General features: G+C 43.8%; 1 protein-coding gene across 1 annotated transcript; it reads right to left on the minus strand.

Annotated features, from left to right (window-relative positions):
- Positions 1-574: 574 nt before the first annotated feature.
- Positions 575-41,868, minus strand: SMARCD1 (SWI/SNF related BAF chromatin remodeling complex subunit D1). The gene is made up of 13 exons (XM_082246507.1): positions 41,593-41,868; positions 30,711-30,901; positions 27,896-27,938; positions 27,689-27,811; positions 27,469-27,591; positions 17,432-17,548; positions 12,665-12,766; positions 10,635-10,796; positions 10,452-10,549; positions 10,240-10,375; positions 1,171-1,293; positions 972-1,073; positions 575-882 (listed from the first exon to the last, which is right to left on the minus strand). The coding sequence occupies exons 1-13, from the start codon at positions 41,746-41,748 to the stop codon at positions 829-831; spliced, it is 1,530 nt and encodes a 509-aa protein (XP_082102633.1). The 5' UTR covers positions 41,749-41,868; the 3' UTR covers positions 575-828.
- Positions 41,869-72,089: the final 30,221 nt, after the last annotated feature.

Genomic DNA, 72,089 nt, shown 5'->3' on the forward strand with positions numbered 1-72,089 from the left:
AGTTTGGTCGTGCTTACGTGTTTAATTTCTAATCAGATCCTGGATGCACGGAATTCTGTTTTCTCCAAGCACAGCTAAACTGACAACACTTAACCGCTGGTAAACAGTGTGAAGGACATCCTTGAAAGATGCATGCATTTAGAAATATCCTCTAAAAGCATATAAAAAAAACGCAGGTTTGACCGTGCCTAAGGCCCAATGCACACTTGGAACTCCTATAGCTTTTCTACATCCAGAATAAAAAAAAACATATTCCTCCGAGATCCAGTTTTCCTGCATTTAAATGGTACTGCTTTAGCCACCTTCACATGCGTTTATTCACATTTAAGTGTCTAATTGGATCCTTGACACACAGAATTATATTTTCTTTAGAAAACAGCTAAACTGCCCACACCTAAACGCAGCTACGATCAGTGTGAATAGCACACAAAAATCATTACATGCATTTAGAGATGTCCTTTAAGCACAGTTTGACAATGCCAGTGTGAATGAGGCCTAAGAGTAATACAAAAAACCCAAGAACAACAAAACAAACACAAAAAAATGACACTTATGGTGGCAAGGAAACTGAAAGTAATTGATCCTTCAACTTTAATAGTTTAACCCTCAAAATATCTGGTGGCTTTCTAGGTTTTTCTCATCTGGGACCAGTATAAATATTAGTGTGTCCTTATTCCACTTGTCAGTCATTTGGTGGCACAGGCCTCAGTTCTGATATACTTGATAGCAGCATCCTAAAGCCTCAAAAAAAGATGTTGAAAATTTTGGCCAAGAGAAGCTCTCAGTTCCATACATCCAGTAGGCAGCTTCCGATGTGCCAGCGTCCCTTTATGTATTTCTGATCCCCAGGGCTTGCTCCAATTCCTGGCGTCTTTGCTGCACCTATATAAAACCACGACAAAGGCAAGCCTTAAATAATATGCACAACCGACATTAAAAACCTTCTGCAAGCAAGTAAAACAAATGTGTACCTTGGAGTAGAAGTATCGACAGACAGCTTCCTGAGCCCAGGGCTGGAAATAGAATTCTGCTCTGCGCTCCTCTTCTGGATTTCCAACAACATCCGTCATAGTCTGGGGAAGAAGCAGATCGTTAGGGTTTAGAAGACTGCATTAAAGAAAAAGAAAAACACACAACACTATGCAAACAAGCAACTTCAGTATCACTCACCTTGAGGTCACGGCACTGAGACTGTAGCCAGTCATTAATAAAACCTTGAGGGTCACGAGCGAAGCTTAACATGAACTCCCTCTGAATCTTGAGCTGATTAATTGTTTCAATCGTCTCATGAATCTAAACAAGAGAACACATATTAAGAACCAAGACTGCATATTGATGTCCATTTGCATAAAGCTCCAAGGAATCAGACACTGAACAGATACCTCAACAGTTGTTTGACTTCACCAAACCTCTAAGGCAGCTTATCCAATAGTGCAAATCATTAAACTAACCGCTGACGTTACAAATTAAATCACTTATTTCCATTACGCAGATGTATAAAAGGCAGGGCAGGCACACAAGTTAACGTGAAACACTACTTTGCTTCTTGCTGGGGTTTAAATGTGTTATGAACACAGAAGACAAAAAGCAAACAAACTCGGGAAGATGTTGGTTAGTTAACATAAAAGTCCACCTGGGAGCAGGCTACTAAAGAGCATGAAATGAGGGACTGGAAAATGCTGTTTACAAAATGCAGAATTTTCAGAAGAATGCACACACGTTTTAAAAACCTGTACAGATCAATTAGTTGAGGCGGAGAAAACGGCTTCATACACTAATAAACCTCCAGGGTGCACATGCTAAATAAATATTCCATGAGAGAGCAGGACTGCAAGTTTAGCACTTCCTCATATCTACTAATTACTGAGCTGAAGCCACACACCTTTACAAGCTTTTTATTGTCATGGAGCACTGCATGCTGATTTTGTACCGCTGTAAATAGTTTGGTGCCTCAAACCAAAATTGGTGGGACTTTATGGGCTGGTCAAGGAATAGTAGAGTGTGTAAAAAAGATCACAATTTATTACATTGGTCATAATACATAATAATAAATGAAAATTGGGTGCCAATGGGTTATAGACCCATGTGTGTAGTGAAGGATAAGATAGAAGGAGTGACAATGTGAATGGTGAACATAGATATAATTCTCTGTCTGTTCCGGCTCATGTGTGAGACTCTGGAATGTGTTGAGAGAGAGTATATATCTCTAATTTCCAACGCGTTTCGGCATTCTATATGTTGCCTTTATCAAGGAAAAAGAGTTGGTCACCATATCTGGAAAATATATGGTAAGAATAAGTTGTTTGCATAGTATGTAAATATTTCCAGTAAATGGGAAAAAGAAATCTATCAACATACTTGTGACATTGGCGTCAGATCCCGGACCTTGTTATCTGCTCTCTCAAAATATTTCACACAGGATTTGGGGGAATCACTGTCTCTATGGTGAGAAGGAGTTTGAGTGAATTTGTTAAAATATTGGAGTGGTATTGTATGGAAGTTTGTTAAATGACTTACAATTTGGAATCGTTGCTCTTGTTAATGGGGAGGAGTCCCTTGTGATATCCTAAAAATGTTGAGTACGATAAGTATTCAAGTATGGAAGAGCATGGCGATGAGAAGTAAGTCGTTTAATAAGTAGATATAAATGATTTTACACTTACAAGTTAGGTGTGGTTGGTTCTTGTGGTCAGTAGAGGGAGCTCCGGTCTAATATCCCGGTTGTTTCCCTGGTAACAGTAATATACATATAAGCCTTTGGTCAAAAGGCATTTGTATTTGAAAGAATCATCCAACAATGCAGTAAATCGTCATTGTTGGATGGTAACTTACAGTTTTTAGAAGAAATTAGGTTGCTGAATGTTCAGGAGAAGCGGGTCCTGGGCTTCCGGTGCGTTCCCTCAGCTGGAGGGAAGTGGCGCCCTGTTAGAAATCCCCGGCTTTTTGTACCCGCTCACGCATGCGCAATAGCGCATCGGAGCGTCACAGCGCGGACCCGGCTTCCGGGTGAGCGTCTCAGCGTGGTGCGCGCAAGGCGAACCTGCGCGCGCATCCTGCCTGTGACCGATGGAAGGGAGATGTTCCGAAGCCGCCGACACAGGAAGGACGGAGATGGTGCTCCCTGTGACAGGAGCATTTCTCTGTCAAGTCCCCAGAGAGAAGGCCTCTGGGGTCACCTGTGCCGGGTGTGTTTTGGGATGGCAGAATGAAGGCGGAGGGATGATGAGACGCCACTTGTGTCACAAAAATGGATATAAATAAATATATTAATACAAAAAGAATTACTGATAATTGAGTAAATAAGGATATAAATGTATATGTTAAACATGATAATTTGCAGCAATAAATAATAACATGAAGGAAGAGTGGGTTTCACTCTGGGGGACAATGCAGGCCAGGGTGGGGCAGTCCCATTAGTGATTTTGTACCGCTTTTCCCTTGGAAATGCCTCAAAACACCCTTTTCATTTATTGGAAATGCACTTCCAGCTCTTCTAGCACAGTGCTCTCTGCTGGCCAGATGAGCAACAGCCACACCACAGACTGACGGGGTGCACTGGGCAGCATGATCAAACCTTAGGGGGCCTGTTGGACATTGGAGTCAAACTACTTTTTCAAGGAGAGTGGAGTTAAGAAAATGAAGATTTTAAGTACAACTTTCATCTGACGTTATTTCTGGAAAACAAGCATACAGCTAGTGAAGGCACAGCAGAGTCAGAATCCCCTGATCTGCACACTTGTTCTAGGTCTTGTTCTGGGTCAGTGTCCAAAAACGTTGAAGCCTTTTGATCAGCATTACTGACCACAACACAGCTTTAAGGTGAGCATTCAGCAGTGGGAGCGTAGGATTTTCTCAGTACAGGCTTCCTATAACACGTAGGGTCATATCAGGGCTCAGGTACCTCACTGATCCTATTCACAAACTAATGGTTTTAGGTCAAATACACTGCTCAAAAAAATTAAAGGAACACTATGAAAACACATCAGATCTCAATGGGGAAAAATATCATGCTGGATATCTATACTGATAATGGACTGGGTAATGTCCTAGGAATGAAAGGATGTCACATCGTTTGATGGAAATGAAAATTATCAACCTACAGAGAGCTGAATTCAAAGACACCCCGAAAATCAATTTGAAAAAATTATGCAGCAGGCTAGTCCATTTTGCTGAAATTTTATTGCAGCAACTCAAAATGGTACTTAGTAGTTTGTATGGCCCATACTTGCTTGTATGCATGCCTGACAACATCGGGGCATGCTCCTAAAGAGACGACAGATGTGTCCTGGGGTATTTCCTCCCAGATCTGGACCAGGACATCACTGAGCTCCTGAACAGACTGAGGAGTAACTTGGTGGCGTCGGATGGACCAAAACATGATGTCCCAGAGGTGTTCTATTGGATTTAGGTCAGGTGAGTATGGGGGCCATTCATTGGTATCAATTCCTTCAGGAACTGGCTGCATACTCTCGCCACATGAGGCCGGGCATTGTCGTGCACCAGGAGGAACCCAGGACCCACTGCATCCTGATACCGAACAGAAGTCAGGGTGCCATTGTCTAGCCTGTAGAGGTCTGTGTGTCCCTCCATTGATATGCCTCCCCAGACCATCACTGACCCACCACCAAACTGGTAATGCTGAACGATATTACAGGCAGCATAACCTTCCCAGTGGCTTCTCCAGACCTTTTCACCTCTGTCAAATGTGCCCAGGGTAACCCGCTCGCATTCCTGAAAAGCACAGGGCGCAAGTAGCAGACCTTTTCAATGGCAAATGCCAATTGAGCTCCACAGTGCCGGGCAGTGAGCACAGGGCCCACTAAAGGACATCAGGCTCTTAGGCCACTCTCATGAAGCCTGCTTATAATTGTTTGGTCAGAGACCTTCACACCAATGGCCTGCTGAAGGTCATTTGGTAGGACTCTGGCAGTGCTCATCCTGTTCCTCTTTACACAAAGGAGCAGAGACCAGTCTTGCTGATGGGTTTAGGACCTTCTACGGCCCCGTCCAGCTCTCCTAGAGTAACTGCCCGTCTCCTGGAATCTCCTCCGTGCTCTTAAGACTGTGTTGGGAGACTCAGCAAACCTTCCGGAAATGGCATGTATTGATGTGTCAGTCTGGAGGAGTTGGACTGCCTGTGCAACCTCTATAGGGTCCAGGGATCGCCTCATGCTACCAGTAGTGACACTGACCCTAGCCAAATGCAAAACTAGTGAACAATAGTCTTAAAGTAAACAAATGTCAGTGGCCTTCACCTGTAAAAACATTCCTGTTTTGGAGGTTGTTCTATTGTTGCCCATCTAGTGCACCTGTTAATTTAACATTAACAATACTGATTAACAACCCCCTCTGCTACTTAACTGACCAGATCAATATCCCAGGAGTTTAATTGACTTGATGCTACACTCTGATTAGAAGGTGTTTTTTTTTTCTGAGCAGTGTAGATTTATTTTACTTTTCTACTCAGCAAGAGCAGAGCCCTGTGCTCCATGTGTTGGCTAGAAATACAAAAATTAAATATCTAGTTTCAACATTTAAATGTCTACATGGCTAGAAAAGTGAACATTTTTAAAATATAGGTTAAAATCCTGAACATAAAAATATATACAAAAAACACGATACAGTCTGTCAAACCGGACATAATGAAAATTAGAAGCTTAGTTCTGAATAGAGCTACAGTGAAAAAAAAAAAAGTTCAGACAAACTGTTGACTATGCTAGCCTGATAAAGTTGGAAAATGCAATTGGATTTATGTCCTATCTGCATCTCTGTGCAAGGATAACACCTAGTGATATCCCATTTATTTGCCAGTGGCATATGTTAATAGAACTCAGCAGACTCAACAACAAAGTTCCAGCCAAATTTTTCTCATTTTATAAAGAATAGAAAACAAACTTAATAAGTTTACCTTTAAAAAATAATAAATGCACATTTTTTTGCTGGAAAAAAAAAAAAAAAAAAAGAAGAAATGTGCATTTAAAATGTTTCTATTTTGTTGTAGCAGCAAGGAAAGCATTGCGGCCGTGATCAGCAGATCATGAGTGCAATGCAGGGCTCCTGCAAACTATCAGCATATTTGTCAGCTCCTCACTCATATGGGCAGGCAGTTACTGAAAGACGGGAAGAATTATTGAACTACCTAGAGCGTGCAACAGTGCCGTGGTAGTTCATTGGCACAGGCTGTCCGTATTCGTAGTTCAGTGTCACCACATCGGCGTTCATCAGTGAAGAAAAATTACTTATTTGCTAAATTGTTTAGCAGAAACTAATAAAAAACCTTTTTTGTTTCCAAAATTTTCGGCCTTTTTTCATTTGTTTACCAAAAAAATAAAAAACCCAGTGGTGATTTAATACCACCAAAAGAAAGCTCGGTCGCTGGAAGCTGAAAATTGGCCTGGGCAGAAAGTGGGTGAAGGTGCCTGGTAATGAAGTGGGTAAATATCTCCTTTCATGACCAGGCCATTGTTTGCGATACAGCACTGCTTTATTTTAATTGCGCAGTCATGCGATGATGTACCCTAATAAAATATATGTCCTTTTTTTACCAAAAAATAGAGCTTTGTTTTTTATTGGTATTTGATCACCTCTGTAGGTTTAATTTTTTTGCGCTATGAAAAAAAAAAAAAAACCCAGACAATTTTGAAACCAAACATTTTTTACTTTCTGCTATAAAACATATCCAATAATTTTTTTTTTTAAAAAAAACAACATTTTTTCGCTAGTTAATGTCAGCAATCAGCAACTTATAGTGGGATTGCGTTATTGCAGCCGACATTCTGACACTGACGCTTTTTGGGGACCAATGCTATAAAGTTGCACTGTCACTGTACTAATGACACTGGCTGGGAAGGGGTTAAACATCAGGGGCGATCAAAGTGTTAACCAATGTTTTACCGTACTGTGGGGGGTGATATTACTAGGGAAAGAGAAGAAATGTAATCCCTGCATTGCCAGAATGGTGATCTGCCTTGTTTACACAGTCAGATCGCAGTTCTGTGTCTTTTCCTTACGATCGGCGGGTGCAGGCAGACATGGAGTTGGCGGTACCCACCAATCAGCTCCTGCTGTGTGTTATCACAGCAGGAGCAAACCGACGGCGACATGCATATGTGCCCCCTACTCGGAACTGTTGGATCAGGTATACATATATATATATATACATATATATATATATATATATATATACATACACACATATATATACATATATATATATATATATATATATATATATATATATATATATATATATATATATATATATACACACACACACACACACACACACACACACACACACACACACACATATACATATATATATATATATATATATATATATATATATATATATATATATATATATATATATATATATATATATATATATATATATATATATATATATATATATATATATACACACACACATATATATATATATATATATATATATATATATATATATATATATATATATATATATACATATACATATACATATACATACACACACACACACATACACGATACAGCACACAGGTGCTGCCCTGTAGCAGTAAAACTGCTATAGGGCGGACCTGTGAACTGGTTACATTTGACAGGACATACTAAAATTGGAATTAGCATGGCCCCTACGTAGGGATGACATGCAAATTTGTGAATCATTCTATATTTGATTTCATTGGTACCGAAACTCTGAATGTGATTAATCCTATTGTACCCCCCACTTGTTGGAGATGTAAGGACTTGTGGGAACCCTACACCAATGTTTCTCAACCTTTTTTTAGTCAAGGCACCCTTTAAAAATGATGGACAATCTCGAGGCACCCTCCAAAATTATGGACAGTCTTGAGGCACCCCATCCTAAAATATAAACCCTATTCTAATTTTTTTACATAATGCAGCAACATCCACACACGTAGTGGACCCAACGTTTGAGGTGCAAACTGGTACCGACTAGTATTCCAATGTTTCTCTTCTTCCTCAGCTTTTCTCCATCACTCGCTAATGTGACCCAAAGCTGATGGAGAGAGGTAAGGGAGGGTCAAACAAGGATGATATGCAGGTGACTGACATCCTCCTTATGCACTGATGTCATTGGTCTTTAGGTGGTTAGCAGCAAGAAGGTGCACAATGTAAACCTGTGACTTTGTGCAACTAAAAGGCAGGCTTCACCCACCTGCCACCTATATACAGTTTTTGGGCAATTTTAAAGACAGTATTTAGGCATTTTGCCAAGGCACACCTGAAGAAACCTCAAGGTACCCTGGTTAAAAAAGGCTGCCCTACACCACCACATCTACTGGGAATGTGCCAAGATGCACCCTTCTTGGGAACACACAAACACTTTTAGTATTATTTGGCATTTCATTACCTTTAGATCCAATACACTGCCTCCTGAGGTTTCCCATGCCAAATACAGCCAAACTCACCACCAAGCTGATAAACCATGCCTTAACATGGAAACAACTGCTACCACCCTCTTCTGTGAATCTTTACAAATGTATTCACAATCTCATCTACAAGGAATATTTGACAGTTGAGCTCAACACCATTGCTAAAGGTAAAAAAAATATGAAATCTTATAGACTCGCTCTCATCCAATATCTAGTGATGCACTATTGCACTATATCCGGATATTTGGCTCAATATGGCAGGAGGGGCTTCTTATTCTACTATTCCTTTATTTAAGTTGTAATTATTCCGCTTATGTTAAGGTGGATATCAGTTATTTGCCTACACTCACACAGCTGCAGCGTTAGTTCAGCTTACTATCTCTCTATATATAACCTTAGGGTAGAACCAATACTACTCTTGTGAAACTCTTAATCTAAAAGCTATTCGAATAATACTTTGACTGTGCATCAACCCCCTGGTAAGAAAACCCCTCCTATTCTCCCATCCTGAAGAGTCCTTGGATGTATGACACCATTTACCTAGGCAAGAAAAAAGGAAGTAACTGAATAATAAAAAAAAAGTTTAAGGGTCCATTCACACTAGCGCGACTTGTCAGGCGACTTGGTCGCCTGACAAGTCACGGTCGGTCGCCTGCCATTGATTAGCACAGGACCCGTTCTAATAGGAGTGACACAAGTCGCTCCAACTTAGAAAAAGGGTCCTGTACTACTTTGGGGCGACCTGGAGGCGACTTGCACTGACTTCAAATTATATGAAGTCCGTGCATGTCGTGCCGAGGTCTCGGTGCACTTCACAGGTCGCCCCAGCAAGTCGTGTCGCCCCTGTCTGAATGGGCTCTAAAACAAGTAAAAATATGATGTACAATAAAACCTTGGATTGCGAGCATAATTCGTTCCGGAAACATGCTTGTAATCCAAAGCACTCGTATATCAAAGGGAGTTTCCCCATAAGAAATAATGGAAACTTGTTCCACAACCATTAATTCAATAAGTCCTTCAGTTTATAGTCCATATAAGAAGATTAAAGCAATGTGATTTGTTGTGTAATCATAAAATGTCCATCCACAAATGGTGCCTCCATGAGGGGATTAGAAGCAAAATTCAGCAAGAGCTACAGGAGAATAAAAGAGAAGAGAGGCACCTCTTAGTGTAGCAATATGGTTACATTTAATGAAGGTACAACATTTAGTAACTCACATGATTAATGACTGAAAGAGGCACATCTAAGTAGGCAGGGATTCGGGGGAAAGCTGTCCACATAGATCATCTTCCTCACTGCCGGCTCTCACCGCTGTCAGTCTGCAATTGTGACCGGAAAGACTACCCTGCAGTAGAGCGATCTGAAAGTGAGGCTTGAAGCACTCTTGAAGCGCAGTGTGGAAGGGATAACGTTGATGGTGGTGAAGAGGACGGTCTATGTGGACAGCTTTACCCTGGATGCCTGCATACTTAGATGTGCCTGTTTAAATCCTTAACCATGCGAGTTGCTAAATGTTGCACCATCAATTAATGTAACCATTTTGCTACACTTAGAGGCGCCTCTCATCTCTTTTATACTCAGTTGTGATGTGACGCTACTTGTATATCAAGACATTGCTACTTTATCAAGTCAAAATAAAAAATAAAATATGTGCTTGTCTTGCAAAACACTCTCAGTCCAACTTACTCTCAATCCAAGGTTTTACTGTACTTTCCCATCTCTTTACTAATGTTAGCAGCATGGGGATTAAATATAATTGTTGACTGGGAGAGTGAAGTTCCACTTTAACATAGTTTGTAAATCTCCGATGTTTCTGATAAACTGACCCATCTCATTTACCTTGTTATCTAGAGCTGCAATCTCTTGCTGACTAGAAGTGGATAGCAGGAAAGAGTTCATCTGAGTCTTGAGGGTGTCATCCACTTCAACATCAATATCATAACAAGCCGTCTTCTTCTGGTCGTTAGGATCCACACTGTCAATACAAAATAACTATAGCAAAAACTGGCAAACCAAGACAAAAGCTCATATCACTTTAAGACTCTATTTACCTGATGACATGATTGATTATGATGGGCTCTGGAGGCATGAGAAGGGCATGTAGTCTTTGTGGAAGCTCGGAAAACTTCATCCTCTGAGATTCAAAAATCTGTGGTGACAAACCATAAAAGTTAGAGAATCACAAACACTTGTGACCGGTCAGTAGGAGATAAGTGTTGAGGAATCGCACTTACCTGTTGGAGGTATTTGTCACAGATTATAAACTCTCGCTCATGAGGGTCCTGAAGTTTGTGAGTTTTAATGTACTGCCATAGAGCTTGAATGATGACTGGCCGAGTCTGCGTGTGGATTCCAAGAAGACGAGCCAACCGGGGATCAAGCTTAAACTGAGGCGGCTGGGAAAAAGGAAATGTTGACATGAGTCTGATGTTAATAGAATACCAGATAACGGGAATGCACCGAGACATTGGTCTTGTATGCGTAGGTTATAAAATACAAAACAGAAGAGAGAAAAAAAATAAATAAAAAAAAACATCGAAGCAGACCAGATTTCTCATTACATTGGTCCACAAGTAAAAGCTTGTTTGAGTTTGATAGGAAAAAGCTCCACTATTTCTACAGCTGTCCTCATTCAAAACTTTTGCTGCCAGAGCTGTTTTTGCATTTTTCAATCAAATCATTTTAGCCCTGAAGACTGTACAAACCCCCCCCCCCCCCCCAAAGTATCATTGTCCTGAAAGCAGACACCCTAGAGCATATGTCAAACACAAGGCCTGCGGGCCAAATCCGGCCCTCCAGGCCATTTCATGTGGCCCTCACACCCAGGAGGGAGGAGTAGAAGTTATATGTTAACAGCATGTGAAAGAGCCGATTCCTGCAAATTATGCATATTTTAGTGCACCACTGAATACTGCACTCTGTGGGCAGCGCACCCCTGAACTCTGCACGTGGCGCACCTTTGAACTGTGCACTCTGTACGTGGTGCACCCCTGAACTACACACAAGACACTCTTGGTATTTATTGCCCCTTTAAGATTCTCCCACTGTGCGAATTTGGCCAAACCCATCATTCGATGCAGTTTTGTGGGGGGCATGGTTTAGTTCCTGCACCCATTCTCTGAGGAAAAAAAAAAGCCCTGCATATATTTATATAATCTCACAGATACAACCGACCCTTTGAGGATAATCATAATGCTAATACGGCCCCCATTAAATTGAGTTTGACACCTCTGCTCTAGAGAATAAAATAGTGGTAGTTCCAATTTTTTATGTTACACGAGATTAGTGACAAGGTCTTGGAAACGCAAACATTTCAGTGAAAAAAAAATACATAAATGATCATTTTAGGGCGCACAAACAGGCGTTTGGTAAAATAGGAGCTTGCCCCGAGTAAATAGATACGCAACATGTCAAACCTTAAAATTGCATGTGTCAAAGTTCAGTACCCTAGATTTTTGAGAGGAAACACTTTAAAAAACCCCCCACAGGTCCTCAGTTTAGAGCTACGCAGGAGTTCTGGTGCTAAAATTATTGTGCTCACGCCAACGTGCGTGCCAATGTAACTCGTTTACCTTTCTGTGTGCATGTATGGGGGGGTTTAGCATGGGATTTTGTGTTGGGTGTAACTTGGTTTACCATTTTTATTTTTTTTACTTAAAAGTATCATTTTGGACAGAGTGGAGAGGGATTAGAACCCCTGTCTGTGCCCCCAATTAAAGAGACTCACCCTCTCCATTTCTCCTGTTTACCATTATCATTAAAAGAAAATCCCAAATTTTGGGTTGTCCCCAGAAAAGTAATAGAGGGAAAATCTTCCAATGGGGACACTAGTTCTGGTAACCTGGGGGTCCCCAAGAATTTCCCTTAATTTGTAGGGATTTCTCTCACTTTCTATTCAGCTATGGGACAGGAAGTGAAGGGAAATCTCTGCAATGGGACACAGATGCTAAAAAAAAATATCTTACCAAGGTTATAACCCTCCCTTGCTCTGATAAAAAAAAATGTTTTGCCTATAATTTTACCTTAACAAAAAGTGCCCTATGTGATGATTTAAGACCCATTACCAGAGGGGTTTGGAAGTGATCGAAGCTTGCCCAGTTGCTGGATCAATTCCATCTGACAGCCAGCTTGTCAGATATATACTCACTCCTGGTGGTCGACATATGGACATGGCAGTGAAAGGGTAAAGCTTTTTTTTTTTCTTAAATCAGCCGCAAAATGTGAATGAAATTTATTATAAGCAGGTTTAGGATTCCATATATACCTGATAATCAAGCATCAGCAACACGGTGCAGCGTACATTGACATCCCCTGGACGTTTGACCTGAAACCCGTCTGTCTCCTGAGTGGTTGGTGTCCTGTGCCACTACAAATACAAAATAAATGAGTGAGAGCGATCACATTTCATCTTAAAAAGTCAGGTTTCCATTCTTGTCTGTGACCTACATGGAGTAGATTTCCCTCACTCCTGTCTGACACCTAAACAAGCCAGGCTTACAACTGTAACGGCACAAACCGTACTAAAAACATTAATTCAATGGCTTACACTTTCCCCAGTGGGGTGACAACACTACAGTGAATAAACGACAACATGGTCACCATGTGCAGCCACACTTGGCCTACAGGCCAGCATGGATATGCATGTTGAGTTATCAGCACTGTCCTTCGCCATACCAGTTAGTGCACGGCACTGCCTAGTGTTCCAACCAGCCTGTCCACAGGTGCATGGCAGATGGGAACTGCAGTCCAGAAGATAACCCTGTGTCTGAAAGAAATGACATAAGGCACCCTCTTGGATCCCTCCTCCAGGCTCCAGTGCATCTGAAGAGATCCTTAGCCTAAGTAAGGACGTTGCAAGGGGCAAAGAAAAGCATTTCTGCATTTGTGGGATAAGGCAAGTATAAAAAAAAAACAAAAAATGGCAAGAATAAACCGAATGACCGATAGAAAAGGTATGGACACCCTGGCTCTCTTACTTGCAGGTACCGGACACTTAAGGTCGGCATTGGATTGTTGGACAAACGTACCTTTGCTATACTACCCTCTTCTCTTATTTTATTCTCTTTCCCTTTTCTTAGTTTGCTTCTCTTAATTCTGGTGAGAATTTGGTCCTTTAGTAGGACCATTATTTCTGTCTAGGTTCTATATGGGACAAGATATCTTAAAAGGATATGATACGGATTTCAATATATTATTTGATGACCTTATAGTAGATGTGTACATCTATTGGTTGAAGCCCTTGTGGGGGGGGGGGGGAGGGGGTGTCTAGATTTTTTTGTAGTATGTTTTGCACTATTATAGTGATCACCTGACTGGGTAGTTAGATGGGCGGGTGTAGTCCAGCTCGACCCCTCCGCAGGGTCTACAACGTTGGTCTGCTTTAAGGATTGTCAATTGGCCTCATCTTAGAACATGGCTGATCTTACTCTGCTATAATGGACTCTTTATAGTTGACCACCTTGGTGCACTCTCATATTTACCAATGGACTCTCAATGGGGCAGAGACTAAACCCCCTTCCTTCAATTGCGAGGTCATTCTTTTTTATATACACTCACTGGCCACTTTATTAGGTACACCTTGCTAGGGTTGGACCTCCTTTTGCCTTCAGAACTGCCTTGTTTGTGGCATAGATTCAACAAAGTGTTGGAATCATTTCTCTGAGATTATGGTCTATATTGACATGATCGCATCACACAGTTGCTGCAGATTTGTCAGCTGCATATCCATGATGTGAATCTCCCGTTCCACCACATCCCAAAGGTGCTCTATTGGATTGAGATCTGGAGACTGTGGAGGCCATTGGAGTACAGTGACCTCAGGGTTAAGAAACCAGTGATGAGATGGTTTGAGCTTTGTGACACGGTGCATTATCCTGCTGGAAGGAGCCATCAGAAGATGGGGACACTGTAGTCATAAAGGGATGGACATGGTCAGCAACAATACTCAGGTAGGCCGTGGTGTTTATATGATGCTCAGATGGTACCAAAGGGCTCAAAGTGTACCAAGAAAATATCTCCCACACCATTACACCACCATCACCATCCTGAACCAAGGATACAAGGCAGGATGGATCCATGCTTTCATAATTTATACCAAATTCTGACTCTACCATCTGAATGTTGCAGCTGAAATCGAGACTCATCAGACCAGGCAACGTTTTTCCAATCTTCTATTGTCCAATTTTGGTGAGTCTGTGCAAATTGTAGCCTCAGTTTCCTGTTCTTAGTTGACAGGAGTGGCACTCGGTGTGGTCTTCTGCTGCTGTAGCCCATCTGCTTCAAGGTTCGACGTGTTGTGCGTTCAGAGATGGAATTTTGCATACCTTGCCACCTTTAAAGTCACTTTTCCCTTCTTCCCCATTCTGATGCTCGGTTTGAACTTGAAGTCACCTTCACAACGTCTAGGTGCCCAAATGCATCGAGTTGCTGCCATGCGATTGGCAATTTGTGTTACTAAGCCATTGTACAGGTGTACCTAATAAAGTGTCCAGTGAGTGTATAAGGACTATCATGGCAGTTCCTTATTGTACTTGACTTTTTTACTTTATATTGCTTAATATTGAAACTTCAGGGGAAAAAAAAAAAAAAAAAAAGATGTTTTGCTAGTTTGAAACTCTTAAGGCCAGTGGAAAATGCACACCTACATGTATTTGTTTTAGTCTAAAACAAGTCTAAGAATAAGAAACTGTAAGGGGCCATTTAGAAAAAACATTCGATTTAAAAAGCACTCATAATAAAAGTAAATTGCTGCGCTAGGGGAAATTTATTTACCCAATATGGAGGATGAATGGAGTTTGACATTAATATAAACGCACATGGGGGATGGGGGGTTATGGGGTGACTACCCAAGGGACTAGAACCTACGTTTCCCGTCATGTATGTACAATTCCAAGTCATATGCCAGGACTATTGGATATAAAATAATGGCATTTAAAGGCAATCCACTAACATCACAGCTGGCACAAGGGTCTCTTTCAATAATTGTAACAAATATCCTTTATTTGGAAAAAAGCATGTAAGTGCAGAGGTTCTAACAGCAGAAAAATCACTCCATTCCATAAGTACGATGACAATGTTTCAGATTGTCAAGTCTGTATGTAATGTAGTGCATATGTAATGAAGGACTTCTCTCTGCTGCCATTATGACTGTATGCGCCTTTTGGAATAACAGAAAAACTCTGGGCACCAATAGTGACTTTAGGAGCCCTGTGGTATCTCGAGACACAGGTTTAAAAGTACTTTCATACCCTTGGTCACCGATAAAGCCTAGAATAGAAACCATTGTATTCATCCATTTTATGATCCGCAAGGAACGTGTGCACAGAACCAGATACCATTATCTGAACATCACAGTCATCATAAACCATTTCTCTTTCATCACAAAGTATGTCATTTCTACAAGTGATTTATGTGATGCACACAGGTGCTGCCCTGTCTGAACTATTACAGGCGGTCCCCGGGTTACAAACAAGATAGGGACTGTAGGTTTCTTCTTACATCGAATTTGTTTGTAAGTCGGAACAGGTACATTTTTTAAGTGCAGCCCCAGCCAAAAGAATACTTTAAGTTTTTTGGATAGCATAGGGAAGGGTTGCTAGCCCTGTACCCCTGTCCAGAAGATTTCACCTCACTTTTTGTCCTATGACAACTGGATTTTGAAAAATTTGGGTTGTTGTAGAAACAAGGATTGGTGATAAAACTCAGTCTCAGTGGAGACCCCTTTTTCCCATGGGAACGTTTACAGGAGTAAATTTCCCTTCCTAGGAGTAGATTTCTCCTCACTTCCTGTTGTCTCCCTCCGTTTGCAAGTAGGATGTTTGTTACCCGGGGACCGTCTGTATACCATTGCCTTGGTCTATACTTTTAACTGGCTTCCAGGCTGCCCTGCTGGGATACCGTATATACTCGAGTATAAGCCGACCCGAGTATAAGCCGAGGCCCCTACTTTTACCACAAAAAGATGGGAAAAATCATTGACTCGAGTATAAGCCTAGGGTGAGAATGCAGGGTGACTGGCATGGTGCAGGAGAATGCAGGGTGACTGGCATGGTGCAGGAGAATGCAGGGTGACTGGCATGGTGCAGGAGAATGCAGGGTGACTGGCATGGTGCAAGAGAATGCAGGGTGACTGGCATGGTGCAAGAGAATGCAGGGTGACTGGCATGGTGCAAGAGAATGCAGGGTACTGGCATGGTACAGGAGAATGCAGGGTACTGGCATGGTACAAGAGGATCTGGGGTTGTGGGCATACTACAGGAGATGCAGTGCTGTGGGCATGGTACAGGTGGACCATGCCCGCAGCACTGCATCCCTTGTAGTATGCCCGAAGCCCTGCATAATGGCAGGTAGCGCAGCTGTTTCACTTACCTGTTCCAGAGGCGCCTTCATTTTAAAAATGGCGCCGCCACGTCATTGCGCACGCGTCGCCGCTCGTATACTTTCGGCTATTCCCGGCCTCTCCCGAGCGGCGGCGCGTGCGCGGTGACATGTATGCGCCGAGCGGCGCCATTTTTAAAGCTTAAGCACGTCGGAGCGGCCAGGGCCTTTTTTTTTTTTTCCTCTTGACTCGAGTATAAGCCGAGGGGGACGTTTTCAGCACAAAAAAAATGTGCTGAAAAACTCGGCTTATACTCGAGTATATACGGTATATACATACTGACATCAAAAAAGAACACTGCCCTCTAGTGGCGATCATACATACAGGCCTGAATTATTCTAATCACAAGGACACAAGAAAAAAAATTGTGACTAAAATGTATAGGAGGCAAGCCAAAAGGAAGCATTATGGTAGTTCATGTATTATATCAATTCATAAATAGCTGCCAAAAAAAAAAAAAAAAAAAAAAAAAAAAAAAAAAAAAAAAAAAAGGAGGAATGACCTTTGCACACACCAAAATATATATCTCCAATACATTCTGCGAAGGAGCTTAAAGAATAAAAATAAAATAAAACAACACATGAAACAAAATAAAGAACACACAGAACTCCAAAGTGGAGCTCCAGAAAGGTGTGCTTTACACGTTGGACCTACCTCCACCAAATGATTATCTGGCCCGTACAAATCCTTGTCTAACTCAATGACCAAAGACTTAAAAAATGATGAGAATTTTCTCTTCTGTTTGGAAACATCATATTTGGATAAAGTTGCCTGCAAAAAAAAAAAAAAAAGTTTAGTTTAGAAACCAGATATTGCATATCTTTTCAAGTAAAAGTCAGTATTTTAAGTGCCAAAACTGTGTTGTCCTAATGCTGACGCACTTCACAATTCAGATTCTTTGTTGCATGTGGAAAGTTCCTAGCAGCACAGCGGGTATACAAGACCATTGTGGTCTTTCTGGACATACTGTATGAGCCAGAAGCAAGCAGGAGCAGCTCAAAGTCTCACTACTAACACAGCAATTACCTGGAAAGGCTTCCGGCCGGTCACTTGATAAAAATGGAGTGTGTCCTTGCAATAGGTAACAGGATAAAAAAAAAAAAAAAAAGCCAATAGTAGAGAGCAGATTTTATCCTGTTTAAAAAGGCTTCTCTTTCTTTCTTTAGCAATAGCTGGACACAGGTGTACGGAGGACAAGGTTTTTTTCTAACTTGGGAGCTACAATGATCCTCCAAGCATGGGATTCTCAGAGCAAGCTTTAGGTTATTGTACTTCATAACTACAACAATGCAGTTTCCTTGGATGTTTAGAATAGAAGAATTAAATGCAATTACATAAGATTGATGGGTTTTGTTTAGAGGTGCACCGAATGGAAATTTCGGAGCCAAAACCGAAAATGGCAGATGCAATTAGACGAAAACAGTTTAACCTCCCTGGCGGTATGATTCTGTCAGGAATTCTGTTCCAAAAGCGGTACAATTCTTTTCATGGAAATTTGGCGTTATGTATTATAGGCCTACAAATCTTAGTAATTACTGACTTAAACCTGACCAAAACAAGTCTCTAGTAGACATCCCAGATGTGATAAATTTGAAACACAAACAAGTGAATTATAATCGAATCAATAATATTATTTTATTATTTAATATATAATATATATAATAAAATTATATTATTGATTAGATTATAATTCATGCGTTATATATATATATATATATAACACGCATGAATTATAATCGAATCAATAATATAATTTATATATATATATATATATATATATATATATATATATATATATATATATATATATATATATATATATATATATATATATATATATATATATATATATATAATGTGTGAGTGTATATAGGTATATATATATAACGCATGAATTATAATCGAATCAATAATATAATTTATATATATATATATATATATATATATATATACATATACATATACATATACATATACATATACATACATATACATACATATACATATATATATATATATATATAGATATAGATATAGATATAGATATAGATATAGATATAGATATAGATATAGATATATATATATAATATAAAATGTGTTATGTGTTTTGTGCAACGGTTTTTTTTTTTTTTTTTTTTTTTTTTTTTTTTGACTTTCCCTCCCTAGTTCCGCTCCCATGCAGCATTGCTGCTGCAGGGAACGGAACTAGGAAGTCCTCCTACCGACAGACGAGCGGCGGAGATCTCACTGGCGGTCACAGCAATGAGAGCTCATCGCTGGATCGCCAGGATAAGGTAAGAGAAGCTCCGCTGCGCTGTCTGCACGCTCTGCCCATTGACCCCGAGCGTGACTCGGGGATACCGCTAATAGCAGAAAATTCCTACCCCGAGTCACGCTCGGGGATACCGCTAAGGCGGTTAAAAAAAAAAAAAAATTATATATATATTATATATATATATATATATATATATATATATATATATATATATATATATATATATATATATATATATTTTTTTTTTTTTTTTTTTTTTTTTACACACAATTGTATTGTGTTAGACTTTTTAATATCATGCATTTGAATGAATATGAATTAGTCTGAATGTACCACCATTAAATTCTAAAAGGGAATTAGTCAATTAAAAACTGCACCTCCCTGTTGAAATGAACACAACGCATTCATGTTATGTTTTTGAGTCACATGACCCATGAAAAAAAAAAAAACCCATAAGCACAGTAAAATCGCGGTTTTGGGTACCTTTTTCTCTTATCGGCAAAATGCAGATAACACAATTTTGGGCCTCAATGTTTCGGCCGCCGATATTTTGGTGAATCTCTAGTTTTGTTTGATTCGTTTTGAATGAAGGCTCGTTGATAGTTCCGTTATCTACTTACATTTCTTAGGTACTTAGTCAAAGTCTGCATACTCCTGAGCCTGACTGATATAAAAGTTCTCAACTCCCAGAAACAACTTCTAGGCCCGGGCCTGACAGCAGAATGATATATCTAGACCAAGAACAATGATTGGCCTCTTGATATGGGGGCACTCGTTTGGGCCTGGCTCCTGAGTGGGCTGTGTGTGTCCATAGTCAACACGTGCTTTGCTGGTAAGGGGAGAGGTAGGGGATTGGGTCACACAGCTCTGTATCAAAAGGGCATGGACGCAATGACAACTTGGATGTGCGAGATATCCAACTTGGAGGTGGACCTCTAAAAGACGAAAACCCATGCAATACCTTTCTTCTGCACGCAGTGTTTTTCTTGTGCCAACACAGCACATTGTGCCCTTTTCGGTCTCTTTACAAGCAGCTGGCCTAAATAAACTATATGCTTGGTCCACTTTGCCCGATTTTAGGACACAGAGTTGGGCCTACATTGCCACTTGTTGTCCACCCTTACAACTTCATACAGTGGGGAATTATTTGATCCCTGCAGATTTTGTAAGTTTACCCAGCTCCAAATAAATGAAGGTTCTATAATTTTTATCATAGGTCATAGGTTTTATCATTATTTTAAATGATCGAGACAGAATATCAACCAAAAAAAATCCAGAAAAAAAACACAATACAAATGTTATAAACGGAGTTGCAGTTCAGTGAGTAAAATAAGTATTTGATACCCAATCAAAACATGACTTTGTGCTCGACAACAAGGAATTCTCCACCAAGTACTCTTCTTTACAAATATTTTCTAGATTCTCAAAGGTTTCTTGGCTGTCTCTTGACAACACGAAGTTTCAGCTCCCTCCATAAATTGTCTATAGGATTAAGGTCTGGAGACTGGCTAGGCCATTCCATGTCCAGAATGTGCTTCTTCTTGAGCCACTCCTTTGTTGCCTTGGCGGTATGTTTTGGGTCATTGTTATGCTGAAAGATCCATCCATGACCCATCTACAGTGTTCTGGCTGAGGAAAGAAGATTCTCATCAAAGATTTTACATATATCACCCCGTCCATTGGCCCCTCAATGTGGCAAAGTCAGCCTGTACCTTTAGCAGAGAAACAGCCCCAAAGCATAATGTTTCCACCTCCATGATTGACTGTAGGGATGGTGTTCTCAAGGTCATAGTCACCATTTTTCTTCCTCCAAACATGGCGAGTCCCTCTCCTCAAGAAGGCACATATGTACAGTCATTCCAATGAACATTCAAAGGATTCAGAGGAGGATTGGGAGAAAGCGCTGTGGTCAGAGAGACCAAAAACGGAACTCTTTGGCATTAACTCGACTTGCCGTGCGTGGAGGAAAAAAGATGCCATAACACTGAAGATGGGTCACGGATGGGTCTTCCAGCATGGCAATGACATACCGCCAAGGCAACAAAGGAGTGACTCAAGAAGCAGCACATTTTGGTCATGAGTGGCCTAGATGTTCTCCACACCATTATCCTATAGAGAATTTATTGAGGGAGCTGAAACTTGGAGTTGCCAAGATGTAGAGAAGCAAAAACAAATACATGAAAGTACCATGCAAAAGGGTATAAACAAGAGCCACGTAATGTAACTAGTAAAAAAAAAAAAACTTTACTGATTGAAAAATGTCCTAAAAAAATACATGTATGGAAGAATTGAAACATCACCTCCACCAAACAGATCATAAATGACAACACAAAGTGACAATTATTAAAATCAATCCAAGCGCAAGACCAGTTTGAAATGCACTAACATGTATGACATGCTCCCGAGGGGTTGTGCAAGGTATCAACTACTCCACAAAAGGGAGTAACAGGTGTGAATCAAGGAATGAGCCACAGGGGTGTAAATCAGACGTGGCATATTACCATAAACAGTAATTAATCAGACATCCGCATGCTCAAAAATATGATGAATAATATAGAGCATCCAAAAAAAAAACAAATCAAATCAGTGGAGGTTCGGTCCCAAATGAGACGAAATAAACGGAGTTGAGTGATATGGGATCCAGTGAAAAAAAGCGTCAACGCTGCACAGACGGACAGTCCTCATAGGCTGAATAAATAGAAGGCAAAAACCTTGATGTAGATAATGAAGTGGCTGACAGCGTCAGTAATAGAAAAGCAGTTGGAGCAATCTATAGATCTCTTAGGACAGGAGCATGGTAAAGCAGAGCGGCAAGGCAGACTCCCCAGATTTAGTCCTCCAGATATGGGGCACGGAGAGGCAGTGACAGTACTCACACCATCCATTCACTTCGATCATAGTTGCACTTCAAAATTCGGCTGGCCTGAGCTACACCTTCAACTTTGATGGGTAGATCAACTGATTCAATGATGCAGCAGATGATACAGACAAATAAAGGCATTCATCCATTCAGAACACAATTGCACTTCAAAGTCCGGCTGGCCAGAGCTGCACCTCCAACTCTGGTAAGATAGGCAGCAGATGATGCAAACAGGCAACACAGGCAGCTCTATGAGCCGTAGTAGATATACGCTCGAGTATGACCATGCAGGTAGAGTTGACCTGAATGCGTGCAAGTGGATGTCAAGTCATAGTAGATCCCAAAAGCTCTGTGGTGTCTCAAAGAGGAAGGATGGATACAGGAGGGTTAAGAGTCCAGAACCCCCATCAGGGTATACTGTCGACGCGTTTCACTTGCCAAGTGTATGCAAGCCTTTTGTGTCAAAATGAAAAAATCCTAGTTTTTCTAGGTTTTTTAGTGCAGTCACATGAAAATGGTCCAAGAGCAGCAAGTGGGTGTGGTTACTGAAAGCTAGTGACATCACTTCCAGGGAGGGACACTGTTCCTGTGTAGCCAGTGGGTGTATACAGGATGGGAGGAGCTGATCAATCAGGTTCCCGCCCACTGTTCTCTCATCAGTAAGGATGCATTGTACATCCTAAATCACTAAATCATGATAAAATGAAGAGGAGGGGCACATGTACAGTATAGCTGTGCTGGGCTTTGAATGAGGACTACCATAGGAGAAGGAAGTTGGATACAGGGGGGGGGGGGGAACTGTCAGTGTAGCTGGAAGTGCTCTGGGGTATCAGCTCACAGTCTACAATGATCATAGTACAGGCAACCACACTAAGTCTACGTTTCCACTAGTGCAACTAATCAAAGGCACCCGTTCTCATCTAGGCGACTTTGAAAATCAGCGACCTTGAAAACATACCTGCATTACTTGATGCAACTTTTGTTGCAACTTATATCAAGAGTGTAAAGTTGAATCAAAGTCGCACTCTAAATCGCAATAGTGGAAACGTAGACTAAAGCGCCATTTCGACTTTGGACACAAAGTCGCATGACAAGTCACAGCCCATTGAATTTCAACAGCACCCCTTCCCATCTATGTGACTTTGAAAAATCAGTGACATTGTAAAAGGTGCCTGCACTACTTTGATGCAACTTTGATCCAGAGTGTAAAGTTGGATCAAAGTCGCAATAGTGACGTAGACTAAGGCCCTTTTCACACTTGTGTGACTTGTCCTGCGATTTGGGACTGCAAAGTCACATGACAAGTCGAACTTCATGATTTCCAATGAGTAACGTTCATATCTGTGCGACTTCATGTTGCAACAACTTCCAAGTAGTCCCTGCACCACTTTGGTACGATTTTTGATGCGTTTTGATGTCCATAGACAGGCATTGCTTCAAGTCCAGTCAAAATCAAGTAAAAAAAACTGTGGCAAAATCGCACAACTTTTGTCGCACAAGTGTGAAAAGGGCCTTAAGCTCCCTTTCCACTAGTGCGACTAATCAATGACACCCGTTCCCATCTATGCCACTTGGAAAACCAGCGACTTTGAAAAGGTACCTGCACTACTTTAATGCAACTTTTGATGTGACTGATCCAGAAAGTGTAAAGTTGGATAAAAGTCGCATCAAAGTTGCACTCTAAATCGCACTAGTGGAAACAGACTAAAGCTCCATTTCCACTAGTGTGACTTGTCATGGGACTTTGGAAAGAGTCACATGACAAGTCAAGGCCTATTGATTTCAATGGCACCAGTTCCCATCTATGTTTCCATCTATTTGACTTTGAAAATCAGCGACTTTGAAAAAGGTACCTGCACTACTTTCATGCAACTTTGATCCAGAGTGTAAAGTTGGATCAAAGCTGCACTCAAAGTCGAACTCCAAAGTCACACTCTAGCCTAGTGGCTATGTTTTTACTAGTGCGACTCTTAAGTTGTGTGATTTAGAGTGTGACAGAGTCCAGCTTTGATCCAACTTTACACACTCTGGATCAAAGTTGCATCAAAGAAGTGCAGGCACTGCTGGCATAGATGGGAGCGGGTGCCATTGAAATCAATGGGCTGTGACCTGCCATGAGACTTGTGTCCAAAGTCACATGAGTCCAAGTCTTAGTGCCGGTTCACACTCTTGCGGCTGCGGCGATCGCATGTAATATCGGAGCGCACTGCTCCTTCATTACATGCGATCATCTGTGCAGTGCGAATTCAACTTTGTATGGCTAAATTCGCACTGCACCCTCACAAAAGACGCACAGGACCCTTTTTTTCAGCCGCATCAGGATCGGATCGCATCGCACAGTGGTTCACACTTGTGCGATCCGATCCTGTGCGAACTGTAAAGATCGCACTGCGATATGCGATCAAACTGGGGGTGTCGTTAACATTTCATTGACACCCCCAGCGTATCGCATATAGCAGTGTGAACTGCCAAGGGTGCATTTGCGATGCGGGAACAGGCTGCGAATTCGTAGCCTTCCCGCATCGCATAAGTGTGACCCGGGAACCTACTAGTGGAAACCGAGCCTAAAAGTCAGTACTCGCATGTAATGAGCAAAAGAAAATGGATCTGTATCCTTCTAAACTTTAAAAAATGTTCCTTTGTACCTTACTTCTTTCATAGATTGTGCCGGTCACGTGACCCCCCTCTCAGGAGAAAGTGTTAGCCTAAAGGAGGCTATGAAGACAGGAGGAGATCGTGTGAAGGATAGGAGGGATGGGGGTGGGCAGGTCTAGGCATGCCTGTCTAAGAAAGTCTGACAACCTTTTCAGGAAAGCTTAGCAAATTCAGACAAAAGGGAGACAGCGTTGTCGGTGAAGAACAGGAAGAAGCTGTTTGTCTAGTTTAGATAAGACTTTCTAAGCTACACAAGCAGCTAGCCAAAAAATATCAAAAGATATTTAACATATTTTTGGAAAAATTCCATTTTTGACTGGAGTTTCCCTGAAGTGGTTAATGTGGCACAAAGACTTATGGAATTGTATATACTCACCCGACCAGGCATACTAGACACCCCTACATGTAGTAGGTGCGCCAGGGACCACGGGGACTTGATCCATTTAATTTGGTGATGTCCCAAATTGCATCTATATTGGGTAGGGGTAATGAACAAACTGAATGCTGTGTTTCAGACTTCTGTCCCACTTGACCCTAAACCCTGCTTTCTTGGCATATTAGATGATTACCAATTACTGGCTCTTATCTGAGAATCGGTGGCAGGAGCTCCTTTTCAAGCTTGGGAGAGTTCTAACTACAGCATTGGAAATCTGCTGACTCTCCCGCCAATAAGAAGTGGGTGCAGTGCATGGGTGAAACTAAGGCTGGAGAAGTACATATTATCAGCATAGGGGATGCCCCAGTAAATAAGACCCAAGGTTGGATACCCCAGGCCTAAGCCTGCTTGAATTGGTCATGGATAGGCTTCTCATTGGTTAAAAGGTGTGTTCCCTTGCCCAAGAATCTAAGCTGAGAACTTCAATGCTTGGGTCAGATGTTGTGGCTGCAAATTTACCGTATGTTACATGTGTAGATGTAAATACTGTGTGATTGAGTGGTGCCATGTATGTATTGCTATGCAAATCTAACGTTCATGCTTAAGAAGATACCTGTTATGTTAGGAGGATAAATACTATAATGAGCCTGCCTATTGCACGCTCCCACCAGCGCTTGCTACACAATTAAACAACTAAAATATTCGGAACAATAAAAATGAATTGATATGTGAAAAAAATTGATGAAGTGTTTACGAGCAGCTGCTGTGGACAAAGCACTAGATAATTAAGAGCCTGCCTATAGCACACTCCCACCAGCGCTTGCTGCACAATTGCAATTAAATAATTAAAATAATCGTGATTCAAATTTGATTCCTAAAATACACATACAATAAATAAGATCATATATCCAGTGATTATAGACATTTATAAAGGTGCATCATAAATAGTGCATGTGTGCCAATCCAGAATGTCCATAAAAAAGTGATCCATATAGTTCAGAAAAGTGAGAAATGGACCATCCGCCAAGACTCCTTCCCTGTAGATGGTATGAAGTATAAATAAAGCTCCCCGTGCAATCAGAAGAATGAACTGCCGACTCACCAGATGCAGTTGATCTTACTTGCTATATAGCAATAAGATCAAGCAAGCTTGTGTTGTCACCTTGACCAGGAAGGAGAATCTCCAAAGAACGATCCTGCTGCTCCTTGGGCTAGTAGCTCCAAAACCATATCAGTATGCAGAAACAAAAAAGGAGATCGGGCTCCACATAGTGAAATACTATAAAGACCATTGCCCAAATCACGGGCTGAAAGGCAAAGTTACAGGCACAGAATAACAAAAGTGACTGAACGCTCCTACTCTCTGAGCAGTTCCCGGTAAATCTGCCAGAAAGGACAAGGTTGTATGTGGAGCTCAGCGAATAACAGTGTGCGTTCCAACCTTGTTGTGTGAAGTCACCATGTGCGTTATAATCTTACGCGTTTAGTCATCTGATGTGACGTCACATGACGAGGTTGGAACGCACGCTGTTACTCGCCGCGCTCCACATACAACCTGTAATTCATTCACTTTTTTATTCTGGATTGGCACACATGCACCATTAATGATTCACTGTTATAAATGTCTATAAACATATATAAATCACTGGGTATATGATCCTATTTATTGAATATGTATTTTAGGAATCAAATTTGATCATGGTTATTTTTTTTAAAATTATTATTTAATTGCAATTGTGCAGCAACGCTGGTGGGAGTGTGCTATAGGCAGTCTCTTTTACATTATTTATCTAGTTCTTTATCCACAACAGCTGCTCTTTTAACACATGTAAACACTTCATCAATTTTTTTCACATATCAATTAATTTTCATTGTTTATTCCGGTTTAATTATTATTTAATTGTAATTGTGTAGCAAGCGCTGGTGGGAGCGTGCAATAGGAAGGCTATTTATAGTATTTATCCTCCTAACATAACATATCTTCTGAAGCATGAACGTTAGATTTGCATAGCAATACATACATGGCACTAAATCACACACAGTATTTACATCTGCACATGTAACATACAGTAAATTTACAAGCTCTTTATATGGTAGGAGGATACTTCAGATTTGCTGTCCTAAAACCCTTTCTTTTTGCAATAAAAACTTGCTTGATAAAAAAAAAAAAAAAAAAAAAAAAAAAAAAAGATTATATATATATATATATATATATATATATATAATGAAGCCAGTGTGTGGCCTAAGAGCCAGGTGACTTGTTTTCAGAAGAAGGCCTGTGATATCAGCTTTAATATTTATCTTAGGAAAGGTTTACTTTAACTGCAGAGGAATATCATAAGGGAAGGGGACACCCCTATGGTAATAAATTCAGGATATGTGCCAACAAATATGTCACGCCTGGAAATGATCAGAGCAGAGAAGACAGGGGGGACGTAAGTCACAGAATAACAGGTTGTCTTTATTTGTATATATTAGGTATAGGTAAAATTTAATTTAAAAACGATACAGGTCTTGTTACTCACATCCTCCAGAAGGCGACCTTCTACACGCAGCTCCCAAGAAGCCACTGTTCCTTCGCCATCCTCCATATCAGACTTTGCTGGGTTAAAGGTGTTAGAAATGAAGATGCGGAGTTTCCTTTTTTGCTAAGGAGAAAAAAAATAAATAAAAGCCACAATAAAAAGCGTTGTTTGGAAAAAGCTGCCAGTTGCGGAAGAGTAAATTACAGAACTTAAAACTTACCTTGATCGGTCTTTTCAAGGCCTCTTGAATATCAAGCCGTTTTCTCATAATTGTCTGGTCCAATTTCCGCTCGAAAGCCAATAAATCCATGTAAGCCTGAGATTCAGGTACTAGCTCCCGAATCTGTGCAGAAAGTCAAAGTAATTACAATGTGTGCAACTTCGGAAACATGTTTTATAGGTAGTCCATCATTTCGTCAACACTCACCCTCTGAGGTAGAATCTTATCAGCCATCTTCTTCTTTTTAGCACTTGAAAATTGAAAAAGAAATGAGATCAGCGAAGATCACGGCCTTCCCCTCCAGCAAAGTGTACAAACATTCAGATATTCATAAGTGATGGCACAATAACTCAGCGCTACCTCTGAGGCCTATACCAAGAATTGGTTTTTGTTCCACTTGGGCACACAAATGTTTAACAAACTCGGTGACAGACAACAGTCAACCTTCGCTTAGAACATTTAAATGAATGGGCACAAAGGAAGACGACTAAAATACCAACAGGCATAACCCTTCTAAAAAGAAAAGTACAAGTCGGAGCCATCGGCAGATAGGCTGAAATGTTGATGATGTTCTCCGTTGTCCTTTACACACTGCAGGGTTTAATGTCCTTAACAACAAATGTGGATGCCCAAGCTAAAAATGAAGAAAAAAAGTCTAGGGAGTTATATTAACCTCTTAAGGATCACGGCACGTACATATACTGCGGTTGGGCGGCCCTTCAGCACAAAATCACGTCCCTGTATGCGATTCAGATCTTCAGCTCTGGGGCAAGCGCTGCCAGAGCCCTGCTCCCGCTGTGATTGGACACAGCGGGAGCCAATAACCTGGCCCAGCGGCCATCAATCTTTAAGAGGAAGCGCAGAACAGCGGTCTGCCTATGTAAACAAAGCAGACCGCCATTCTGTGAGGGGGGGGGGTGGGGAATGGAGATCTTGTGTATCTGATACACGGATCTTTGTTTTTCTACAGTCACAGCATTCCCCCCCAGTTAGAAAGCACTCCATAGGAGCACACTTAACCCTTTGTTCGCCCCTGATGTTAACCCCTCCCCTGCCAGTGTCATTTATACAGCAACAGTGCATTTTTTACCACTGATTACTGTTTTGGTGTCAGTGGTCCCAAAAAAGTGTCAGATTTGTCCGCCACAATGTCACAGTCCTGCTAAAAATCACTGATCACTGCCTTTACTAGTAAAAACAATAAAATAAAAGTCCATAAATCCATCCCCTAGTTTGTAGACGTTATAACTTTTGCGCAAACCAATGAATATACGCTTATTAGAATTTTATTTTTACCAAAAACATGTAGCAGAATACAAATTGGCCCAAATTGATGAAGAAATTAGATTTTTTACATTTTTTTTTATTAGAAGTGTTTTATAGCAGAAAGTAAAAAAAAAATATATATTTTTTTTCAAAATGTTTTTTTTTTTTGTTTATAGCGCAAAAAATAAAAAACCACAGAGGTGATCAAAACACCAGAAGAAAGCTCTATTTGTGGGTAAAAAAGGACATCAATTTTATTTGGGTACAGTGTCGCACGACTGCGCAATTGTCAGATAAAGCTACGCAGTGCCGTATTGCTAAAAATGGCCTGGTCAGGAAGGGGGTAAAACCTTCCGGAGCTGAAGTGGTCAATGAATGTTATTCTGCCATTTGGTAGTAAATGAAAAGGACCCTCTTAGGGATATTGCAGTTACTATTAGCCATGGCATATGAATAAATCATAATAAAATGGGAAATTGTGAGATTTCCATGTTATCACACTAAGCTGCATGCGCTAGAAAGACTGATCAGCCATACCTTTATATGACCACCCATCTATTATTGAGTGGGTTCCCCTCTTTCTGCCAAACAGCCCTGACCCATCGTGGCATGAACGCCACTAGACCTCTGCAGGTATGCGGTGATATTTGCCACCAAACTTTCAGTAGCAGATCCTTTGAATCCTAAAAAGTTGGACTGAGATCTGGAGAATTTGGAGGCCATGTCAACACCGCAAACCATTCTTGAACCATTTTTGCAGTGTGGCAGGGCATATTATCCTGCAGAAAGAGGTCACTGCCACCAGGGAATACTTGGTCAGCAACAATGTTTAGGTAGGCGGGACGTGTCAAAGTAACATCCACATGAATGGCAGGACCAAAGGTTTCCCAGCAAGACATTGTCCAAAGCATCACACGGCCTCCACTGGCTGACCTTCTTCCCATAATGCATCCTGGTGCCACCTTTTCTCCAAGTGATGCACCAAGCCATCCACATGATGTAAAATAAAACATTCATCTGACCAGCCCACCTTCTTCCATTGCTCCATGGTCTAGTTCTGATACTCGTGTTCCCACTGTAGGTACCTTTGGCTGTGGACAAGGGTCAGCATGGGCACCCTGACTGGTCTGCAGATCCAAACTGTGATGCCCATTTTTCTGCTTTCAATACAACTTCAGGGACATGTTTACTTGTTGCCCTATATATCTAACCCACTTTCAAATGACACTAATGAGAGAAGCAATGTCATTCACTTAAAGAGGACCAAAATTACAAGTCAACAGCTACAAAAAAGTGTAGCTGCTGACTTGACACTCACCTGTCCCCGGATCCAGCGTTGTGCTCATCCATGGAGGTGCGGGGGGGACAGTCTTTGCTCCCCAGCATCTTAACTGTGGACACCTGGCTTTGACAGCTTGCCATGCTGCGCTTTGTGAATGGACCCGCATTCCTCTGGGAGCTGTAACTTTTCCCAGAAGACTGTGGGGGGGGGGGGGCTCCCCTTGGATTGCCTAGGTAACCTGAGCAGAAGTGGAAGCAAGTACCTGTCAAAACCCTGCAACCCCCCCCCCTCCCCCCAAAATGTGCCAAGTGTTAAGGGGGGGGGGGGGCTTGAAGAAAAAAACTTCCCCTTGTGAGTGGAGTTCCACTTTAACCTGTCAGTGGTCATGAAGTTATGGCTGACTGGTGTATTTTATATGTCAGTGGACCCATTTTTAAAGGCACTAAAAACTTAAATGAACATTTCATTAGTTACCTGTGGTTCCTATTTTGAGCTGCCTGTTGTTGCTGAACTTGCTGTATTTGCTGAGGTGCCGGGCGTTTCCGGGACTGGTCCATACCTGACTGAGCCATCCCTGGCCGAGCAGCTGGGCTTCCACCATAACCTGGAGGTCCCATGGCTGGTCCCTGAGGAGTCATCCGACTGCCTGGAAGCATCCCGGGTCGCTGCATTGAAACCAACATTCACCAATTAGTATAATGTGAACTCTGCATGACTAAGACAATGAACAATCAACGACCATAACTCTAAACCAACATACATGGAGAACAACTACATTCAGCAATCTTTACATCTACTGCCCAACACATGTTGTGAACCAGGGCACCCAACACCTGCCGTTTATCAAGCTAATTTTTATAGAGATAATAAATCTAAATGCTATAGAGAAAGGGACCCTCATTTGCAGTTTTTTTTTAGAACTGCAATCAACCCATTTAAAAAAAACAAAAAACATTTTGCTATATATTGGGGTTAATTGGTGTAGTTCTTTACTATACAGTCTATTGATCGACCAATATAGTTTTTTTTAACGCCGATACCGATATTTTGGTCATCGGATATCAGTAACCGCCGATATTTTCAGACATTTTTTTTTTTTTATGTCTACAGGTACCCTTGTGGAGGGATCGGGGGGTCACGTCATCACTTCCGGGTACTCGGCAGTGCCGAATTCAAAGAAATGGGAGACCCGGTCAGACGGCGGCGGTGAAGGTAGGATTCCCGGGTCTCCCGGTGGGACAGGAGACCCGGGCAAGGCGGGAGGGGGCGATGTCCCCTCCCGCTCCTTGGAATGAAAGCCAAGCGGCTTCTCAGCCGCATCGGTTGTCATTAAAAGACAGCCGACCATCAGCTATGGACACCGGTACTGGGGTGATGCATCTAGCTGCAGGCATCACCCCGGTACAGGCACTTTACCGAAATATTGTCAATATCGGTAAATCAAAAGGCTGATTCCGATATATCAAAGAAAGTGCATATCGGCCCCCGATATATCGGTGTTGCCGATAATCTGTCGATCACTAATACAGTCATAAGCAATGTATACCATATTATGTAAAGATTCAGCTGTCATCACAGGACCAGGCCAGTGTAACCATGCAGGGGGAAGATGGTTTAAAATACTTGCCGACCGCCCCATAGCAAATTTACTGCTACAGTGCGGCCTGCGCTGCGCAGAATCACGTATATATAGGAGATTCTGCCCTTCCAGGTAGGAAGGAATAAAAGCCATCACATCCCCTAGTAAAAGCAACTTTTGCGCAAAAAATCAATATATGCCTATTGGGATTTTTTTTTTTTTTTTTTAACCAAAAACGTAAAAAAATACATATTGGCCTAAACTGATGAAGAAATTTGATTTTTAACTTTTTTTTATTAGAAAAGTTTTATAGCAGATAAAAAAATAAAAATAAAATATATAAATAAATTAAATATATATATATATATATTTTTTTTACTATTGATCGTCCCTTGTTTATAGCACAAAAAATAAACACAGAGGTGATCAAATACCACCTAAAGCAAGCTTGATTTGTGGGAAAAAAAATAAAAATTGTATTTGGGCACAGTGTCAGTTAAAGTAATGCAGTGCCGTATCGCAAAAAACAGCCTGATAAGGAAGGGGGAGGGGGTTAATCCTCCCAGAGGTGAAGTGGTTAAGCAGTTTCTGATTTTAGTTAAGCCTAGGTTCACAGCGCTGCTGCATAACCATGTGGTTTTCAGTATTTCTACATGCATTTTTTTATTTTTTGTAGGAGGAGAATGGATTTTGTCCACAAAACTCACCAAAAAAAACACACTAAAAAACTGTTTTACATGCGCTTCCATTGAAGTCTATTGGGCAGGAAATGCACTATGCCGGACCCAAAGAAGCACCTTTCCCCAAAAAAAAAAAAAAAAAAAAAAAAAAAAAAAAAAAAAAAAAAATCGCACTGCATCATGTCGCATTGATGTGAACGGGCACCACAGAGTACAACCACTTGCCGACTCTTCAGTAGGGGCACGCTGCTTATGCTGTGATTTGCAGACACCCATGGATCGTCAGGAAATCACACAGAACGAAGCTCTGCCAATGTAAACAAAGCAGAGCTCCCCTCTGACAGGGGGAAGGGATAGATTGTGTCCCTGCAAATAAAACCCATCACACCCCCTAGTAAAAGCATCTAACAGTACAAACACACACTGGCCGGGCACACATTTAACCTTTGGATCGCTCTAACGGTTTAACTCCATCCCAGCCATTAGTACAGTGACAGTGCATATTTTTATCACTGATCACTGTGTTAGAGTCACTGGTTCCCACAAAGTGTCAGAATGTGCCGCAACATTGCAGTCCCACTACAAGTCGCTGATTGGTAGCATTACTAGTATAAAATAAATAAAAATTTATCTCATAGTTTGCAGACACTATAACATTTGCGCAAACCAATCAATATACGTTTATTGTGAATTTTTTTTACCAAAAATATGCAGCAGAATACATATTGACCTGAATTTTTGATTTTTTTTTTTTTTATGTTTTATAGCAGAAAGTAAAAATGATTTTTTTTTTTTTTACATCTTCCGGGGTCAAGTCGATAATGTGATTTCCATTGTTTTGCAGGGCAGTGTGACGCCACGACGCAACAGAAATCGCACTTCTGTGAGTAGGGTCTAAGTACACAGCATAAAAGAAATATGTGGCTCTTGGCAGTGAAATGCTGAATCAATAAGGCTCCATTCACACCCGAGTATCATTTTCAGGTGCTTTTTTGGGCGTTTTTCAGGCTCTCTTTGTGGACATTTTTCAGGTATTTTGAGGCAGGCATTGACATCTAACAAAAACGCTTGTAATCTGCCAAAACAGAAGATACTTTTTTTGAGCTTCAGGCGACAAAACACTCAGATGTGATCAGGGGCCATTAAAATGAATGGGATTTTGCTTGTTGGGCGTTTTGAGACTTCAGAGATGAGCGTTTTACAAGCTGAAAAATGCTCAGGTGTGAACAGGGCCTTAATCAAATTAACAGGTGCACAAGATGGGCAACAACAAAACAACCTCCAAAACAGGAATGGATTTACAGGTGAAGGCCAAATAAACGTGTTTCCCCTAGTTATCTTTTCTGACTGCTTTTCATCCGGCCAGCGTCAGTGTCACTATTGGTAGTATGAGGAGATACCTGGATCCTATAGAGGTTGGACAGGCAGTGCAACTCCTCCAGGATGGCACATCAATACGTGCCATTGGCAGGTTTTGTGTCTCCCAGCATAGTCTCAAGAGCATGGAGGAGATTCCAGGAGACAGGCAGTTACTCTAGGAGAGCTGGGCGGGGCCGTAGAAGGTCCTTAACCCATCAGCAGGACCGGTATCTGCTCCTTTGTGCATGGAGGAACAGGATAAGCACTTTCAGAGCCCTACAAAATTATCCCCAGCAGGCCACTGGTGTGAATGTCTCTGGCCAAACAATCAGAAACAGACTTTATAAGGTGGCCTGAGGGCCCGATGTCCTCTAGTGGGCCCTGTGCTCACTGCCCGGCACCATGGAGCTTGATTGGCATCTGAACACCATAATTGGCAGGTCTGTCACTAGCGCCCTGTGCTTTTCACAGATGAGAGCAGGTTCACCCTGAGCACATGTGACAGACGTGAAAGGATCTGGAGAAGCCGTGGAGAACGTTATGCTGCCTGTAACATTGTTCAGCAGGACTGGTTTGGTGGTGGGTCAGTGATGGTCTGAGTAAAGCATATTCATGGAGGGACGCACAGGCTAGGCAATGGCACCCTGACTGCTATTAGGTCTCAGAATGAAAACCTTGGACCCAATGCGAGACCCTACGCTGGTGCAGTGGGTTCCTCCTGGTGCATGACAATGGCGGACCTGCCATTTCCGGTGTTCAATGGCAAATGCCAATCAAGCTCCACGGTGCCTGGGCAGTGAGCACAGGGCCCACTAGAGGACATCGGGCCATCAGGCCACCCTCATAAATTCTGTTTCTGATTGTTTGGTCAGAGACATTCACACCAGTGGCCTGCTGGAGGTCATTTTGTAGGACTCTGGCAGAGCTCATCCTGTTTCTTGAAGGCACTAAGGAGCAGATACCGGTCCTGCTGATGGGTTAAGGACCTTCTACGGCCCTGTCCAGCTCTCCTAGAATCTCTTCCATGGTCTTAATGTGCTGGGAGACACAGCAAACCTTCTGCCAATGGTACATATTGCTGTGCCATCCTGGAGGAGTTGAACTGCCTGTCCAACCTCTATAGGGTCCAGGTATTGCCTCATGCTACCAGTAGTGACACTGACCCTAGCCAAATGCAAAAACTAGCGAAAAGTGAAAAACAGTCAGAAAAGATGAGTAGGGGAAAAAATGTTAGTGGCCTTTACCTGTAAAACCATTCCTGTTTTGGAGGTGCTCATTATTGCCCATCTAGTGCCCCTGTTAATTTCATTAATACCAAAGCAGCTGAAACTGATCAACAACCCCCTCTGCTACCTAACTGACCAGACCAATATCCCAGCAGTTTAATTGGCTTGATGCCTTGCTCTGTTTAAAAAGTGTTCCTTTAATTTTTTTGAGCAGTGTGTGTGTGTGTAATAAATATTTATATATATATATATATATATACATACATATACATATACACACACACACACACACACATACACATACACATACACACAGTGGGTACGGAAAGTATTCAGACCCCCTTAAATTTTTCACTCTTTGTTATATTGCAGCCATTTGCTAAAATCATTTAAGTTCATTCTTCTTCCTCATGAATGTACACATAGCACCCCATACTGACAGAAAAACACAGAATTGTTGACATTGTTGCAGATTTATTAAAAAAGAAAAACTGAAATATCACATGGTCCTAAGTATTCAGACCCTTTGCTCAGTATTTAGTAGAAGCCCCCTTTTGATCTAATACAGCCAGGAGTCTTTTTGGGAAAGATGCAACAAGTCTTTCACACCTGGATTTGGGGATCCTCTGCCATTCCTCCTTGCAGATCCTCTCCAGTTCTGTCAGGTTGGATGGTAAACGTTGGTGGACAGCCATTTTTAGGTCTCTCCAGAGATGCTCAATTGGGTTTAAGTCAGGGCTCTGGCTGGGCCATTCAAGAACAGTCACAGAGTTGTTGTGAAGCCACTCCTTCCTTATTTTAGCTGTGTGCTTAGGGTCATTGTCTTGTTGGAAGGTAAACCTTTGGCCCAGTCTGAGGTCCAGAGCACTCTGGAGAAGGTTTTTGTCCAGGATATCCCTGTACTTAGCCGCATTCATCTTTCCCTCGATTGCAACCAGTCGTCCTGTCCCTGCAGCTGAAAAACACCCCCACAGCATGATGCTGCCACCACCATGCTTCACTGTTGGGACTGTATTGGACAGGTGATGAGCAGTGCCTGGTTTTCTCCACACATACCGCTTAGAATTAAGGCCAAAAAGTTCTATTTTGGTCTCATCAGACCAGAGAATCTTATTTCTCACCATCTTGGAGTCCTTCAGGTGTTTTTTTTAGCAAACTCCATGCGGGCTTTCATGTGTCTTACACTGAGGAGAGGCTTCCGTCGGGCCACTCTGCCATAAAGCCCCGACTGGTGGAGGGCTGCAGTGATGGTTGACTTTCTACAACTTTCTCCCATCTCCTGACTGCATCTCTGGAGCTCAGCCACAGTGATCTTTGGGTTCTTCTTTACCTCTCTCACCAAGGCTCTTCTCCCCCGATAGCTCAGTTTGGCCGGACGGACAGCTCTAGGAAGGGTTCTGGTCATCCCAAACGTCTTCCATTTGAGGATTATGGAGGCCACTGTGCTCTTAGGAACCTTAAGTGCAGCAGAAATCTTTTTGTAACCTTGGCCAGATCTGTGCCTTGCCACAATTCTGTCTCTGAGCTCTTCAGGCAGTTCCTTTGACCTCATGATTCTCATTTGCTCTGACATGCATTGTGATCTGGAAGGTCTTATATAGACAGGTGTGTGGCTTTCCTAATCAAGTCCAATCAGTATAATCAAACACAGCTGGACTCAAATGAAGGTGTAGAACCATCTCAAGGATGATCAGAAGAAATGGAAAGCACCTGAGTTAAATATATGAGTGTCACAGCAAAGGGTCTGAATACTTAGGACCATGTGATATTTCAGTTTTTCTTTTTTAATAAATCTGCAACAATGTCAACAATTCTGTGTTTTTCTGTCAGTATGGAGAGCTGTGTGTACATTCATGAGGAAGAAGAATGAACTTAAATGATTTTAGCAAATGGCTGCAATATAACAAAGAGTGTAAAATTTAAGGGGGTCTGAATACTTTCCGTACCCACTGTATATATATAGATAGATAGATAGAGGAGTCAGAAGTAGATAAGCTTAATTGAAAAATCTTTCATGTTCTGAGTTCTGCTGGCCATCTCTTTCCATATGATGGTGTACAGTGATCACCATATCTACACCACCTACTGTCATCTATTAGAAAGTATCACTAAAGAAACCACTACTCCTGCGAATGAGTCAGTCACACAGAGAGGGGGGAGGGGTGCAGCTCCCAGATGTATTTGGAGGAAGATGTTGGGTCACATTGGGCGGGGAGGGGGGGGCACCCGGTAATGGGGGGTTGGTAACAGAGGGTGAGAGGGGTCTAGTCCCTGATTGTGTGCGTGCGCGCGTTGGGGCAAGATTAGTGTCCAGTAATGGGGTCTGCCTCACAGAGAGGGGGGCGTGAGGGGTAGGTAAGGACATGGTAATGGGGTCGGAGACACAAAAGGGGGGATGCAGAGCTCGGTAATGGAGTCGGACACCCAGAGGGGGGAGGGGTATAGTGCCCGGTAATGGGGTTGGTCTCACAGAGGGGGAGGGGTGCAGCGCCCGGTAATAGGGGGTAGGTCACACACAAGGGGAGGGGCAGGGCTCAACAAATGCCAGGCACCAGGTTGCATTGGTGACTAGAATTAGCAACCTGGCACCTGAGCTGCCCTGCAAGAGGTGTCTTGTCCCCGTGCGCCCCCCCCCCCCAGCGCTGGTCCGCGGATTAAGATGCCTTGCTGGCAGGTAATTAAAGCCACGGCTTGGCGGCATTCTTGAGGGAGTTGCACCTATTGGGGAACTGGCGCCCTCTTGTGGTGGCTGGGGGTGTGACAAGCAGTCACTAATGGCACTGAGTTCCCCTGCCTGTTCTCACTGCTTCATCTGGCATCCTTTGCTTAACCACTTGACGACTGTCTAACGACTATTTACATCGGCAGTCAGCCCCTCACAGGCAAAGCGATGTAGGTCTATGTCGCTAGCCTGTGAGGCTCTAGGGAGCGAGCACAGCCAGAGGCGCACTCCCGCTCGCTGACGGACGGACCCCCCCCGAGCGAGTGAGCGGCGGACCCGATGTTCGCCGGTTACACCGGGAGAAAGGCAGGCGGCTAATGTAAACACAGCCGCCTGTCATTTTCCCCTGTGTAACAACAGAGATCATATGGTCCTGCTATGTAGGACCGTAGATCTCTGCTGTTACACCCTAGTGACACACTTAACCCCTCCTTCTCCAATAAAGTTAACCCCTTCACTGCCAGTGTCATTTTTACAGTAACAGTGCATATGGATAGCATTTATTACTGTAATAATGTCATTGGTACCCGCAAAAGTGTAAAAAAATGTCAGTCAAGGGTCCGATATGTCCGCCGCAATGTTGCAGTCCCGCAAAAAAAAAAAAAGACAAAAATCTTTCCCTTTGTTAGTAAACGCAATAACTTTTGCGCAAACCAATCAAAATACGCTTTTTGCAATTGTTTTTAACAAACATATGTAGCAGAAAACAAATTGGCCTAAAATGTTAAAAAAATTTGATTTTTAAATTTTTTGGGGGGGAATTTCATATAACAAAATGTGAAAAATATTGTTATTTTTGCAAAATTGACGCTCTTTTTTTGTTTATAGCGCATGATCAAAAAAAAAATAAAAAAATCGTACAGGTGATCAAATACCACCAAAGAAAGCTGTTTGTGGGGGGAAAAAAAAAAGGACATAAATTTCATTTGGGTACAGCGTCGCACGACCGCGCAATTGTCCGTTAAAGTCACGCAGCGCCGAATCGCAAAATAGGCTCTGGTCAGGAAGGGGGTAAAATCTTCCGGGGCTTAAGTGGTTAATGGTAAGCAGGCGGGGAGTGTGGGGTGGTTGGGTGGAACAGCCTCAGTTCTAATCACACCCTCACAAAAGACAATGTTTATTTTTCATCCCGTCATGTCACACAGCGGAAGGCCCCTTTCATACCGGCTGTCAGATCAGGTCTGCCTGTCCGTTTTCCAGGCGGACCCGATCGTACCCTTCATTCTCCTCTATGGAGCGGTGGATGTCCACTGACAACCGCCGCCATATGATCCTGTCCACTGGAGGGTGGTCTTATTTTCCATCCGTCTGGCGGATCGAATCAGATGGCATCAGATGGGAATGGACAGGCAGGCAGGCAGAGGAGAGCGGGACTGTGTTAGTGTTCTCTCTGCATAGCGTCATCTGCCTGCTCAGCTGGAATTAGCGGAGACATACCCACTGAGCAAACCGATTCCGCTTAGCCAAGGAGCCCTTATGTGAGGGGCCTAAGGTGGCATGAGTTACTGGATCTCTTATCGCCCCAACCTTGCTGCACTATCCTTCCCTAGTGAGCCACTGCCCACCACACCATTAAGCCAAGTACACACCAGTCGGTCGGTCACACAGAGGGGCGTAGGTCCCGGTAACGGGGGGGGGGGAGGGGGAAATCGGTCACACAGAACGGCGCAGCGCCCGGTAACGGGGGGGGGGGGGGGGCGGTTCGGTCACACAGAGGGGTGCAGCGCATGTCCCGGTAACGGGGGGGGCGGTTCGGTTACACAGAGGGGCGCAGGTCCCGATAACGGGGGGGGGGGCAGTCACACAGAGGGGCGCAGCGCCCGGTAACGAAGGGGTGGGGGGGGTCGGTCATACAGAGGGGCGCAGTGCCCGGTAACGAGGAAGGGGGTGGGGGTTCGGTCACACAGAGGGGCACAGGTCCTGGTAACGGAGGGGGGGGTTCGGTCACACAGATCCCTGTAAGGGGGGGGGGGGTTCAGTCACACAGAGGAGTGCAGGTCCTGGTAACGGGGGGGGGGGGGGTTCAGTCACACAGAGTGGCGCAGGTCCCGGTAACAGGGGGGCGGTCACACAGAGGGGCGCAGCACCTGGAAATGGAATCGGTCACACAGAGGGGGAAGGGGTGCAGTGCCCAGTAATGGGGGGGAGGGGTGCAGTGCCCAGTAATGGGGGGGAGGGGTGCAGTGCCCAGTAATGGGGGGGAGGGGTGCAGTGCCCAGTAATGGGGGGGAGGGGTGCAGTGCCCAGTAATGGGGGGGGGGGTGCAGTGCCCAGTAATGGGGGGGAGGGGTGCAGTGCCCAGTAATGGGGGGGAGGGGTGCAGTGCCCAGTAATGGGGGGGAGGGGTGCAGTGCCCAGTAATGGGGGGGAGGGGTGCAGTGCCCAGTAATGGGGGGGAGGGGTGCAGTGCCCAGTAATGGGGGGAGGGGTGCAGTACCCAGTAATGGGGGGGGGGGTGCAGTACCCAGTAATGGGGGGGGGAGGGGTGCAGTACCCAGTAATGGGGGGAGGGGTGCAGTGCCCAGTAATGGGGGGGGGGGGGTGCAGTGCCCAGTAATGGGGGGGGGGTGCAGTGCCCAGTAATGGGGGGGGGGGGTGCAGTGCCCAGTAATGGGGGGAGGGGTGCAGCGCCCAGTAATGGGGGGAGGGGTGCAGCGCCCAGTAATGGGGGGAGGGGTGCAGTGCCCAGTGATGGGGGGAGGGGTGCAGTGCCCAGTGATGGGGGGGAGGGGTGCAGTGCCCAGTAATGGGGGGGAGGGGTGCAGTGCCCAGTAATGGGGGGGAGGGGTGCAGTGCCCAGTAATGGGGGGGAGGGGTGCAGTGCCCAGTAATGGGGGGGAGGGGTGCAGTGCCCAGTAATGGGGGGGAGGGGTGCAGTGCCCAGTAATGGGGGGGAGGGGTGCAGTGCCCAGTAATGGGGGGAGGGGTGCAGTACCCAGTAATGGGGGGGGGGGAGGGGTGCAGTACCCAGTAATGGGGGGGGGAGGGGTGCAGTACCCAGTAATGGGGGGAGGGGTGCAGTGCCCAGTAATGGGGGGGGGGGTGCAGTGCCCAGTAATGGGGGGGGGGGGGTGCAGTGCCCAGTAATGGGGGGGGGGGGGGTGCAGTGCCCAGTAATGGGGGGAGGGGTGCAGCGCCCAGTAATGGGGGGAGGGGTGCAGTGCCCAGTGATGGGGGGAGGGGTGCAGTGCCCAGTGATGGGGGGAGGGGTGCAGTGCCCAGTGATGGGGGGAGGGGTGCAGTGCCCAGTGATGGGGGGAGGGGTGCAGTGCCCAGTAATGGGGGGGAGGGGTGCAGTGCCCAGTAATGGGGGGAGGGGTGCAGTGCCCAGTAATGGGGGGAGGGGTGCAGTGCCCAGTAATGGGGGAGGGGTGCAGTGCCCAGTAATGGGGGGAGGGGTGCAGTGCCCAGTAATGGGGGGGAGGGGTGCAGTGCCCAGTAATGGGGGGGAGGGGTGCAGTGCCCAGTAATGGGGGGGAGGGGTGCAGTGCCCAGTAATGGGGGGGAGGGGTGCAGTGCCCAGTAATGGGGGGGAGGGGTGCAGTGCCCAGTAATGGGGGGGGAGGGGTGCAGTGCCCAGTAATGGGGGGGAGGGGTGCAGTGCCCAGTAATGGGGGGGAGGGGTGCAGTGCCCAGTAATGGGGGGAGGGGTGCAGTGCCCAGTAATGGGGGGTCGGTGACTTAGAAAGGGGAGAGGGATAAATAGTCAGTAATGGGGTTTGCAGTCCTCGGTAATCCGGTATTGGGGGTAGATAAGTGTCCCGTACAGCTCGGCTCTCTCCTCTCTTACCGGGTAAGCGGCTCCTGGCATCGGTGATCGGTACATGCCTTGCCCCGGGGCGGGTCCCATCCTTACAGCGGGTCCGGGTGTCCCGGGGCCCATCGCAGCGGGCGCCGGCCCGGATGCCCCGGGAGTCACCGATTGGAAGCCAGCCCGCGCCGCCATCGCTTCGCAACAATGGGGCCGGAACCGGAAGTCGTGTGTCACACCGGGAGGGTGGAGGGGGGTGTTCCGTGGGGCTCTCAGAGAACAGCGCTACTTGCAGCAGCGGCATGAATGAAAGCCCGGAAGTACACGACCGCCATCTTAGATTCGGGCAATTCTCACCGCCCAAACGTTTCAGTCACCTAAGCAGTCATTTTGGTCAGGGGCAAATGGCTAAGCTGACTAATAGATGTCAACGAGGGCATTTATATGAGCGGATCAGAGCATGTTCTACATTGGCCACTTGAAGCCAGAAGCCGCTTAGGTTTATTGTGTGTTTTTTTTGGTTAGACGGGTTTACACGAACTCTACTCTGCTACATATGTGCATTCGGCCAGCCCTCACGGTAAATGGCCGCAGCTGGTGCCCACGGAGCCGTCACTTCCGGTGGGTAGAAGCTGTTCTTTATTTGTGTGACGAGGTTTGATTGTAATCTGTGAGGCGACCGACGTCCTGTAAGGCCAACATGGAGATACAGATCGGCGCCCTCTGGTGGCTGGAGGTCATCACTGCACGACCCTCCTTCCCCACACAACTCAAATTATGTATTTCCCGCCAATTCCATGTGCTGTCAGTGTGTAGGAGTATACAGGATAAATCATTGTGTTTGTAGCCGCTTACTCTTCACAGTACAACTAAGGGAAACCTTTTTTTTTTTTGAATAGAGTAATGTGGGGTTATGACCAATGCCAGGTTTGTTTTTGCCATCCAAAGACATGCTGGTAGGCTGCTGCCCAAATTGGCCCTAGTATGTGTATGCCTCTGCAGATAAAGAGGTTGCTGTGGTTTGGAGTTGTAAAAGTGTGGCTCAAAAATGGGGTTTTACTCCGCTCCTCTCTGCAGTACACATTCCCGGAATGGAAAACTGGCAGGCTGATTACCTCAGTCGGCAGGCGTTGGACAAAGGGGAGCTGTCCCTTCATTCGGAGGGGTTTTATCAGTTGTGTCTCCGGTGGGGCATCCCGAGGTGGATCTGTTGGTGTCTTGGTTCCACAGAAAGGTGCAGAGGTTTGTGGCTCGGTCAGGGGATCCTCTGGCGAATGCCACAGATGTGCTGGTGGCCCCATGGGGTCAGTATCGTCTGATTTAGGCCTTCCCTTCTCTCAAGCTTCTGCCAAGACCTATGCAGGGGCAGAAGGGATTCTGGTCATCTTAATGGCCCCACCGGGCTCAGTACACCAATCTGGTGCAGCCGGTCACCGAGGTGTCTTGGAAACTTCCTCTCAGGGAGGATCTGTTGTCCCAAGGTTGCTGGCTTTGACGGCTTAGCTGTTGAACGCCAGGTGCTTATGGATAGAGGTTTGTCTCAATTGGTGATTCCAACGCTGTTAAAAGCTAGGAAATCCACTTCTAGAAAGATCTACCATCATACGTGGAAGACGTACATTGCGTGGTGTGATCCCCATTCTTTTTCGGTGGCCCAGTTCTTGACTTTCCCTTAGTGGTCTTATTTCAACGGCCCTTGGTCACACACTCCCTGGTGCGTACTTTTCTTCAGGGAGTTCAGCACTTGGCTCCCTCAGTGCGGTCTCCGTTACCGCCTTGGGACCTCAATTTGGTGCTCTCAGTCCTCCAGAAGCCTCCTTTTGAGAATCTTTGAGAGAATCCCCTGCTTACGCTGTCCCAGAAGGTGACTTTTTTGTGGCTATCACCTCTGCGTGCAGGGTGTCGGAATTGGCGGCTTTATCCCGTTGTTCACCTTGCTTAGTGGTTCACAGAGATAAGGTGGTTCTTCGCCCCTGTCTGTTGTTCCTTCCAAAGGTTTAATGAAAAGAAATGTGAGGTGCGCAAAGAAATGAAGGGAGCTATCAGCAGCAACTGAAACTCCAACCTGAGTGGAGTAAAATGTATAGAAAGTGGTGTATGGGTGCGCTTGATAAATAATCAGTGTAGGTATTCCAAAAAGAAAAAACAGTGCGTGAGAATAAATGTGTACCATTAAATAATAAAGCATAAATTGGCACAACAAAAATGACAGTGAGTATGTAATAAAACACTCTCTAAGGCATGGGTGTCCAACCTTTTGGCTTCTCTGGGCCACATTGAGTATAGAAAAATTTTCGCGGGCCACATATAAAATATATACTATAGTTAAGGTATATAAGTAATAAAATGCCACCGCGCCCTTCCCGCGCCGCCACGCCCCCGCACTAATTTAACACAACTAGAGGATGATGAAATTAAATGGAATCAGTATACAGAGGTTTACTTCTTCTGAGAGATAATAAAGGAACACTCTACCCACCATGACCACTTCAGTGATTTGAAGTGGCCATGGTGGTAGGAGTCAGAAACACTGCACATGCTCCCCCCCCACTCCCCTCCGAGGCAGCCTCTGCCTACAGTTGGAAGCTGCTGTGACCGTGCCCCCGACCCGATTTCCTTCTTTCCCAGCAAACAAAAAATTGTCAGGGGGCAGTGGCTGCATTGCCTGCGGTTCTGGGCCGCATGCGGGCCTCGGGCTGCAGGTTGGACATGCCTGCTCTAAAGCATAAATGGGTGATAAATAAAAAGTCCCAATAAAGTCCATAAACAAGTGCAAAAAATCTTCTTAGTGATGAAGTGTGAATGGAAGCAGGATGCACATACTCGTATCCCTCACAGCACCGCATGTTAAGGATAAAGTGATGGTACCCTTACCAACTGAAAGATGGCATGCACTTTAAAGATGACAAAAACCAGTATGGCACAGCAAAATTCTTCCCACCGCCTAATCTTCCACCTTATGTAAAGTGTTTCTATTCTATTCTATACATTTTTCTTGGGGAGATCTCCAATGCACAGAAACCCCCCCTACGTAACACCCCATGTCCACAGGTACAATCATTATTTCCCTCATTTTACCCTGCTAGCATTAACGAGGTTGCCAATTTTTTTTCTAACAACCATCTAACCACCTGCCCCCTGGATCCTGCCTCCTCGCAAATGCTACGCTCACCTTCTGACTCTATTCTACACTCTCTAACTCACATCTTCAACCTCTCCCACTCTTCTGGCATCTTCCCAACTCTCTAAAACATGCATTAGTCACCCCCATCCTTAAAAAGTCCTCACTGGACTCCACCAATCTTAACAACATATGCCCAATCTCCTTTCTCTCCTTCTCCTCCAAACCCTTTGAACGTCTGGTCTACAAACGACTGAGCGACCATCTGACAAACTTCTTGATCTCCTTTAGTCCGGATTTCGCCCTCAACACTCCACAGAAACTGCTCACAAACAGCCTACTAAAGGCTTAAACCAATGGACACTATTCTGTAATACTCCTCCTGACCTCTCTGCTGCCTTTGACACAATGGACCACCCTCTCCTCCTCAAAAAACTCCACTCTTTTGGTTTCCATGACTGTACTCTTCACTGGTTCTCATCCTACCTATCCCACCGCACCTTCAGTGTCACTTACAACTCTACTTCCTCCTCCCCTCTTTCTCCGTCAGAGTCCCCCAAGGGTCTGTTCTAGGACCTCTCCTTTTCTCAATCTACACCTCCACCCTGGGTCAGTTGATTGCCTCCCATGGCTTTCAATATTATCTCTACACTGACGACACCCAAATCTATCTCTCCACCCCTCAGCTCACTTCATCATTCTCCTTACGCATCACCAACTTACTAACAGACATATCATCCTGGATGTTACATCACTTTCTCAAACTCAACCTATCCAAAACCAAGCACGTGGTATTTCCTCCCCCACGTGTCTCTTCCCCTGACTTCTCTGTCAAAATCAACGGCTCAACTATCAACCCACCCCCCCATGCCAAGGTCCTAGGTGTTATCCTGGACTCTGAACTATCCTTTTGGCCCCACATCAAATTGTTACCTCAACCCCCGCAACATCTCCAAGATATGCCCCTTCCTAACCAAAGACACCACAAAGCTTCGAATTCACTCCCTGGACATCTCTCTCCTCGACTACTGCAACTCCCTCATTGGCTTACCTTTAAATAGGCTATCCCCCCTTCAGTCCATCATGAACACTGCTGCCAGGCTTATCCACCTTACAAACCACATGGTGTCTGCTACTCCGCTCTGCCAATCCCTTTATTACTTACAAAGCCATCCACAACTTGGCCCCCAGCTACCTGGTCTCAAAATAACAACCAAATCGTTCTCTTCCTTTCTCTCAAGACCTCCTGCTCGCTAACCTCATCCCATACTCGCCTCCAGGACTTTTCCCGAGCCTCTCCCATCCTCTGGAATGTTCTAGCCTAATCTGTCTGACTATCTCCTACTTTATCCACTTTCAGACGATCCCTGAAAACTCATCTCTTCAAAGAAACCTATTTGGCCCCCACCTAACGACTGTGTATTTATTTATCAGCACACCTCCCACAGTTATTGCCTCTTGTATCTCTTGACCCTCCCTCTTAGATTGTAAGCTCTAACAAACAGGGCTCTCTGATTCCTACTGTATTAAAGTGTATTGTGGTTGTACTGTCTACCCTTAAATTGAAAAGCGCTGCGTTAACTGTTGTGCTATATAAATCCTGTATAATGTAACGCTCCTGCGTTCTATGTATAATGTGGTTTTACAGCTGCAGAAATATTCCGCTTCAGTAGTCATGTAGAGAAACGCTGAGACACCAATCCCAACTCCCAAGACTCATCATGTGTGGATGATCTCAATTCAGCATACAAATATACACACTCAATAAGAAGTTCCTGGAGTGATCTATGTATATAGTAGTAAAGAGGTGATAGGCTGAAGAAACAGGTTGAGTAGAGACGATAGGTGACAGACACTTGAGAGGAATGTTCTTGAGAATGAGATAGTAACAGGTGGGATGCAGATAGGTTAGCAATCATGTATGGTAGTAGATGATAGGATAGCAGATGACATACAGGAGAGACTAACCCAGTGCAAGAGCAGATGATAGTAGGCTCAAGAGCTAGCAATCTAGATAGTGCAGATGTAGTAACAGTCCTTAGTATGCAGAGCTAGACAGTGTAAGCTTTAGTATGAAGGTTATTGAGGTTTCCCCTGTGGGGTACTTATCACTAGTAGCAATGTAGCAGAGGAGAGGTTCGACAAGAGCGGATGATCCGGTAGCGGGATACAGGGATCAGCGCAGCGTGGTTCCGACAGCGAGGTATGCTTGCAAGCATGAGAGCTTCAAGACAGGTTAGCATCAAGGCACATCTAGGCACACAGCAGGTTGAACGAACACATGTGAGTGAAAGCTGGTGATTTAAATAGCTGTTCAGTCCGGCGCCTCATGATGATGTCAGCACTCTTAAAGGGAAACACACCTATATGTGCTTCATCTATCTAGGTAGATGGAACGCACCCGGAAATGATGTGATAGGAGGCACTGAGAGTGCCAGAACCTTACATATAATAATAATAATAGCAAAAAGTAAAAATATAGTTTCTTTTTTCAAAATTGTCGTTTTTTTGTTTAAAGTACAAAAAATAAAAACCACAGAGGTGATCAAATACCACAAAAAGAAAGCTTTATTTGTGGGAAAAAGGACAATAATTTTATTTGGGTACAGTGTCACATGACCGCGCAATTGTCAGTTAAAGCAACGCAATGCTATATTGCAAAAAATGGTCTGTACATGAAGGGGGGTAAGTCTTCCGGATATCAAGTGGTTGAAGGTGAATTAAAGAAAAAAAGATTAGTTAAACCCACAAGTGCTTTTTACCACTACTATTTTTTTATACTGGCTTTTGAAATTTACAAATGCAGCAATTTAGAAATTGGATGAAAGGTTTAGCACTGGGGAGCACTATTTGAAAGATAAATAGTGCATTTTATATACAACTATATAGATTAGACCAAAATGAGGGGAAAATCAGGGGGAAAGTGGGACTGAAGGACAATGTCCCAAATCAGGGACAGTCCCTCGAAATCAGGGACAGTTGGGAGCTAAGAGGTTACAATGCAGAGACTGTAGTCAGTTCCAGGCCGGGGTCTTGATGGACAGTAAGGGAGAAAGTAGTCAGGTCCAGGCTGGAGTCTTGACAGGCAGCAAGCGAGAGAGTAGTCAGATTTGAACAGAGGTCTAGGGAGGTGGCAAGCCAGAGAGTAGTCAGGTCCAGGCCGGGATCCTGATAGGCAGCAAGCCAAAGAGTAGTCAGGTCAACCTGGGTCGGCAACAAGCAGACAACTGGTGGGTAAGTATTATAGCACCTTAGCTCTCAGGTAGTTGGCCATAAGACACAGCCCCAGCTGCTTCCAAGGCTGGTGCTTCACCTCTTGGTGCCAACGTCACACAAATATGGCACAGTTACCGACGGCTAACCGAAAAGATTGGGAGCTTTCTGATCATGTGACAGCCAATCACATAGGTCACGTGATCATTAACCCACTCTGCCTCCTAGCATCTGAAACCCCTTAAAGGGCTGGGAGGCACCAGTGGCAAGGGCTAAAGAGGAGCTCCAGTATTTATTTGTGTTTATTAAAAGTCAGCAGCTACAAAAACTGTAGCTTTAAAGGCATGAAACAACAATAATTGTTCAGCAAATCTGTGAATAAATAGCAACTAAGGGTATATAGTTGGGTACAACTAGTGTAAAAATGAACTAAGACCAGGCCTTTGTTTTGTTTAGAAGTAAAAAACAGGGGCCTGCCCCAACATTCAGGTCTTTTGGAAGGGGGTCTGCCGACTCATGGAGGAGAAGCTGGCCCTTCCGAATGTCTGTTCTCCGGATAGGTGCCTTCTTGGCAACCTGTCGGAGGAGAGCCTTGGGCAGTCTCAGAAGGTGCTGTCACGAATCTTGTTCTTTTATGCTAAAAAATTGATTGCACTACGGTGGAAGAGTCCTGACCCTCCTTCGGTGGAGGCTTGGGTCTCTCTTGTTAATAACGCACTACCTCTCTATAAGCTTACTTATTTAGCTAGGGGTTGTCCCAAGAAATTTAACAAAATTTGGCTAGTTTGGGTGGACTCGGTTTCAGGATCCTTGGAGGTGTAGTAGGGTTTGTTTTCCGTGGAGAACCCCTGTTCCAGGGCATGGCCGGGCCTTGGCTCAGCCCCTGTAGGCTACGTTAATATGCTGGTACTTCTACTAGATTATGGTTCCATATGGTCGGATGGTTGGGGGGGTGGGGGGGAGGGGTTGGTTTGGGGGGGTTATTTTTCTGTTGACTCAATTCCTTGCTGATCTCCTGTGTCGGATGCTTAGAGGGGTATATACTCCTGGTTTCCGCATCTCCTGTCGTTTGCTATCTACTGTAACCTGATATTTTGTTGTCACTGGTTTGGAATTGATGTTTGTGTGTTTTGCAATACCAATAAAATACCTTTAAAAAAAAAAAAAAAAGAAGTAAAAAACAGTATTTTTGCTAGAAAATTACTTGGAACCCCCAGACTTTATATATTTTTGTAGCAGAGGCCCTAGAGAATAAAATGGGGGGTTTTGCAAATTTTTATGTCACACGGTATTTGTGCCACAGTTTTTCAAACACAATTTTACACACTAATGCATAAATACATTTTAATAAATTTCAATGCATACAGAGACAATATAATAATACCCACATTTTTGGCAAAATATATTTTATAGGGGGTTACACCAAGTAAATAGATACCAAACATCTCACGCTTTAAAATTCTGCACGCCTTGAAATGGCGCCAAACTTCTGTATTTAAAAATCTCCATAGGCAGCACTTTATAAGCCTTTATTGGTTACCAGTTTAGAGTTACACAGGAGGTCTGGTACTAGAGTTATTGCTCTCACTCTGACATTCATGGTGATACCTCACATGTGTGGTGCGATTGCCATTTATGTATGTGTATGGGACCACCGTGTGCGTTTGCCTTTGCACGCGAGCATGGGTGGACGGGGGCGCCTTAAATTGTTTATTTATTGGTGGGACACTGGTTCACTGACAGATGTTGATCGTCCTCTGGCAGACACTGAACGATGTTGATGTTGCAATGGAACACTATTGCAGATGTTTTTTGTGCACTGGCACAGATTTTGATGGGACGCTGTGACAGATGTTTTGTGCACTGGTGCAGATGTTCATGAGACACTGTGACAGATGTTTTGTGCACTGGCACAGATTTTGATGGGACACTGTGACAGATGTTTTGAGCACTGGTGCAGATGTTCATGAGACACTGTGACAGATGTTTTGTGCACTGGCACAGATTTTGATGGGACACTGTGACAGATGTTTTGTGCACTGGTGCAGATGTTCATGAGACACTGTGACAGATGTTTTGTGCACTGGCACAGATTTTGATGGGACACTGTGACAGATGTTTTGAGCACTGGTGCAGATGTTCATGAGACACTGTGACAGATGTTTTGTGCACTGGTGCAGATGTTCATGAGACACTGTCACAGATGTTTTGAGCACTGGTACAGATTTTGATGGGACACTGTGACAGATGTTTTGTGCACTGGTGCAGATGTTCATGAGACACTGTGACAGATGTTTTGAGCACTGGTACAGATGTTCATTGGGACACTTGGACAATTGTTCTTTGGACAGGGACAGTGTTTGTTGGTGTACTGTGTGGGGATGGCTGCAGTCTGTGTGATCTGTGAAAGTTCTTTGTGTAAAATCATCCCTTAGGCTGGATTCACAGTAGCTGCGGCTCACAGAAGGGGGCCCGGTGGGTCCCTGTTCACTGTTTCAGGTGCAAATCAAGTCAGAATTATTGGCTGAATTCGCACCTGAAACTGACCAGAATATGCACAGGACCCTTCTGCAATTCGGGCCGTGGCTGCCCTGGAGGTGTGTGAACCGGCTCCATTGAGAGTTGGCCATACTCTCCTGTCATGCGAATTGGATGCGGGTTTCCCCAGCCTTACACAGAGAGCTGTCAGCACAGGCTGCAGCATCACCCTCTCCCCCTCTGCACTGATCTGTCACTGAGTTCAGCGAGAAGAACTGACACAGAGACATGTGTCTCTGTTTACACTGTGCAGACTGTGATTGGACATAGCTATCACGTGATCAGGAGGGCCAATCACAGCGCCCATATCCCAATTTGTGATGGGCTGTATTTGAAGATCACAGCCATCACAGGATGGCGCTTGTCACGCGCGGGCGCCTGTTCTCAGCGGCTTTCTGGTACGTCGACTCAAAAGCCGAAGCTCCCACCCTGCCGTTTAAGTACAGTGGGCGGGAGGGAAGCTGTTAAAGTACTGCATTTACTACTTTTGGTGTGACGCAGTGTGATTTAAGCCCATTCAAATAAATGAGCTGAAAGTGCAATTCCTGGTTTTAACCATCCCTCAATGTCTCCCTTGTTTATCTCTCTGCCCAGGAACAAGCCTCTTCCTCTCTGCTCAGAGCTGCTATAATAATTTTGGGATCTGTAGTGCCTTTTTCACACAGTCCATAAAGCAGCTTAGTCTGTGTGGAACTATGTCTCCCACAATCCTCCATTCCTCCCGGCATTGACAGTGGTTCAAGCATTCCATATCCCCTTTCCTCTGGGTGGTGGGCGGACCCAGCAGGCTACACAAGTTCTGTGATCTCGCTGCTAGCGCTGCATGCCAGGACCACACATGTATGGTGCTGTGTGAATTGTCAGCTCTATATAAATAATTGTCATAAATTAATAGGGTCAGAGGCAATTCGGAGCTAATATCCCACATCTTCACAATCTTGTTAGCTTAAAATTTCCCATTAATTGATTTTTTTTTGTCTACGACGCAAAATGACAGCATTGTGCGTCTTTCATCTGAAGCATCAGCAACAAAAATATTTCTTTGGCAGTGTGATGATGTGGTTAGCTTCTGTTAGTCAGTCAAAACACTTAGAGAGTGGTGGGTGTATGAACGATTCTGCTCATTTCTGTGGCACTTAGCAATGGTATGTGCACTGTGTGCTGCCAGATTCTGAATGACAGCAATGACCAGACAGAAGGTGGCTGCGGTACACAACTTCCACCTCATCACATGAGCTCCCTAAACACAGTTCTATATCAGCCCTTCACTTATAATAATTATGGAATAAAGAACAGAACAAAAAGGTTTTGGTTTAATTACCCACTTGCCTACTGGGCACTTTAACCCCCTTCCTGCCTAGGATACATTTTCAGCGCGATCACATTTTGAATGACAATTGCGTGGTCATATAACGCTGTACTAGATTGCTTTAACCACTTTACCACCAGAGGATTTTGCTGTCTTACGTCCAGGCCACTTTTTGCGATTCGGCACTGTGCGACTTTAACTGACAATTGCGCGGTCGTGCGACGCCGTACCCAAACGAAATTGACGTCCTTTTTTTCCCACAAACAGAGCTTTCTTTTGGTGGTATTTGATCACCTGTGCGATTTTTACTTTTTGCGCTATAAACAAAAAAAGCGTAAATTTTGAAAAAATAACAATATTTTTCACATTTTTTTATATGAAATTCCCCCCCCAAAAAATGTAAAAATCAAAATTGTTTTAAATTTTTGGCCAATTTGTTTTCTGCTACCTATGTTTGGTAAAAAAAAAAAACAATAAGCGTATTTTGATTGGTTTGCGCAAAAGTTATTGCGTTTACTAAGGGAAAGATTTCTGTCATTTTTGGTGTTTTTTTTTTTTTAACGAATAATGGCGGCGATCTGCAATTTCTGCAATCTGCAAGATCGGACCCTTGACTGACATTTTTGACACTTTTGGGGGTACCAGTGACATTTCTACAGTAATCAGTGCTATAAATATGCACTGTTACTGTAAAAATGACACTGGCAGGGAAGGGGTTAATTTTATTGGAGAGGGAGGGGTTAATGTATGCCTGGTGCTTACTGACGTGTGTGGGGGGAGGTGACTGAGTGACACAGGGACAGATCGCATGTTCAGCTATGCTGAACCCTGCAATCTGGCGGATCTCCAGACTCGATTCCCCGACGATCTGGGAAGAGCGGCGGCGATCGCCGCTGCTCCTCCCCTGGCCCGACTCCCGCTGTGACTGAAAACAGCGTGAGCGCTGCCCACAAGGGGAGGAGCCCAGCGACGTAGGTCTACGTCGCTGGACGGAATCGAGCCACTTTGCCACAGTACAGTCCCAGTGACTGGTCGGCAAATGGTTAAAAAAAAAAGGCCTGGATTCTTTCCTAGGTGTACATAATATAAATGGGTACTAAAATTTTTTTTTAGACAAAGTTGATCCAGGGAAAATCCGATTGCCTCTCGGGGGATCAGGAAGGAATTCTTTCCCCCGCTGTAGCAAATTGGATCATGCTTTACTGGGGGTTTTTTTCCGCCTTCCTCTGGATCAACTGCGGGTATAGGATTCTGTATATGGGATTGTATGGTTGGGTTTTCAATACTGTTTTTTTTTTTTTTTTTTTTTGGTTGAACCAGATGGACTTGTGTCTTTTTTCAACCTGACTAACTATGTAACTACGTACCCATATGAAATTTTTAGCCTTTTTTTTAGACAGATAGTGCTTTCTTTTGCTGGTATTTAATCACCTTCGGCCTTTTTGTTTTTTGCTAAACAAATGAAAAAAGACCGAAAGGTATGAAAAAAAAAGTTTTTCTTAGTTTCTGTTACAAAATTTTGCAAATAACTAATTTTTCTCCTTCACTGATGGGCATTGATAGGCTGCACTGATGGACACTGATAAGGAGGCATTGATGAGGCTGCACTGATATGCTTCACTGATGGGCACTGATAGGCAGCAGTGATGGGCACTGATAGGTGGCACTGATGAGACATATAGAGCTTTCTTATGGTGATATTTAAAGAGATTGTAAAGGCAGAAGTGTCACGATTGACCACACCCACGGCGACTAGCTAACCGGGACGTGGTTTCGTGACTGGGGAGTGTAAGGGAATAAGGGAAATTCCTACTTCGTAATGAGACTGGCTGTGACACTTTCACAGCCCGCACTGCCTTTGGTCACTACTAGAGGGAGACTCCACTCCAATCCAGCTGGCTGACCACACACAGGCAGATACAAATCTTACATACAATCTGGTGCACTGTAAGGGTTGGGGAGCAGTCTAGCAATTATCACACACTACTAGGATTCCTCCAGCTATCCTACAAGCTAGAACCCCTATGTTAATCACTCTTCCCACTGTCCCCACACCCACACACCACAAACGATAGCCTGCCACCACCCAACAGTTTGTCCGCAGACACCACACACACGCAGATCTCCGCCTGGTTTACAATCTGCATGCAATCTGCCAACACACAGTGCAATTGCATACAGATTGGCATGTAGCTTAGACCAAGCAATTAGGCACTAAAATGCAACAATCTCTTCAGAGATATGAGTCCTAGCTTAGTACACAGAAGTCACTATAATTTAATATCCCGAAAGTGGGCAGTGCATAAAAAATATATACAAAGCAAAAGCAGTTACAAAAAATACAAAAAAGATGAAAAAACCCACAATTGGCAATTTGCTATGAAAATAAAAAGGAATAAAACAGAAATAAACTTTACCGCAGCTTATCCCTTGGTAGAAGCATACCGGAAACCGTGTGGGGACTCCCCAGTTTAGAACTGGCTTCATGGAAGAACAATATCCAAAACTCAGGTTTCCCAATTTATTGGAATATGAATGTGGGCTGGACTTGACCAATCAACCTCAGGGGGTTGTCCCCATCTCAGCCCACACGGTGTTTTGTGTTCTGAACTGACCAGAGTCGAATTGACCCAGAACGGCCCTGACCGCTGGGTCAGGGATAGGAATTCTGACACCAGCGCATCGGTCTGATTGCGACAGTACCAAACACTGCTTGCCTGCCGCAATCAGACGCCATATAACGTTTTTTTGCAATTCTCTAGGATTCCACACACGCTACAAATACAGATTTACATGTACTTGTAGCCCAACACGTGAGCCATAAGAAGGAATTATTTTCATCTCTCTGCCACTAATATTTTAGCTTTTATGAGAGATAAAATACATTCCTTAGATCTGATGATACCAATCACAGCTCGCAGACCATTTGGAGCCTCTCACTGCCCCCTCGTAGCCAAGACGTCTAGCAGTTTTCTTTGAAGCTCCAGGGAGGTGACAACTTTAGTCCACTTGCCTGGAAGACTTTAATTGGCATCCAGGTGTCACTTCCATCCCAGAGACCAGTTCGGTCCTTTTCAAATGCTAATAAAAGGACATATGTGTATGACTGAGTACTGAATACTACAATTCTTAATAACCCAAAATGATACTACATCTACAATTATACTATTTCTACAGATTACTTCATATCTCGCTAATGCAAAGCTACCCTACCCTTACATTTATGTTACAAGAAGGTTTTTTATTTTTATTGTAATACATTCTATTTATTAAGATAAAAAGCCTTCTGTGTGCAGCAGCCCCCCTCAGCCCCCTAATACTTACCTGAGCCCTTCTATATCCGGCCAGGTTGCAGGAGTATCCAAGCTGCCTAGGTTGCAGGAGTATCCAAGCTGCCGTGTCATGGCTCCATGTCTGAATGGACACAGGGAGCTGTGACTCGGCTTTTGTACCCCCATAGGAAGCTGCTTGCTGTGGGGACACTCAACAGGAGGGAGGGGGCCAGGAGAGCCAACGAGGGACCCAAAAAGAGGAGGATCCGGGCTGCTCTGTGCAAAACCAACTGCACAGAACAGGTAAGTATAAAATGTTTGTTATTAAAAAAAAAAAAAAATAGACTTTACAATCACTTTAATCACCACTGGCCTTTTTATTTTTTTGCGTAACAAACCAAAAAACACTGAAAAGTATGAAAAAAAAAGTTTTTCTTAGTTTCTGTTACAAAATTTTGCAAATAAGTAATTTTTCTCCTTCACTGATGTGGGTGATGAGGCTGCACTGATAGGTGGCACTGATAGGCTGTACAGATGGACACTGATAAGAAGGCACTGATGAGGCTGCACTAATATGCTTTACTGATGGGCCCTGATAGGCGGCACTAATGGGCCCTGATAGGCGGCACTGATGGGCACTGATGAGGCAGCACTGATGGGCACTGATAGGCAGACTTGTATAAAGTACTCGAAATTTCTACTTGAGTAAAAGTACAAGTGCTCGATCAAAAAGTGACTTATGTAGAAGTGAAAGTGAATAAAAGAAGGGTTTGGGACTTTGAGTGAGGTGGAGACCAGAACGCTGGGAAACATGGGTAATAAAAACATTTTATTACTGTATACTATCAATAGACAAAGTACAACATGTAAAATAGCAGTTCATGTATAAACAGCGTATTACAAACATATTGGTCAGTCTGATGCATTTGCAGGTACACAAAATATGCATAAAGAGTATAGGGACTATGGCACTTCGTATTGGCCACACAGTCCAAAGTTGCTACATTATTGCCATACTGTAGGCGGTCTGCAGGGTGCACCATGGTAATGAATGTTGAATCAAAAACTTGCTGCAGCAGTCATGGACCTAATATATATCATGTGTTGAATCACACAGAATTGCAATAATCGTTCAGTAGGTAAGTAACCGTTTAAATTGATTGAGTAGCGATAAATTACTGTAAAGTAGAAAAATTGATGACATCCTTGTAGCTCTACGCGTTTCATGGCTAAATACCACTCTTCAGGAGCGGATGCTAAAAACTCTGTAAAAAAGTATAAATGTAAAAAAGTATAAATGTAACTATTGATCGACTAAAATCGCATACATGAGAATGAGGAGGGAGGAAAGGGTTATCCAATCCTATGGTTACTTACAAGATGGCTGTCATTAACAAAGTGTGGCTCTGTGGGCGCAGGGCATCGCATGCGCCTCCCCCGGGAGCTGTGGTGGTCATCCCCGCAGTCCCGCACAACGCACCACACATATCACCCTAAAAACGAAGTGCAGAGTAATGAAAAAAGGTGGGTAGCGGCTGTGTTGCTGTGAGAAAGCAAAAAACTACTAAGAGTCTGAAATATCAAAAGTGTGGGATAAATGGCATGTGTAGAAGTAGTGGACCAAAAAATAAACTCTCCACAGCCCAAAAGGAGAAAAAAAAAAAAGGAGTTAAAATAAAATAGGTAGAGATAGGAAATAATCCAAGAGAATCAGTCAAAATAACCAAGTAGTAAGTAGGTGCAGTATATCCAAAAATAAAAAGTATACTGTAAAGTATTAAAAATGTGGTTACCTTAAATGACTGCATCAAGTGTTATAGTAGTAGTATACATGTGTTGTCTCTCAATTCCTAGGTCTGAATGACCTGTAGCAAAATAGGGGATATATATATGCACGTCAGCACAACCACGGGTGCCTCCCAGCGTCACGTTGATTGCTAATTGGTAAAAGGTGTCTCCCAATTGAGGCAAACCTGCTGCCAGAAGAGGGAGTGATACACCTCAGACACAAAGCAATTGTAGATGTAATAATGGTATCTAATGCTAAGACGCCAAATGACGCCCAGCAATAGACACAAAAACGTGGCGCCGACGCGCGTCGGAATAAACCTGCCAAACCCCCCATGCCGGTGAAGCAGGGGGGGGGGGGGAGAGGCAGGGCACCGATACGCGTCGCAGCTCCCTGGTCTGGAAACCAAACAAATGCCCAGCCCGCAGGACCGCACAATGACGATGAAAAAGAAATAAGTAATTGTGTATCATGAACAAGAGGAACCATGATTGCCATGCTGCAGATAGTGATGAAAACACATCCAACCATAATTAGATAATATAAGATATAATAAATGGTAATCTGTATGTAAGGGTATGCCCAGTGGGTAGAAGTGGAAGTGCTCGCAGAAAAAGTTACTTAAGTGGAAGTACTAAAGTACTCAACATTTTTTTTACTTAAATATTGCAAGTAGTTTTTTCAAAAAAATTGCTACTTAAGTACTAAAAGTAAAAAGTACCAGTAGTTTTGAAAAGAAAATTCTACTCAAGTACTGAAAGTAGAAGTAGAAGTACTGTGTTATGTAGTTATTAAAGAAAGAAGTCAAAAGTTTGAACATCATATTGTTTTTTATTATTTGAATTTATTTCAAATGATTTATTCAAATGATTAACCTAAAGGACAATCACAATTCCTTAGGCTGTAACTTTTTGTAAACAAAAAACAGATAAAGTCCCTCCCTTCCCCTTTTAAAGCATCCCTCCTTCTCTTCCCTGCCTGTTTTTTTTTCTCCACAGCTTATTGGTGCGCAAAATCATATATAAACCAATGTGATACATCAGAGACCCCAACACAGAGCCCCCTTACATCAGAGACCATCCCCACAGAGCCCCCCTTACATCAGAGCCCCCCCATAGAGCCCCCCACAGAGCTCCCCTTACATCAGAGCCCCTCCACACAGAGCTCCCCTTACATCAGAGCCTCCCACATCAGAGCCCTCCCACACAGAGTCCCCCTTACATCAGAGACCCCCCACACAGAGCCCCCTTACATCAGAGACCCCCACACATCAGAGACCCCCCACACAGAGACCCCTTACATCAGAGACCCCCACACAGAGCCCCCTTACATCAGAGACCCCCCACACAGAGCCCCCTTACACCAGAGACCCCCCACACAGAGCCCCCTTACATCAAAGACCCCCCACACAGCGTCCCCTTACATCAGAGACCCCCCACACAGAGCCCCCCTTACATCAGAGACCCCCACACAAAGCCCCCTTACTTTAGAGACCCCTCACACAAAGCCTCCCTTACATCCAGAGACCCCAACACAGAGCCCCCTTACATCAGAGACCATCCCCACAGAGCCCCCCTTACATCAGAGCCCCCCCATAGAGCCCCCCACAGAGCTCCCCCTACATCAGAGCCCCTCCACACAGAGCTCCCCTTACATCAGAGCCCTCCCACACAGAGCCCCCCTTACATCAGAGACCCCCCTTACATCAGAGACCCCCCCACACAGAGCCCCCTTACATCAGAGACCGCCCACACAAAGCCCCCCTTACATCAGAGACCCCCCATGTTTCCCTTAACCAAGATGGCCACCAGTGCCTCGATCGCACTGCGTATGCGCACGTGCCTCTACTGTGCGGCCGCCGGAATCCCCGCCTCCCAGCGCTGAGACGTCAGCGAATGGAGACAAGGAGGGGAGGAGCGGAGTGGCCGAAGGCCGCCACACATGTCAGAGCGTCGAGAGGCGCATGCGGGAGCACTCCACGCCGGCCCAGCGGAAGCCTGGAGCGGAACAACGCTACCCAAATGGCCAGAGACCAGGTACCCATGAAAAAGGGGGGTATCTTTACCTTTTGCCTTCCTATAGAAAAGGGGAGGGGAGGGGGGAAGGCAGAATAGGGAGGATAATTGAAAGAGTAGGAGAGAGCAGTAAGGAGGGAAACCAAACAAAAAAGAAAAAGGGAAAGGCAGAGAAAAGTAATGAGTAACTATGCAGCACAAAAAAAAATTATCGGAGTAGAAGTATCGAAATCATCGAAAAAATGTAGTGAAGTAAAAGTGGAAGTAGGAGAAAAAATTCTACTCTAGGAAAGTACAGATACCGCATTTCGGTACTTAAGTACAGTACTTAAGTAGTTCTACTTCGTTACTATACATCTCTGCTGATAGGTGGCACTGATGAGATATATAGTTTTTTCTGTTGGTGATATTTAATCACAACTGACCAATTTTTTTTTTTTTTTTTTTGCTGAACAAATGAAAAAAGACCAACAATTATGAAAAAAAAAGTTTTCTCAGTTTCTGTTACAAAACTTTGCAAATAAGTAATTTTTCTCCACTGATGTGTGCTGATGAGGCTGCACTGATGGGCACTGATAGGTAGCACTAATGAGGAGGCACTGATGGACACTTATAGGCACTTATGGGGCTGCACTGATCATCAGGGCACTGATGGGCCATGATTATCTGTGTAAAATGTCCCTTGTCACACTTGCCGGTTACTGGCCCTCCTCTCCTCATGTTGTGACAGCGCGTGAGTAAAGAAATGCAGATAACCGCCAAGATTGTTTACAAGTGATCAGCTGTGATTGGACACAGCTGATCACATGGTGGAGGGCTGCTGTGATTGGCCCTTTGCGACGATCTGTGATCAGTCTGAAGGACACAGAGATCACAGAGCACGCTGGATGCGGGGGTGTGCTTCTGGGAAGATTTCCATGGACGCCCTCCCATAACGAGAGAGCCAGGCTTTAGCCGTTTTTTCGCGATAGCACGGTAATGAAGTGGTTAAACTGCAGCTTATTATTTTAAAGGCATAGTTAACCTTTACCAAAAAACTACCTATGCAGGTCGTTTTTCTGTGCAGCTTTGACCAAAGTTGAATAATGTCCTTACTATAAGGTGTAGTCCATTTACATAGATTGCAAAGCCTGGCGAAAAAAACTCCCAGAGATGGCCTTATCCCATCCTTCCTTGTTGCCAGGAGGTTGCAAAGAGACTCCCAGCTGTGCTGTGTTTTCCCCCTCTTGCAGTAGCTTTGAGGTCAGCAATGATAAGACGGAGGAAATAGTGGATGTGTGAGGGTTTGAGGGCTCAGACCCCTTTCCACTGAGGCGCTTGAAAACTGCCCATAAAACGCTGAGTGCTTTTGCGGCACTTTTCAGGCGTTAGTGGTGCGCTTTTTTAGGGACACGTTCCTATTCATTTTAATGGAGAGGGACTTTTTTGAGGTACTTTTTTAGCGCTCCAAACATGCCCCAAAAATGCTGCTTGCAGGATTTTTTTCACCGCCCCCCCCCTCCCCTAAGCGCACCACCCCAGTGCACCACCCCAGTGTGAAAGCATTTATGGATTTTAATGGGATTAGGGTTTCGTGAGCTTTTAAGGAGCTTTTTTTTAGCGCCAAAGCGATTGAAAAGCACCTCAGTGTGAAAGGGCTCTTACTCCTGTGATGGTGGGGTGTAGTGATAGTTGGGAGTGTCTTAGCAACGTCCTAGCAATAGGCTGGTACAGAAGGATGCCCAAAAGCGGACCAAAAAGTGGACATGCAGCATTTTATTTCGACACCATAATGTGCTGCTGGATGTATAAGGAGGAAAAATGGGTAAGTTCCCCGGGCCCCCTGACAGAAGGGGCCCTCCTCTATAATGGAAACAATATGAAAATTATCTAAAATAATAAACAATAATAAAATAATATAGAATATACAGTATACTGAATTAATACAAAAAATTACTTTTTTTTTAAATAAATGTATCTTGGGAAGTAATATTTTGCCAGCCATCATCTGTAATTTATTTTACTCTGGACTGGTATATCGCATTGTTTTAAAAATTAATTTTTTCTGTAAACCTTTATCATGCATTTTGATGACTGCAACAGGTGCGTCACATTTGCATTACCTTTAAAGTGTCAGGGTCTATTCAAAAAAGGGTTTTTTACTACTTCCTGACCGCCGCACGACTATTTACTGCGGCGGTCAGCTCGCTCACGGACCCCCCGCGCGTGTGCCCGGCGGAACCCGATGTCCGCCGGTCACTCGCGATTGTTCGTTACAGCGGGAGAAAGGCAGGCGGCTAGTGTAAACGCAGCCGTCTGTCATTCTTCCCTGTGTAAGAATGGAGATCATACGGTTCTGCTATGTAGGACCGTTGATCTCTGTTCTTACACATCAAGCCACATCCAATCACAGTTAGAAGCACGCCCCTAGGGCCACACTTAACCCCTCCCTCTCAAAAAAAGTTAACCCCTTCACTGCCAGTGCCATTTTTACAGTAACAGTGCATATGTATAGCACTGATTACTGTAGTAATGTCACTGGTAACCCCAAAAGTGTCAAAAATGTCAGTCAAGGGTCCGATCTGTCCACCGCAATGTCGCAGTCCCGCAAAAAAAAAAAATCGCAGATCGCCGCCATTACTCGTTAAAAAAAAAAAAACAAGAAAAATTACAAAAAATGTTTCCCGTAGTTAGTAAACGCAATAACTTTTGCGCAAACCAATCAAAATACGCTTTTTGCGATTTATTTTTTACCAAACATAGGTAGCATAAAACAAATTGGCCTAAAATGTTAAAAAATTTTGATTTTTACATTTTATTTTTTGGGAATTTCATATAAAAAAAATTTGAAAAATATTGTTATTTTTGCAAAATTGACGCTTTTTTTGTTTATAGCGCATGATCAAAAAATCGCACAGGTGATCAAATACCGCCAAAAGTAAGCTCTGCTTGTGGGAAAAAAAGGACGTCAAATTCGTTTAGGTACAGCGTCGCACGACCGCGCAATTGTCTGTTAAAGTCACGTAGTGCCGAATCGCAAAATAGGCCCTGCTCAGGAAGGGGGTAAAAGTGGTTAACATACCGTGTGCGTTATCACAACACGCCTAAACGCAAAAGCATCTTTCAGTCCTCTTTTTTAACAAAAGTAAATATCATGGTGTATATCTTGCTCAGATGCCAATAGAGCTTACTGAATATTGCAGACATCCTGTCTCAGCTACACATTTATTTGTGTCCCCAGCTGCTTCCTCCTCAAGGCTTACAAATTACCAAACCAGCTAAACTTACAAGATTTTCTTCCAATTTTTGTTTTTTATTTAAAGAGTAATTTTTCATTTCAGCCACTAATCAATGTGCTGTTGCAAGGAATATGGGAACACTTTATCACATTCTCTGGTGTAACTATAAATAGCTGAAATTTCAATTTTATAGCCGCTGGGACGGGATTTTTTTCTATTTAACTACACAAATATATGGTGAATGTAAAAGTGTCCATAACAAAAACCAAACTGCAAACATTATAAAATGTTTTGTCCAAAGCAACAAACTGTTTATACTCTTCACATCCTCAGTGGTCTCTTCCCACATCTTAGGGAATGTTCACCCCATGTGACCTGCGTTAATCTGCACAGATCAATGCAGGCTCAATAAAAGGACACTTAGGGCTGTATTAAAAAAAATGCAGTATTATTTGTTCTGTGAAACTGTATTTACATTCGTTCTGTGCAAACCAAATATTACTAGGATATTTTCTCTCCGGACGAATTAGGACAATACTGCATTATGGCCACTAGATGGTGCTAATGATTATAGAAAATAAATACTAATTTTCTATTATTGTCTTCTCCAAAATTAGGCTTGTTCCCAAACCACTGCATTTATTATGAATGAATAACTTTCAACCCTAAGAGAAACTAGCCTATTAACATTCTATTTGTACAAACTAAAAATATGGAGAAATTACAGCTCTAGTGTCCAAAAAAGAGGGACAGCAGTCAGCACAACACTTGAACCAGTGCAAACAATATAAGGATATAGACAAAATGTGCAGCGCTAATAGATAGAGTAGCTGACATGTGATGATCAGTGAAAAACTCATAAAACTAAAACTATGAAGAATACATATACATCCAGATACATCATAATAAAAAAGTGAGTATAAACAAAATCTTCCTTTTAAATGAAGTGAGTATGGAACCGGAATTCTTCAAACGTGGAGTTTGAAACGAGGAATTAGAACATCTGGTAGGTTTTTATTGTTGCCTGTGCCCCCATTAGGGAGATTCACCCTCTCAATTTCTCCTTTTTACCATTATCATTGAAAGTAAAAGTAAAAGAAAATCCCCAAAAAAGTAATAGAAGGGAATCTTCCAATGGGGATTCCTTCTCACTTCCTCTTTGGCTATGGGACAGGAAGTGAAAGGAAATCTCCCCAATGGGACAAAGAATGCAAAAATAAACCTTACAGGGGTTTACCCCTCAGTTACTCTATCCAAAATGAGAAAAACAAGTTTTGCCTGTAGTTCTAACACAGGTCACCGCACATGGGATTTTGCTCCTATTTGCAAAGAACGAATGTACATGCTGTTTTTCAGGAAGAATAGCTCAGCAAATTTTTTATAAACACATCTCATAGAAAATAATTGTTTTATTTGTGCCGTGTTCACACATCAATGCTGTGCTAAGCTGGCTTGTGGCGTGTTGAGTAAAAAACCAAGTCACGCTTTCTTTTTTCACACCTTACCTCATGTCAGCACATCTCAATATGCCGGGGGGGGGGGGGGTGTGGGGGGGGTGGGGGCGCAGAGCGGCGATCGGTGGTGCGGTGTGTCACTCTGACTCACAGCATCTCCGATCCCGGTAAAGAGCCTATGACGTAGGCTCTTTACCATGTGACCAGCTGTGTCCAATCACAGCTGGTCACATAGTAAATAAGAAGTGCCGTTGATCGACTTTCCTCAGTTCGAGCTTGACAGGCGCGAGTAGAGGAGAGCCGAGTGGTGGCTCTCCTGACAGGTGAAGGGGGGGGGGGTCTGTGCTGGTAATCAGAGCATTGATTACCAGTGCAGACCCTTGGGGGATGCCACTAGAGCCACCAGGGATTGCCCACCCATGTCCATCAGGGATGCCCACCCATGGCCACCAGGGATGCCAATCAGTGCTCAGGGAGCCTGTCAGTGCCCTCCTCATCAGTGCTTCCCATCATTGCCATCTATCAGTGCCGCCACCAGTGCCCATCATTGCCATCTATTAGTGGCTCCCAACAATGCCCATCATTGCCGCCTATCAGTGCCCATCAGTGCTGCCTTTCAGTGCCCATCAGTGCCTTCTATCAATGCCCATCAGTGCCACCTATCAGTGCCGCCTATCAGTGCCCACCAATTCTGCATATCAGTGCTACCTATCAGTGCCGTCTATCAGTGCCCATCAGTGCTGCATATTAGTGCCTCATCATCAGTGCCACCCAATCAGTGCCATCCCACCGGTGCCTCCTCATCAATGCCTGTCAGTGTGGCCTCATCAGTGCAGGAAAGAATGTATTTATTTACAAAATTTTATAACATAAACAGAAAAAACTTTTTTTTTTTTTTTTTCAAACTTTGCGGTCTTTTTTTAATTGTTTAGCAAAAAAGAAAAAACTTGCAGTGATCAAATACCACCAAAAGAAAGCCGTATTTGTGAGGAAAAAATGAGAACAATTTGGTTTAGGTACAGTGTTGCATGACCGCGCAATTGTCATTCAGAATGCAACAGCGCTAAAAGCTGAAAATTGGCCTGGGCAGAAAGGGGGGGAAAGTGCCCTGTATTGAAGTGGTTAATAAAGTTAAAAAGAAAATACACAGTGCCTTGCATCGTAACAACACAAGTCACTAGCCCCCCACCCACCACTACACAATGGACATCCGTTTGGCTTGATGAGAAGGAACCCTTACCATACCCCATGTACCTTATGATGGCCATACAAGCATCCATAAATGACCAATTTATTTCCTGATCAATCTCTTCTGCCAGGAATAATCGATTTACCTGTAGCACCCTACAGGGTAGGTGCTAGGTAAAAGTATAGTGGGCCTTGGCTGCCTAACAGCAGAGCCATTATTTCAGCTGGGCTGTCATGTCTCCCAGGTGTGTCTGCTGAGAGGGGAGTCTCCCCACTGGCTCCATGAGAGGATTCTCATTGGGCAGTGGAGGACATCAAATCAGAGACACATTCAGGCCTGTATCTACCCCAGAAGGCAGATTCTGCCGCAGAGGATTCTGGGAGTGGGTATAAGTTTTAAGGGGAACGCATGACGCAGCGTCTTTGGCGGGAAGCAGAGTCCCAGGAGGGAGAGTACGGCGGTCTCTCCTCCTGTCAGAAGGATTGGGTGTTCCGGGTGGCTGCCTGGGAATCCAGAGAATGCTGAGTTGAGCTGCAGAGGGGATCCGGTGTGCCGAAGACCAGTGGAGGAAGAGGGGTTCAGTTCCAAGAAAGCCTGCCAAGGTCGTGAGTACTGTGAACTGCCCTTAGGGGTCTGCCAAGTGTAGAGGGGAACCACTCCAGAGAAGGTTCCAGGGATCCAGGAGTTAGCTAGCTGTAAAGGGGGTGCCTAGTTAGAGGACCCTGAAATGTTAGAGGAGGTGCCTAGTTAGAGGACCCTGAAGTGTAGAGGGGGTGCCAGCGGTTGGGCCCTGAAGAGCTAATGTGTACAGTGTGCAGTGTACAGAGTTAAGAGTTGCAGCGGCACAAGCAGTGACAAGGAGCTACCTCGGTCAGTGAAGGACTGAAGGGAGCTGTTCAGTGACTTTTGAGCTAAATTGAGTGTCAGGAGTCAAGAGTTCTACAGTCCTGGATCTTCTGAATTAACAAACAAGTTAAAGTCGAACTTCCAGCACAAGTTCAGCATTACAGTATCTTCAAACGCCAGGAAGCGCTGGTTGGCATTCAGCTGGCGTCAAGACAGCGCCAGCTGCATTTTTGCATAAAGTCCCAGTTAACCTAGTTCAGCCAGAGGAGTATCCCACTCATTCCCTCCTCCCATCCCCAAAATACAATAAACAAAACCAACCAAAGATGCCGGAGTGGTCATTGTTTCAATTCTCACACTTGGGTTCACAACTTAAATGTGTTGGAAGTGCAGGGGAGGACTGGGAAGGGGGGCAGGGTGGCAATTGCCCCCCGGGCCGCTCTGATGGCGGCTAAAAAGGCCACACTCAGGGCTGGATTAATGTAGGGGCCAGACACTGAGTACAGCTGCTGGTCGCCGCTACACAATGTTATATTTGCGGAACGGTGTGAGTGTGCAGAGTACACTCCTGCACTCGGTCGGCAGAATATTAACACAGTCACTTCCCTGTCAGGCATAGTGATCTCCGCCTGACAGGGAAGGAGATCACTATGCTAAACCTCCTTTGTTACTATTAACATTAAATTATGTTACCATATTGCATCATGTTTGTCTTGCTTCATAACATCAATATCCATTATAAAACCAGGTACAGCATGGATGGTGAGCTGATTCGATGGTTCAATGGGCCACTTGAATGGACTTGCCCTCTAGGCCTAAGGCTGCCAGCCCTCCCCTGTGGAAGTGTCACCAGTAACAATGGCAGACCCACATCAGGCTCAAGGCCTGGAAATATTGCTAAATACGGTTGACAACTCATTCCATTTTTATGCCCAGGGATATTTTCTAGCTGAAACTTGGTGGAACTCAGTTCCACCACCTCTGGTTCAGGCGCTCTGCTCCCTTCTCACCACTGTCACTGGTAAACACAGAAGTCTGGCTTCTATGTTTACATGTGACAGTTTGCCTCCCAACAGCTCCCACTGATCTGATCTCCTGAACCCCCTCCTATGAGTGCAGGATGGAGACAAGGGAGAGGCAGGTGCCCGCAGTGCAGATCCCGACACCCCCACTGGATGATCTCCCTGCAATGAGAGAGGCAGAGCCACCTACAGTGTGCAGGGAGGTACTAGAGATGGCTGGGGTGCTTCAGCTTAACACAGTAACACAAGTAAGATCAAAGATGGTGGAGCTTTAAAGGAGGGAGAAGATGGGTGTAGTGGAGAGTGGGGTTGCATGCAGAGGTCAGAGCTGAAGCAGGATGAAAGAGAAGGATAGGGGATGCAGAGGTAAGCAGCTGTGGAAGAAGGCTGAACTCTGCACTCTATGTGTAATGCACCCCTGAACTCTGCACTCTGTATGCAGCGCACCTCTGAACTCTGCAGTATGTACGTAGCACGTCCCCAAACTTTGCACCTAGCACATCCCTGAAATCTGCATTCTATGTGTAACACCCCCCCCCCCCAACTCTGTAGGTAATGCACTCCCAGTACTTAATACCTCTTTAAGACTCTTCCATTGTTAGTGAAATTGTGGTTTAGAGGGTGTGTGGGGTGTGGAGGGGATGTTTTGGCGGGGTAGTGGTTGGGCTTCGGGTTCCCGCACCTATTTTCTGAGAAAAAAAGCCCTGGATATGTCAATAACATGGAAGTGGATTTTGATCAAAATGTAAAGGGGAACTTCACTCGCTCCATCAACATTGCCTATTTAAAATACTTTTACTGTTCGCATTAGTAAATAGAAAGGAAAGTATATCATATTTACTAGTTTTAAACTTTTTTTTTCAGTTATTTCCTGGTTTCCAGGTCTAGACGAAAAATGTTATACAACCGAGGAGGAATTAAGCACACCCTGCTGGCCTTCCTGAGCTAAGGACAGATGGATTCCAGAAAGTAAATGCTATATGAATCATCTGCCCTTACTCAAGAATGCCGCACCCAGAAGTGATTTCTCAGCAAAATAAAGCATGGAGACGTGAATGGACGGATGAATTTGCTTTGAATGTTATAAATGAAGTAAGTAGCGTTTTTAGTTTGTGATGATCAGATGCAGTGTAGGGGCTCTTTCACACGGGCGATCCGATCAGATCCGCCTGTCAGTTTTTTAGGTGGATCTGATGGGATCCTCCATGCAGCTTTATGGGGCAGCGGATGTCAGTGGTCCGCTAACACCCGCTGCCATCTGCATCCGATCCTGTCCGTGAAATCCGGACGGATGGAAACCCTATTTTCCATCCGTCCTGGGGATCGGATCGGATGAGAGCGGACAGGCGGTCCGCTCTCATCCGATCCCCCATAGAGAGCAGCGGGGGCTGTGACACCTCCCTCTCCGCACTGCAAGCGGAGACGGAGCTGTCATCCGCCGGCTCAGCGGGGATCGGCGGATCGATCCCCGCTGAGCAGCACGGATCCGCCTACGGAGGCGGACCGTGTGAAAGAGCCCTAGCTCTGCTTTAAGATATGATTGCAACGTACGATCATAAATTATTGATCACTGTTTCCACCCTGTAATCTCATAATCTGATTGGTTGAAATATATTTGTATTCATGAACAAAGTATTTCAGTGCTGCTGATCGCTGGAAAACAATGGATAATTGTCCACCCTGGCCGATTGACTCTGATTGAATCCAATGTAAATCATGTCAAAGTCAATCAAAAGGGAACTAAATAAATATGAAGCATGTGTTGCCACCATTGGGTTCTCTAGCAATAGTGGCCGTTCAGCAGGCAAGGTATTAGCCCTTGGCATAAAATGAAGGAAGATGCACAAGCTACATGATTCATTTTATTCTTTTTGTTTGAACAGACAAAAATATTCCAATGGTTTGTGCTGGCAGAGGGGCGTAGAGGCGTGAATGGCAGTTATCTGCATCTGAGTCATATTTTGTTCAAAAGAGAAAAATGATCAATCATTTTGTATTTAGTTTAATTGCCAAAGTGTCTTTCCAACAGCTGACAGTTTAACTTTAGATCCAACCGTCCGGAATTTGCACGAGTGAATTCTGCACTATCACACTATTAGTAAGCCCACGTACACACGAGTGGCAACCCATGTCACCCCTCTGACATATGCAGCCCCTTGTTCTTTGTGATAGGCTGGTTAGGAGGCCATATGTTGCTTCTTCACCACCTGTTTTAACCATAAAAAGAGCAAACCACGGTGCCACAACTGCATGCATTGCAAGCAGTTGCAGCACAGCCCCCTATCATTTGAATAAGTTGCAATGGGTGGTTCTGCCCGTTAAACGTATCGGGGGGGGGGGGGGGCGGCTGGATGTATTTTTATTGCGGGGGCTTAAAGGGCAATGGCTAAATAAAACCTGAGCCTACACACTGAGGAGAAATAAAAGAGGGAAAAGAGGGACAGTTAGAAGCTAAAGGCTCATTCCATCAGTCTCCTCATGCAGTACTAATTTACTAACAGACAACTCAGTCTAGATGCCACACTACTTCCTTAAACTCAATATATCCAAAACTGAGCTCATAATATTTGCTCCCCCACATGCCCCTTCCCCTGACTTCTCTGTCCAGATTGATGTCTCAACTATGAACCTGTCCTCGCATTGCAGGGTGCTAGATGTAATCCTGGGCTCCAAATGCTACTTTTGGCCCCACATCCGATCACCGCTCAAAGCTTGCCGCCTCAACCTCCGCAACATCTCCAGAATACGCCCCTTCCTAACCAATTAAACCACACAGCATTTAATTCACTCCTTGGTCATCTCTCGCCTTGACTACTGCAAATCCCCTCTCATTGGACTACCCCCCCTCAGTCCATCATGAATGCTGCTGCCAGACCCATCCACCTTACCAACCGCTCAGCGTCCTCCACCCATCTCTGCCGATCCCTCCACTGCCTTCCGCTCACCCAACAAATAATATTCAAAATACTAACAACAACTTAAAAAGAAATCAACAACTCTGCTTCAGTTAAATCACTAACCTAGAATAAAAGTATCAACCTAATCATTCTCTTTATTTCTCCCAAGACCTCCCGCTCTCTAGCTCTCTTGTCACCTTCTCCCATGCTCACCTCCAGGACTTCTTTCGAGCCTCTCTCATCCTCTGGAACTCCTTACCCAAATCTGTCTCACTATCTCCTACTCTGTCCACTATTAGGCAATCCCTGAAAACCCTTCTCTCCAGAGAAGCCTATCCTGCCCACACCTTAAAACTGTACTTTTATTTTCTCCATCAGCTCATCCTGCGCAGTTATTACCTTTTGTGTCACTGGACTCTCTTGTTTAGATTGTAAACTCTAAAGAGTAGGGCCCTTCGATTTCTCCTGTATTGAATTGTATGGTAACTGTACTGTTGGCGCTGTATAAATCCTATATAATGATAATAATAATAATAACAATAGGCAAAATCAACAAAAATGCATGCTACTTATGATCCATTTCAAAATGTAAGCTCTGCCTCTCATATTTTTTTAAAAAAAAAATAGGCTTCACATACGCTTGTCAGAAGCAAATGCATATACTTATATATACTAACCTGATACTTCCTATTTTAGTGCCAAAAGGTCTACTGCCTGACAAGAAAATCAGAGGAATGCTTTAGGTGTGCTTAAAAGAAATGAAAATGAACCTCAACACTGAATAGGTCATTGGTACAATTGTATTTTATGTTTTTTATGTATTAAATGCAGCCAAAAAATGTAGTTTACTTGGATCATGATTTATGTATATTACTTGAAGATTCAAAACCATTTTATTTTGATATATACTGCTATAACTTTGTGATGTAGAAGAATGGGTTTATGGATATTATAGTCCTTCACTTCTCTTATACAGGAAGTTATAAGTCATTGCTCGATTTTATCTAGTTTTACAGAGCAGACAAGAGAGCAGCAATTGTTGCACTAGTTGACGACACACCTAATATAAACATGAATAGACCCATTAGTTGTCCTTGAGTTGTATAAATGGGAAAATGTAGCGCCATCATAATGTCCTTGAATATGACATTATAGCACAGTGCTTACAGTTTTAAAGTGCTATAGAAGAGTGAATACAATGATGTGGCCCCTTCCCTATCTACTCCTGACTTATTCACAAAATAAAATGAATGACTCCAGTCATGATAAAAACTTTCTTTCAGCAGAGGAACAAATAACCTGTTAGGACTCAGAAAAATAAATGAGAAAGGCTACCCTCAGGGGTGACAGTGTGTGTTGCTATGGCTATTTCAGTGATTTATATTATAGACAAATATATGGAATACTACATTTTAGTTACCATTCATTGTTTTTAGAACCTGGGCTTCTTCTATTCATATGCTAATTAAAGTGCTAGTAGCAGGAGCCCTTATTCATACTCATGCCGATCCTTTAGACTGCATGTGCCAGTGATGTCACCGACAGCTTCATAAGTAAATATTGCCTAAACTGTGCACGTTTAGGAAATATTTACTGTACCTCTAGGTAAGCTTTATTATAGGCTTATCTATAGGTAACAATCCACCATGGGAGTTAGCTTCCACTCGTTTGACAGGTTTAAGGGAGACTAGTAAAACACAAAGTGATGTTGGCAGGAAATGGATGAGGTTTAAAAAGGACTTGAATATAACCATGTGCTGAACATAAAGGACATCGGAGAAGCAAGCAGTCTGGAAGGAGACCTGGGGATGAGGAGAGGACTCTATAATAACAAAGGAAGGTCGGTGCCAGAGGAGACTTCAGGGACCAAAGAAAGAACTTCACTCGGGGATATTGCTGAATTTCCTTCAATAGCTTGTAGAATAGAGCCTGGAGTCCTGGTTGCCTATGGAGAGCGTGAAGCCACAATAAACCAAGCTAAAGGACTTTTAGCACATCCTATTGTACATAAACCATTGTTCATGCTCATTCGCTAGGAAGGTTAGGTAGTGTGTGCATGTGTTGTATGTATATTGGTAATGCTTTGTAAGGCATGTATTGTTTTCCTGCAATTGTAAATAGTTTGTATGTACAGCATTCTTGTTTAGTAAAAGCACATAATATACCATATATACAGTTAACTCAATATATATTTGGACACAGGCACAATTTTAGATTTTACAAAAACATATTCAAGCTATAGTTATATACGGTAATAGATATGGGCTAAAAGTGCACACTCTCTGGCTTAATTTTATGGTATGTACATCCAAATCGGAGAAAGGATTTAGGAATTACATTTCTTAAGAAAAGCCATACCCTCTTTTTCAAGGGAACAAAAGTATTTGGACAATTGAATCAAAAGCTGTTTCATGGCCAGGTATGGGCTACTCCTTCGTTATTTCTTCATCAATTAGGAAGGTAAAAGGTCTGGAGTTGATTCTAAGTGTGGTATTTGCATTTGGAATATAATGCTGTGAACCTACCTCATGCGTTCAAATGAGCTGTCCTTGCAAGTAAAACAGGCCATTGTAAGGCTTCAAAAATTAAACAAATCTATCAGAGAGATAGCAGCAACATTAGGAGTGGCCAAATCAACAGTTTGGTACCTTCT

Source organism: Pelophylax lessonae (genome assembly GCF_965119305.1).
Source record: "Pelophylax lessonae genome assembly, chromosome: 2".
NCBI lineage: Eukaryota > Metazoa > Chordata > Amphibia > Anura > Ranidae > Pelophylax > Pelophylax lessonae.

What these genes read in the sequence shown, in the direction of transcription:
- SMARCD1 (XM_082246507.1), bottom strand. Translation starts at nt 41,748, where the DNA reads ATGGCGGCGCGGGCTGGCTTCCAATCGGTGACTCCCGGGGCATCCGGG. An exon ending in GCTCAAAATAGGAACCACAG is followed by an intron (nt 27,939 to 30,710) that starts GTAACTAATGAA and finishes TCAATTTTCAAG; the next exon opens with TGCTAAAAAGAAGAAGATGG. An exon ending in GTCGATACTTCTACTCCAAG is followed by an intron (nt 883 to 971) that starts GTACACATTTGT and finishes GGTTTTATATAG; the next exon opens with GTGCAGCAAAGACGCCAGGA.